At 41.1% G+C, this 70,528-nt stretch overlaps 2 protein-coding genes across 3 annotated transcripts; both read left to right on the plus strand.

Moving 5' to 3' along the window:
* Positions 1 to 3,500: 3,500 nt before the first annotated feature.
* On the plus strand, positions 3,501 to 6,688 carry LOC141801970 (uncharacterized). Of its 2 annotated transcripts, none has more exons than XM_074685331.1 (2): positions 3,501 to 3,840; positions 5,136 to 6,688. In XM_074685331.1, the coding sequence occupies exon 2, from the start codon at positions 5,307 to 5,309 to the stop codon at positions 6,291 to 6,293; it is 987 nt and encodes a 328-aa protein (XP_074541432.1). In that variant the 5' UTR covers positions 3,501 to 3,840; positions 5,136 to 5,306; the 3' UTR covers positions 6,294 to 6,688. The 2 variants fall into 2 exon arrangements, with proteins under 2 accessions (XP_074541432.1, XP_074541434.1); XM_074685333.1 differs by having other exon boundaries at positions 3,501 to 3,769.
* Positions 6,689 to 24,079: 17,391 nt separating this feature from the next.
* Positions 24,080 to 44,366, plus strand: LOC141802287 (uncharacterized). The gene is made up of 4 exons (XM_074685826.1): positions 24,080 to 24,218; positions 28,754 to 31,921; positions 32,236 to 32,242; positions 42,895 to 44,366. Exons 1-4 carry the CDS (start codon positions 24,182 to 24,184, stop codon positions 44,222 to 44,224), a joined length of 4,542 nt encoding a protein of 1,513 aa, XP_074541927.1. The 5' UTR covers positions 24,080 to 24,181; the 3' UTR covers positions 44,225 to 44,366.
* The last annotated feature ends 26,162 nt before the right edge of the window (positions 44,367 to 70,528 follow it).

A 70,528-nucleotide genomic window follows, 5' to 3' on the forward strand; every position in this document is an offset into this window, starting at 1 on the left:
ATCATTGAGAATGAAACAGTTGATTTACAAATCACTTTAAGAAAACAGAAGCTTAATCAATCATTAAGACCTACATTCAACAATTATGGCAAGGATACTGGGGAATTAGTGATACTGGAAGGAATTTACACAGTATACAGCAACAGGTTAAAGATAATAGGTAAATCTTCACTACTTGAAAAGAAGAAGCAATTATAACAAGACTCAGAATTTAACACACAGGATTAAAAAGTACTCTTCATATTATAGGCAGACATCCTACAGGACTATGCTCCCATTGCAGTGAACTGGAAACAGTACAACATTGTATCAGAGAGAGGAAAAGCCTTAAGGAATCACTCAAAAACCAGAATATTAAGTTTACATTAAAGTGTATACTCTGTGAAAATTTGCAACAAACATACAGAGAGATACTCATTTTTCTCGAAAGAACAGATGTAATTTATAGAATTTAGCAACGGTCAAATTCAGATCTACCCTACAGTTCAGTAGGTGGCAGTAATGCACCTTTATAGTTGTTTGCCAACCACCATAAAACCACAACCAAGAAGAAGAAGAAGAAGAAGAAGGAGAAGAAGAAGGTAGCTGCTGTTTTGTGAACAGCAGGAAAACATCAAGCATGTGGTACTTTATTGTCCAAAGTATGAAGCTGAAAGAAGGGAACTTATTTTCAAACTCACAGAAATGAAGTTGAGATTGGACTTGAAAGATATTTCACAGAGAAATTCAGGTGATAAATGTTATGATGCACTATTGCAGTATATTAAGAGAACAAATTTGATGACAAGAATATAATTTCCACTTTTTCCTTTTTTTTTATTATTATTATTAGGGCTGTCATTTTAACGTGTTAATTAGATTAATTAATTACACCGCAAATTAATGCGTTATAAAAATTAACGCAGATTAATCTGGATCCCAAACCCGCGGGGCGTTCAAAGACGCACTTATTTTTAAATTTCTGGCATTTACAAACCGTGTGTCCTACTTGGAAAAAGAGGAGTTCTCGTCAGATTTTCACATTTCCGATGGTCCCTGAATGTATCACACTTCACGTCAGCAACATGCTTTAAACAGGAGGGAGGGAAGCGAGAGTGATTGTGACTGCCGTCCACATCTAGTTTATTCACACGTTCTTTTTGAAAATCTGCAGAAAATCAACCGTTTGCTCTAGCTCAATTCTGTAAAAAAGAAAACCCAGATAATTCTACACTCTTTACTGCATTGAAGAAGCCCTGAATGATCGATATGTATCCAGTATTTAAACCTAAAGAATTCTTTGAAAATTTGCTTCCATCTTCCTGGTGTCATGTTTCAGCTTGGGGCTGCTCTGCACCAATGAGCAACAGTTTGTGTGTTCAAAGCATGTTAAACTGAGAATACTTCACTTTTCTTTGATCCAAGACTTGAAAAAAGTGTTTTGTACATAGTTCCTCACAGTTTTTAGCCTTTAGCCCTGGTTCTCCTGACCTCATAAGAGTATAGAAGTTCATATTGCAGTGAAAATTGAGTCCACATTGAGTAAAAATGTGAACAGAAGCAAAAACCGTCCTAAAAACAAATCAGCTTATCTTAGGTGCAGGACTGTGTAGATTTTGTAAAGATAGAACCATAAAACTTTTTTCATGTGTTCCTTATGCATCAGTGTACCTAAAAATGTGTTGTATACATTCCCACCTTATTTTTAAATGTTTTTAGTGTCTTTTAATGTAATTCTGATGTCCTGGAATTCAAATTATTTATTTTGGGACCTTATGGTGCGGCCACACCAAACGCGAATTTGCGGCTCGATTACATACAAAGTCAATGCAAAGACGCGTTTAGCCACCGATTCGCCTCGGGCGGCGCGATTCACGCGTTTGGAGCGTTCACGCGTTTGGGCGGTAGACGCGAATTCGCTCGAGTTCGAAATATTCCCCCACGACGTCATTGTTTTGACGACGTTGGGGGGCAACTGCCGCCTGCTCCTGCTCCGGCTCCAACTCCGCCGGAGGATGGAGGAGAAAATAATCTATGTGGTGTGTCATCATCCAGAGTTATACGATACGACGTGTGTACTCTACAGAGACCAGAAAAACAGGAGCAGGCTTGGTTGAAGTCTCTGAGGAGACAGGTTTTGAATGTAAGTTCTGAAAACATTCGTTCCCAGCTGGATCTGCCTGCACGGGTCATCACTGAGTCCGACTGTGTTTTCCTCAGCGGAGTTTTGAGCCTGATAGAGAGGAGGAAAGAGTGGAGCAGGGGCAGAGCCAGGGAAACGATGGAAGTTCTCTGTGCTCCTCTCTTTCCTCCACCCCTTCATTATCCCCAGGGAGACCTCCGGGAACATGGGTCGGGGGTTCGGGTGGTCAGGGGTACGGGGGATTGGAGGTTCGGGGGATCGGGGATGAGATCGCAGGGAACAGCCAAGCAGGGCTGGTGGATTACCAGGGAGAGGCAGCAGGCATTGATTGTGATCTCCAAAGCTTTCACACACTCTCCTGTCATGCTTTGGAAACCACAGCTCATTGTTTTTCAGCTGCTCTTTTGGACTTTTGGTCTTTAAATGAACGCGCTCTCTACTCCGCATGCACAGTACCGCGCATTCGCGTGTTCGCGCCTCAGCTTGTCAAAAAAGTCCAGCCGCAAGACTCGCGTTTGGTGTGGCCGCGGCATTAGGCAGATATGAGATTAAAATGCGTTTAATTAGATTAATTAATTACAAATCCTGCAATTAATTAGATTATTTTTTTTAATCGCCTGACAGCACTAATTATTATTTATTTTAGTAAGTAGAATAAGTACACTTTAGTTAGATACCCGATTCCACACTCCATACCAGTTGGTGGCGGTAATGCACCAAAACGCTGTTTGCCAACCGCCATAAAAGGCCGAGAAGAAGAAGAAGAAGAAGAAGAAGAAGAAGAAGAGGAAGAAGAAATGTGAAGGGTGTGGGGAGGAGGAAGAGTCAGTGTAACATGTGTTACTGTGGTGTAGGGCGTATGAAGAATATGGGGAGGAGTGTGGGGATTCTGGGATTTGAAATGAAGGATATACTTAGTGAGGGTGGGAGAGCTACTTTAAAGATGGTGGTGGAGTTTCTCAAGAGCATAAGGATATATGATAGATTATAAGGAATTTATATATATATATATATATATATATATATATATATATATATATATATATATATATATATATATATATTCTTTTAATTGTGACTATTATGTATTTGATCATATTATTATCAAATTAAATAGATTTATTTGTTTATTTATTTTAATTATTATTATTATTTTATTATTTTATTTATTTGTTTGTTTATTAAATTATAGTATTTTGGTTATTTAGTAGTTTTCCATTTATTTACGTAGGACAAGAGAGAAGTAGGTAGGGTCATTGGAGCCTGGCCCACTCCGGGGCCAGAAGGTGGCGGTAATGCCCGTTTTTAAGGTGGCCAACCGCCCTTAAACACCACAAAGAAGAAGAAGAAGAAGAAGAAGAAGAAGAAGAAGAAGAAGAAGAAGAAGAAGAACGCTGCGGTTTGTTTCCTCCAGCCGCTTACCTGCCGTCGTCGTGTGCTGTACTTGTTCTGTTCTTGTTCTGTTCCCTTGTGTTAATAAGTCCAAACACGGCGCGAACGTGCTGTGTCCCTACCTGCAAAGTTCGTTCACACGATTGCTGAAACAACGTGTTGAGATTCTTCTCATTTCAAACGTGGAGGAAAGGCCAAGGACTACTGATCTGAGAGCTTACAAAGAGACGCCGAATTGACTGAGTAGCAGCCATGGTACGACCAAAGATCGTGTTCAACGCGAACAACTGACGAATGTTGGAGTGTTCACGGCATTTTTCAGACTGGTAACTTTAAAACAACGTTAGCCAGCGCTAGCCAGCGTTAGCTAGCGTTAGCCAGCGTTAGGTGAGGGCTGCAAAACAAATGTAAGAGCACACAAAAACCACCACATACTGCGATTCATGTAAACACACACACACACACACACACACACACACACACACACACACACACACCTTATGGATTAATTTCCAATCTGTAGTTCTTATTATTATCAGTAAAAAGAGTTGGTTTTATGAGGAAAAAAAAGCTTTTTTGCCTTTTTCAACACTCAACACCAGTGATGTCACCATAGTTAATAACGTGGGGTTAAAAAAAGTAACTTTTGGTAGGTGTGCTTTATTATTAGTCTTTAAGACTTTGATCATGTGCTTACCCATGATCTTGACTGTAGGAAATTAATGAAAGTGGTTTAAAACATTTTTTTTTTAAATTGAGATGAGTGGTATATTGTAAGATAAAAGGTCTATGGTGCCAAAAAAGGAACATTTAAAACAGTATTTATATGGATATGAATATGTAATGCTAGGGATGCACGATATTATCGGCACAATATCAGTATCGGCTGATAAAAGCTTAAAAACACGTTTATCGGTATCGGCAGATATGAAAATTTCTGCCGATATGCACAGCCGATAAGGTGCTATTCAGTTAGGATTATTATTATTTTCCATCTGAAAAATAAGCTCCTTAAATAAAATGTAGCACTTCATTTATTTGCACTGCACTGTGTCTGTCTCCAGGTTGTTACAGTAGCTCTAAAATAATCAAATGCAACTTGGTTATGTTTAAAAATGCATTGTACATTTAAAGTTCATGTGATCTAAAGAAATTATTTTTCTGTATGTCCATACTGAATGTCTTGAGTTTGAAAGAATAATGCATTTCTTATTTATGGTAAAATCAAATGTTTTTTGTCTTGTTTTATGTTTGTTTCTTAAACAAATAAGACCGTCACAATAAGAGTAACATATAAATTCCAGTACAGGATAGACTTAGCTTTCTTTACAGTGAAATAAACAAACAAACTTGTGATTATCGGTATCGGCCAAAAGGGGTTTCGATATATTTGCATATCGGATATCAGCAAAAATCCAATATTGTGCATCCCTATGTAATACGTTAACAATGAGGTGAAAAACAGTACGGGGTGATAACCGCTGCTTTTTAAGTATTAACAAGCTAAGTTTAACCACGGGTCAGATTTGACCAGCTTACACTAAAGATGTTGGCTGATTTCTAACACTTTACAAGGGTTGAAGTTCTAATCTCTGTGTGTGTGTGTTTTTTTTTTTTTTAGGGAGACCTGCCTATGAAATAAACAAAACTCATCCAGACTGGGTACCCTCGATATAAACGGAGGACAAAGAGACAGAATAGTTCCACACAGGTGCCGGAAGTGGATCAAGCTGCACAGACTGAGCAATGTGACAGTGTTGGACGTGTGGTCAAAAATAAACAATACGGTAAAATGAAGTCCAGGCGGGCTGAGATGAACCGCTTGCTTGAGGAGAACAGGACTTTAAAGAAAGCGCTTGCAGTATCAAAGATGGACGAAGCGTTCTTCACCGAGGACGATGAGAAGGCCAGAGATGAGAAGGTGAAATACTACACCGGACTGCGGAACTGGACTTTACTACAGGCTTTGTATTCTGTCATTTTTCCATGCTTCACAAAGGCAGACAGAGAACTGTCCCCTTTCCAAATGCTCGTCCTGACTCTGATGAGGCTGAGACTGCATCTGCCTCAGCAGCACCTTGCATACCTTTTTGAGATAAGTCACACAACAGTGTGTGAAACGTTTCAGGAGACGATAGATTTACTGTATTTCCACCTGGCACCTTCGGTACACTGGCCTGCCAGACATTTACTGAAGCACGCCGTGCCGCATCAGTTTGTAGAGGCGTTTGGCAGTCGTGTTGCTGTCATTCTTGACTGCTTTGAGATTGGCACTGAGGAGCCATCAAATTTAAAAGCAGAACCACAGACTCACTCCCACTACAAGCAGAAACACAGTGTTAAATACCTGATAGGCCTCACCCCACAGGGGTCAGTCTCTTACATTTCTAACGTGGGAGGGCATGTAAGTGACAAGCACCTGGCAGAGCAGTGTGGTATCCTCAGTAAACTGTTACCTGGAGATTTGGTTTTGGCAGGCCGTGGATTTAACATTGGGGATGAAGTTGGTCTAATGTGTGCTGAGGTGAAAACTACAGGCTTCACAAGAGGACAAGCTCGAATGGACCTAAAATCTGCAGAGGAGACGCAGCAGATAGCTCACCTAAGGGTCCACGTTAAAAGAGTGGTCGGTTTGGTGCGCAAAAAATACAAGATACTTCAGCACACTGTACCGGTGAGCCTACTGGTTCCACATGAGAGTGAGGAAGTTTCCTTCATTGATAAGATTGTGACTGTGTGTTGTGCTTTAAGTAACATGTCTCCCAGTGAGAGCGTGTGAGCGCGAGCACAAAGCAGGTTTTTTTTCTTTTATGAAGGTGGTGACGGAGCGGGACGCTGTCCTGCTCAGTTTTCTGCTCTAGAGTTTGATGCATGCCTAAATCTGGGCCAAAACCTGGAGCCAGTGTGGAGTGGAGACGCTTTCTTGCTAATGCTAAGCAGTAATGGGCGGAGCGGCATGGTGGGACTTTCAGCAGTGACTGATGCAGACAGCGAGGAGCGGAAATCCTCGCCACTCCACTCCACTCACATGCTCTGCTCCAAGTACTGTCATGAAACAACAAGGCCCTGTGATACCAGATACTGATAGAGAAGCAGAGTGAAGAAATGAAAAAAAAACAGACTGTAAACTGTTTCTTATTCATGTTTTAACAATTTTTTTCTGAAAATAAAACTGATGGCTTTTACTATTCCTCTGCTTATTTCTTTTTATCTTTTAAATGTCACTGATACGTCAGGCATTGGACAATCTCCTCACCTTTTACTTACTTGGTTTTTCCCTGTGTCTGACTTGTTATGTATAAAAAAAAGTTTGATCAGTTAACTTTTATTCTGGAAGTCCGAAGAGTGTCCACAGTTTGTATGAAGCAGCCATCGTTGTAAAATAATTAGCCGTAAGTTTTTTCATTCTTTTATTTTTTGACTGTTGGATGTGTGGGAAATTTCTGAGGCTTAAGATCTCAAAGATTCAGTTGACTAGAAGCTGCTCGCTAGAGAAAACCTGTAAGGATAAAGAACATGTGGATACAAAGAGGAGCTCCAGTGTCAAAGAGAACTACTGGATGCGGTTGTAATAACTGAGATAAAGCTGCACAGAGCAGGTTAGTTATCCTTTCAGTGCTCATTGGGAGAGAAACCCTTCAGCTGCTCTATTTGTGGTAAAGGATTCAGACAAAGGGGCCATCTGACCACACACATGCTGCTATGTATATATATATATATATATATATATATATATATATATATATATATATATATATTGTAGCTTCATTATAAAATTTATAGTTTTACAAAACACTTCTCAAATTCACAAAAGTGTCTGGGCACATACCTCAGTAGGCCCCAAAGTTAAAGGTCTGAAAATGCCATGAACTTTTTAAGGTTTTTTTTTTAAAAAAAAAGAAAGGGGGAAAGACATATGTAAGAATAACATGGTTTACATACCATCAACTATTTAAGGTTAAAGCAAGAAAGAAAGAAAATAAAGAGTGGGTTCAAAAATTAAGGTTTTCTTTTACAACAAAAAAATGTCTCCTCATGCACTAATTTTTCTTTATTGTAAATAACTTAACTGATCAATTAAAAAAATCACATCAGAAACTTTTTTTTTCTGACAGTGAAAACTGTTCCTGGGTTTTTCCTCCAACACCATTGGATCAGACTTATAAGACAACTTATAAACCAGCTGGTTACTGAGAGGAAGAAAGGCCTGCTGTCACTGCTGAAATTAATGTACCGCAAGGGTCATTTCTGTTTCTGCTTTAAGGTTAAAACACTTCCTGTATCAATACGGAGCAACAACAACAACAACAAAAAAAACCCATAAAAAGATAAATAAAACAGTTAATCACAAATAATTAATTTATTAATGAATAAATAAGAAAAAAGTTCTTAAAATATATATGTATTCATTGAATAAATTAATTTGATGAAAATTAATTTAATTTTTTATTTTTAAGACGCACACAAACGCGCAGACGTAAACGTACGTGCTCCCTATTTGCATTAAACTCTGACACGAGCTGCTGCAAATCTTTCTAGTGGAAAACAAACTTGTAGAAATCACTTTAAAAACACCTTCAATCGTCCGTTTTTGGAAACCTATAACCTTTTTATCCATCACCGACTGACCTGTCCATCTGACCTGGTCTGATATGGACTTCAGGAGACCGTGTCCCAACCTGGACCAACTGCTGCCGGGGCTAGCCGACCTGGTGGGCCGCCACCGTGCAGGTTTGACTTTGAATAAAACTTCTTTAATATCTCATTTATGAAAGATTCGTGTTGATTCGTCTTGTTAAAGACCCTTTAAAGTGTTTTGGGACAGAAATCTGAGAAACTTTTTCAAACAAACGGAGAAGTTCACATCGTCTGGTTCTATCTCTGACCAGGGTCAGACCGAGAAAGAGTCGACTTGGACTCCACGATTTTTCACTGTTAAGTGATTTTTACTGATGGCGGGAATGACTCCGTTATACAGGGACAAGTTGTGAATGTGTAAGCAGTTAGTGTAGGGGTTTTAAAACACGTTTATTCTGGTTTCAGGACATTAAAAGTACAATAATTAGCACTGAATGATTAGCAAAGAATGTGGACTCATCCATTCTTTGATTAAATGTTTAAAATGTCTGTCGTCGCCATGGAGACGATGAAAACATGAACCTGTTGAGACCAGGACACGCCTTTTTAACCGCAGCAGGGCACGTTTGTCTGTGTGGATGAGATCTACACTTTGAGGCTTAAGCTTTTTAATCAGGAGCTGATTCTTACACTGAGCTTTTAGAGTCAAAGTTGATGAATTTAGATGTAGCTCTGTGTGTGTGTGTGTGTGTGTGTGTGTGTGTGTGTGTGTGTGTGTGTGTCTGTCTTACTCAGATTGTCCCTCAGCTTCAACAAATGTTCAAACTTTAAAGAGAAAGTTCAAAATTCCAGCCGTGTTCTCAGACGTTGTGACTTTTTCTCTCCAGACGAGAACTTCATCATCGAGCGTCCTGAGGAAAACTTCGTCCCTGATGTCAACATTGCTGTGGAAGACCACCCAGGTGACCTGGTTCCACTCTACGTCTTCTCCTCTGACAATGATGATAATGATGATGATGATGTTGTTTTTGGAGATGAAGCTGCAGGGGGTCCCCCTCCCTTCATCAACAATGACGACATCGAGCAGCTGCCCGACATAGACCCGCTGCCTGAAGTGGACAGGTGGGCGTTTGATGTCATCCTGCAGAGGTTTGAGCTGCAGCTGCCTGACGTTGACTTTGGTGAGGATGAAGAGGGTGAAGATTCAGGCTATGGCTCCATGTCTGAGGATGAAGAGGAGGAAGAGGAAGATGACTTCAGAGCTCATAGCCCCCTCATGCAGGAGATCCCAGCTGCTCCTCCTGTGGATCTTCCTGTCAATCCTCCTGCTGGTCCTCCTGATCTGGATGGTCCTCCTGTCCTTCCTTGTCCCCCTGTTCTTCCTCCATCAGGTCCTCCAGGTCCACCATCTGTCCCTCAGAGTCCAGAAGAGTGTGCCCCCTCCACCTTCGGCCTGGGCTCCTTGAAGAGGCACAGGGAGGAGAGCAGCCCGGAGCAGGTAGGTGTGAAGAGAGCGCGGACGGCTGGAGAAGACAACCCCGAGGATCCAGCTCCTTCAACCTCAGGCCTCAGCTCCGGCTCCAACAGGAGGTTCTGGCACCATCCTTTTCAGTCCACGGGATGGACTGACGACAGCGACTCTGACTGAGACAGAGAGCCTGTTCACTGAGGAAGGGGAAGTATACACACACACAAAGGCACAAACACGCACACAAACACTAATCACAAAAAATCTCAGTTGTTGTTGATGTTTGGATGAAATGTTGATGCTTGTACAGGAGGTGAGTATGGATTCATGTCAGTGTTTGAAATCTTCCTCACATTTGAATGAAAAGAGATTGTTTTTCTTCCTCTTCTTTTTCTCTCCTGAAGTGAAGCAAACAAAGGTAAGTTAACACTCAGTCACAACATGAGCAGCTGCTGCTAACTTCACAGTGTCAAGCTGTCATGTTTGTGTAGTGAGATATTTGTAGGTGGTACAGAGGTAAGGTATGATTACTAATACAAATAAAAACCCACACAGACTCTAACATCTTGTCAAAATAACTCCAACAATGATTGAAAACGTCACCATGTCTCTAACTCTGTTAACTCCCTCTCTTGTTGTGCACCAGGAGAAAGGATGAGGACCAATCAGAGCGGACCAAGGAAGGATGAGCTCAGGACCAGACGCAGAGCGGTGTTAGCTTTTCTTTGAATGCGCTCAGTAAGTGATTATCATTTCACTTTTTAATATCAGATTCTCTCACACCTCCTCCAGGAAAAGAGAGTTTTAAAAGTTGTGCTCAAACGTTTCCTCACTTGTTTTTCTTTTGCAGCTCAGAGAGGACGTAACCAACGGATCATCACAAGTAAACCACTGACCCCCTGACACCGCTGTCTTCAGCCGCCAGCCCAGAGGAGGAGGAGCGCCCCCACCAGACCAGCCCAGAGGAGGAGGAGTGCCCCCACCAGACCAGCCCAGAGGACGCTGTTAGCTTCTTCTTCCTCTGAGCTTGAGGGTTTGGGACGCTCCTCACTTACCACAGATCTTGTGAAGAGCCTGGATTGAAAATGCTGATAAGCCGTTCATTTGTTTCTGTTTTCATGTTTTACAAACCACTAACAGCCTTTGAATATAAAAAAAGAAACACTTATTTTCTTTGAACTCATTCATATTTTTTCCTAAAGCATTACAGAGTGTTTTCAGAAAACTGATCCTACATCAAAACATCTTGAATAAATGAACAGAGCTTAAGTTCATGGTTTATGGGATAGTTGTTTTTCTTAATCCTCATAAAAGGCTGTCACAGGTTGAGACACTGTCGTGTTTGAGATGCTGAAGTATCACAGAGTTAAAGAGTGTCACATGAATAGTGGTCATGTATTGTTTGGAAAGTGAGATTTTCTGTGAAGCAGCATTTTAAAGTGTGTTTCTTCAACCATCAGCACAAAATGATGTTTAGAAACAGTGAAGTGAACTTTTAGGGAGCAGCCATTGATTTGGGAATGTCTGTGCAGAGAAGCTTGTTATTACAGGCCTAAATAAGGACTCAGTCCACTGCAATGAGTAAAAATGGCTGCACTCAAAAAGAATTGATTGGATGAATGTGATTTCATGGTGGTCCCTACATTTCAAGTGAAATCATTGTATCTTGACTGTGTTATCTGAACAGTCTAACCATCAGGAGGTGGAACTTTATTTTCAGACCTTCATCCAGTTCATTTACCTTTCATTGAATTGATGAACTTAAACTACGTTTAGTCGACATTTTGAAAACACACAGCCTGTTATATTAATGTCCCAGTTGTTGGTCCAACAAGAGTTGTGTTTGTTGCCTGTAGCAGCAGTCAGTGGTTACATTACCAAAGTACCAGGGTACCCCAGCTGTCACAAGGCAAGAGAGTCCACCCTGAACAGGTCTCCAGTCTATCACAGAGCTACCAGGTGGAGACAGACAACCATTCACACACACACACACACACACGCACACACACACACACACACACACACACACACACACACACACACACACACACGCCTAGGGGCAATTTGGAGCGATCAATCCACCTGATGAGCATGTATTTTGTACAGTGGGAGGAAGCCAGAGAGAACCTGCGTCTGCACAGGGACAACAAAAGGGCTCCTGGCCAGGCAGGGAATTAAACCAGGAACAGCTCCAACCACTGCACCACTGTGCAGACAGGACACTATATTCATTTTTTTCTATTAGTCTCTTACAGTCCACTTAGCTTGTTGATGTAGATTGTGAACAATTAGGTTACAAAAAAAAAACAAAAGAAAAAAACAAAGTTGTAATAGAAATGTTCACGTTGTACTGTAACTTTTGTAACAAACTATGGACAAAAACAACGAGTAGAAAAATCTGTGTAAAAAATACAAAAAAAATTATTGAAAAAAAAATAAATAAATAAAAAAAGACAAAGAAAAAAAACATAAAAAAAAAAAAAAAGTAACTCCGCCAACGTGTCCCTTTTGGGTCACTTTGCCGGTCCCAAGCCCGGATGAAGGAGGAGGGTAATTATTTTATATTTTAAAATCATGTGAGCAGGACCGGTTTAAACTGGACTGCAGCGCCACCCTTTGGCCTGAGGCCTCACACACACTGTCATAAAAATGTGTCTGTTAACAACAAGACGTGTTTGTTTTAGAAATGAATGGAGATCAGGTGTTGATTTTATAATTCATTTTCTTTTCTTTCTGTTTCTTTGTCTTACAGGAAACAACACGACGAGGTAAGGTATTTATCAACTGTTGCATTGCCCTGTTGTTTAAAATGTGACAACAAGCAAACTGTGTCAGTTTGTACTGTAGTTTAGTAGTCGGGGATATTTAGCTCTACTCTAAGACTTGTCTGTGTAACATCAGTGAATCCTGGTTATGTCCTTCCAGTCATCTACCAATCAGAGCTAACGTAACCTCACTCTTCATTTTATTGATAAACTCTCAAGTTTGAACAGACCACTGCAGAATAACTGCTGACTGTGGGTTGGAATCAACATTATCACAAACAGTTTAACCCATAATTTAGCCTTAAGCTTGGGTTGTATCTCTCTCCTGTTTATCTTTCTTCTGCTCTTCTGTCCTTTTTCTGTCTGACAGTTAGGCTCCAGTGTCCACCATCACTACAAAATTAATCACAGAAATCATTTTCAGCAGAGAAAAACACATTTCTAAACTTGGTCAGCTGGCGTGGTGTTGTCATAAAGACTTCAACGTGCTGATAATCTCATTTTAAAGTGTGGATTGTGATCAGGCATATGTCTAGAAGAGAGACTTTTTGTAAGATCTCTTAGAAACTCCTCACAGCCCCTTTAAAAAACAAGGCAACATTGATAAGCCTGCTATTTGAGTCTTCTCTTCACAGTTACTGAAACTGAGACTGTGACACTACGACCTCTTTGAAGCTGTGAAGCTTGAAGCTGTTGACTCTCAGAAACTGGTCTTCTGATTCTGCTTGGTCAATCTCCAACACTGCACAACAGCCTTAATTTGATAAAGGGCCATTCTGTACAATTATCAAGTGTTCAGTATTTTTCAGTTTTGGGTAACCTTACACTTTTTCTGAACCTCTGCCAGTTCAACACCTACCTTTGTACTGTTTCAAGCTATTTATTGGATTTAAGCTGCTTGAATTTCATAAAAATCTGGATAAATTGGGCTGTTCTAAAACTTGAGATCAGTAGTGTACATGTTGTTAAATGTAAATATCATTATCTGTTTTATAAATGACTAATTCTTTTTCAGAAATAGCCTTTTTTAATGGAAAACCTGGTTTAATTGAAAGTAAGAGATAATGCAGCTAACACATTTTTAAATAAGCATCATAAAAGGGTGAGCAGGTCCCCGAAAACAACAACAATAAAAGCCCAACAAGTTGAAGGAAAACATTGATTGAGGGATAATTTTATTGACTTTGGTGTGCTGGTCCTATCCACACCAGTTATATATTTTGAGATTATGTTACATTCAGTTTGGGTATTTCCTGATGCAACCACCATACTGCATTCCCATCCTGAAGGAAAATCTGATACACTTAGTGCCAATAAAGAGTAAAATGAAACAAAAAAGTGATCGGACTACTAGCTCCCTACGTTTTGCAGAAAATAGAGTGAAAGTAAAATCTCTCTCTCTAAAACCTGTTTGACAAAAAGTTTTCCAGTTCAGTGACATCAGACAGAAAAAAAGTTAAAAAAAAAGAATGACATTTTTGAGCCGTGAACCATTATGTGTTGAAAAAATACAGTGTTTGACTAACATACTACTTTTTAAATCAATTTGAAATGTATATGTTGCTACAGTAATGTGTTTTATAACATTCAGTATTTGAGCTTTGTTCAGGTTTCTGTGCAGTTCTTCCACTCATACACTAGATGGCAGTGTTTGTAAATACTCCACACACCTTAGTTGTGTCCCAATTCAGGGGCTGCAGCCTACGGAGGCTGTAGCCTTCGGAGGACCCGGCCTTCATAGCCTGCGAAGACCGCAAAGGTCGAACTGAATTGAGACGGTCTGGTCTACGAAGCATTTCCTGTTTGTCACCCTCGACGTCACACAGCACCGCCCTCACCTGTCAGGCTTACATTACTTTTAAACACACGTAAACCAAAACCTCACATTTAAACAGGATAATTTTTACTATCTTTTTATTACTTTGCGTTGTTACTATTATTATCATTATTATTATCATCATTTTTATCATTATATCATTTGTATTATTATTATCCCTATTGATAGAGTATAGATCTACCATTTACATGAGAGTAAGGCAACAACGTACATTTTCAACATTTGATCAAGTGCTGGGGGGATGATGAATAAATAAGTATAAAATAAAAGCTGCTGAAATGATTTAATGTCTTTTGTGAATTCCCTGTAAAAAATACATAAATAAATAAATAAAAACTCCAAGTAAGTTTTTTTCCCAAGAGAATTTACATTTATGGACATATTTTTATATAATAATGAGAAGATTCATAAAGAACTGTTTTTCCACAGTATATTACTTGAAAAGAGCCCAAACAACACATTTTCACATGGAAAAACCAAATATTCTTTCACGCTTTAGAAACACAATCACATAGTTGTTGCCAGAAATCCTTCATATCTGGATAAATCAGGACTCCTTTTGGAGTTCGGCCGTGTCCATCATGTTCGGCATTCATACGCAATGAATCTTGGGATATGTGAGGCTATGAAGGATTCACCAAACCCATCCTTCGCGGCCCCCGAAACGGAGGACAGATTCGTCGGCCGCATTTGGAGGAGTCTCCGTATTGGGACAGCCTCTGACGCACCGCTGTGACGTAATCGGTCTTCAAATCCAGCCTCCGTAGGCTGCAGCCCCTGAATTGGGACACAGCTCTTATGTTTCCCTGTGAGGCCTTTTGCTGAACAGTTCAGGGTTTGTTTCAGGGATTGTCCCTTAAAGGTGCAGTCAGTGCAGAGGGTGGACTGTTCCTCAGCAGCTGTTTGTTTCTGTAGTGTTTGAGTAGAGAAGAGGAGACTCTCCCTCAGACACAAAACACAGACTCACTGAGGAACCTGAAGACCAGAACCTAAACCCAGGATAGAGAGGTTCAGTAAAGGTGGTTCTGAAGGTGTGGAGGTCAGAGGAGACTGTAGACGGACAGAGTGCCAGCAGGACAGTCCACATACACGGCTACTCTGCCAGAGTCAGAGGACGAGGACAGAGGGAGGTCTGTTCTTCTGTTATTGTGCCAGACAGAAAAACCTTCATCAGACCAGAACAGACTCCAGGAATTATTGTTGTGTCCAAACACACCATCATAACTGCCTCCTCTCTTTCTGACTCCTCTGTAACTCGCTGATACATTAACCTCTCCTCTCCACTTGACCTCCCAGTAACCTCGACCAGTCAAACCATCTCTACACAGCAGCTGAACCCAGCAGTCAAATCTGTCTGGATGATCAGGATACGGCTGAACCTCTCTCACACGTGTCACCTCTCTGTTGTTTCCAGAGAGCCTGAGGCATTTGTGTGCTGTGTTTGTGTCCAGAGTGAGGTCACAGAAATCTGATGGAGAGAAAAAGACAAAACACAGCAGCAGTTTATCATCAGGCACACTTGAAGTTTGCTGTTTGTTTTGACCAGGTTTTAACCACTGCTGTCCACCATGGTCCACTCTGGAGGAAGAAACAGTCAGAATGACAAACCACGGTGGCTGATAGGTGTTAGCCGATTTTGCAAAAGGGACAACATGAATGCAAATCCCCACATTTTGGTGTCTTCATACCTACTACTTGCATGTTGATTGAACTTTACTTTGCAAAGAAAATAAAACCTTGTTTGCCGGCAGAAGTCTCTATTTCATTCTTCACTTGTAACAGAAAAATTTGCACAACACTTGCCAGAAAGGCTTCTAAAGGAGGTAAATAAGCCAATCAGTTTATGTCCTTGACATCATTAACAAATCACTCACTTTTACAAAAAGTTACCATTCAGCCTGTCCTGAAAAAAAATATATCTTTAGACCCAGACTGCCTAAATACACTGCCTGGCCAAAAAAAAGTCGCCACCAACAAAAGGTCACACAATCTAACATTTTGTTGGACCGCCTTTAGCTTTGATTACAGCATACACATACACTGTGGCATTGCTTGGATAAGCTTCTGCAATGTCACAAGATTTATTTCCATCCAGTGTTGCATTAATTTTTCACCAAGATCTTCACTGATGATGGTTGAGTCTGACCACTGAGCAAAGCCTTCTCCAGCACATCCCAAATATTCTCAATGGAGTTAAGGTCTGGACTCTGTGGGAACCAATCCATGTGTGAAAATGATGTCTCATGCTCCCTGAACCACTCTTTGACAATCTAAGCCTGATGAATCCTGGCATTGTCATCTAGGAATATGGCCGTGCTATCAGGGAAGAAAACCTCCATTGATGGAATAACCTGGCCATTCAGTTTATTCATGTAGTCAGCTGACCTCATTCTTTGAGCACAGACTGTTGCTGAACCTAGACCTGACCAACTGCAGCAACCCCAGATCATAGACTGCCCCCACAGGCTTGGACAGTAGGCGCTAGGCATGATGGGTGATCACTTCATCTGCCTCTCTTCTTACCCTGATGGCCCATCACTCTGGAACAGGGTCAATCTGGACTCATCAGACCACATGACCTTCTTCCATTGCTCCAGAGTCCACTCTTAAAGCACTCCCTAGCAAATTGAAGCCTTTTTTTCTGGTTAGCCTCACTGATTAGTGGTTTTCTTAAAGCTACACAGCTGTTCAGTCCCAATCCCTTGAGTTTCCTTCACTTTGTGCTTGTGGAAATGCTCTTACTTTCACAATTAAACATAGCCCTGAGGTCTACTGATGTTTTTCTTTCATTTGGTTTCACCAAATATCTAAGTGATCACCGATCACCATCATTCAGGATTTGTTTCCAGCCATATTTCTTCCTGGAAGACGATGGGTTCCCACTATCCTTCCAGTTTTAATAATGCGTTGGGCAGGTCTTAACCCAGTTTTAGTAGTTTCTGCAATCTCCTTAGATGTTTTTTCTGCTTAATTCATGCCAATGATTTGCCTCTTTTCAAACAGACAAACATCTTTTCCAAGACCAGGGAATGTGTCTTTCCACATGGTTGTTGAAGAAATGAGAAACAACTCTCATTGCACCAGTTGGGGTTAAATAACTTGTTGCTGGCTGAAAGATAATGGCCCAGGCAGTAATTATCCAATAGGAGGCTTGTATCTGTTTACTTGGTTAAATCCAGGCAGTGTAATTTTAGACCAATTTCAAAACTGCCGTTTCTCTCTACAACTCTTGAAAAAAAATGTGGCTAAACAAATCATTGCCTTTTTATAAGAAAATAAACTTTTTGAAAAAATCAGTCTTCTTTCAGTAGGGATGGGTACCGAATTAGGTACTTTGATAGGTGACGTCCAAATTCTGTCAAAAGCACCGGGTACCAATTCACTTAAAATGAAAAGGTACCATGTCTAGGTACCCACATGCATCCTTGTGACAGTGAGGGAGTGGAAGAGTAGGTGATTTTCCATGCTGGACATGAACGCAGCATTGCAAGTTTACATACTGAAGAATAAATATGTTAAATTGAAAAGAATTTACAATTTATTATCAAAGAAATGATATTTATTACCACATATACACACAAAAGTACAGAAAATTGGTACCGTTAAGTACCGATAGTGATTACCAGCTACCAGGAATCAGAACCATATTGTTCCAAATGTGAAAGGTACCCATCCCTAGCTTTCAGGGCACTGTTTGAGTTCTTTTTAAGTGCTCCCTTTGATACTGTTGATCATTTATTTACTGGAACAAGTGAAACATTTGTTTGGCATGTCTGGTCCATCGTTTATTTGGATTTATTCTCATTTATAGGACACATTGTTTGGTATGGCAATAGGCAGCTCACAGTCATCGCATGCAAAGTTGACCTGTGGGGTCCCCCAGGGGTCAGTCCTTGGACCACTCCTCTTCTCTCTTTATATGTTACCCCTGGGACGTATCCACATTCATAACAAGAGTTTCCACCTTTATGCTGATGATAGCCAACTGTAACTGTTTTTTAATCTGAACAGTTTAAACCATTCGAACACACTGAGGAACCACATCAAAGACATAACAAGCTGGATGTCACAGAATTTCTTGACATTAAATCTTGATGAGTGTCGCCCCTGGTTCAGCAGGAGTGCCGACACATCTAGGTTCACTATCAAACAAAATTGCTGCCCGCTTTAAAATTGTAGGTGTCATCTTTGATGAGAACCTCGGTCTGAACCAGCAAATCAACCTAGTCGTAAAACTCTTGTCTTGTTTTGCGCAGCTAAGAAAAAAATCAAAAATAAGGTTATTTTTACTTAGAAAAAATCTTGAGGTTGTCTGACATGCTTTTATTTCCTTTTGTTTGGACTACTGTTAATCTCTGTGTCAGTGTTCAAACCAGCACTGTGTACTGAGGTTACAGCTAGTACAAAATGCAGAAGCACGTCTCCTCACAGGACCCAAATAGAGAGAACGTACAACTCCTGTTTTAGCTCCTTATCACTGGCTCCCCATAACTTTTAGATTTGATGCTTTGATTAGGGGCTGCACGGTGGCGCAACGGTCAGCGCTGCAGCTTCACAGCAAAAAGGTCACTGGTTCAAATCCCCGTCGTGGTTGGTGGGCCTTTCTGTGAGGAGTTTGCATGTTCTCCCATGCATGTGTGAGTTCTCTCCAGGCACTCCAGCTTCCTCCCCCATGTTTCAATTTGGATGTAACAGCCAAATAATTGGACATTTCAGTGTCACCAGCAGGAGGCAGTGTGGTGCTGGGCTTCCCCCATATCAACTCTTTTTGGTAGCACAACTAGCGTTTCTCCTTCATTCTGCTGAATGAAGCTGAACTGTAAAGAAGCTCAGTTGCTGGCCCCATCATTTTCTTCTGTTTATACAGATATTATCTGTTTATATGTTGATATAAACATGCATACATATTATCTGATATTATATGTTTATGCTCTCACTGTAACACCTGTAACAACACCTTGGGGGCGTGGCTTAGCAGTCAGAAGACAAATCTGTCCTTTGTTTACAATCAAATTCACAACCTGTGATCAAAAATTACAAAGACAGCTGCTGTTGAGTTTGAATGTAAACAATCAGCAGAGAGTTCCTGAGATGAAAGGAGCTTTCCCTCTATGACATCACAGTGCCTTCCTCTCTATGACATCACAGTGCCTTCATCTCTATGACATCACAGTGCCTTTATCTCTATTAATGAGACTCTGTCCAAGCAGTCAGATCATTTTCAAACATTCATCGACGAACACAGTCACATTCAGATTTCACTCTGCAACTTTCACAAAGACAGAGAAAAATGCAGCGATCAGCTTACCAAGCAAGAATCAACAGGAACGCCTATCGACAAGGCGTCGAAATGGAAAATCTCCGCAGGGAAGTGAGACAGATCATAGACATGTTGGAGTTAGAAAGGTCTCGTCATCTTCAGACCAGAGACCGAGAGCTGCTGCTCAACCAGGAACTGGAGGACACCAAGGCTGAACTGATGAGACAGAAAAGCCTCAAAGAAATGTTTATTAACCGAGGGAAAGAGACCAAGAGAGAGCTGGAGACGCTCCAGAAATACAGCTCTCAGGAGACGCTCTCCAAGCACAGGATCGCCCTGAAGGTGAGGGACACAACCCGGCAGAAGAAGAAGAGACATCTTCACGCCGATTATGAGGAGCTGCAGGTGGCTCATATTGTCAACAATGAGAAGTTCTCTGCAGAAATCAAAGAGATGGCGAACAAAATCAAGACCCAACAAGAAGAGCTGCGCAGGATGTCGGAGTCATACCAGGGACTCCAGCTTCAGTACAACAACGACATCCAAAAGGCCAAGCTGCAGGTCCAAACACTTCAGCAAGAGCTTCAGCAGCAACACCAGGCTCATGCTGAGAGAGCCTCCCAGGACCAGCAGGTCATCCTGGCCCTGAGACAGGAACTGGACCTCATACGTGAGAAGATGAACAAGGAGGTCGCTGACTTACACATGAGCAACTTTGAAAAGGAGACGCTCTACTGCGCCGAGCTGGAGGAGCTGAAAACTAAACTAAGAGCTCACGAAGCCGGCATGGACCCAAACAGCGCCAAAGAGGACCTGAAAGCTGAGCTTCAAGGCGAGAAGACGAAGAACGGGCTTCTCCAAGAAGAGCTGCAGAAGCTAAGAGTGAGGAACCAGGAGCTCACACTGAAGTTCGACGCTGATCTTCAGTCAGTCATAAACCAAGCTGAGAGCCAGCAGCAGGAGCTCCAGGGGCAGATCCAGCATCTGAAAAAAGAAAACACAGACGACCAGCAGAAAATGATCACTCTGAAAGCTGAAATCAGCAGGATGCAAGAGAAGATGGCAGAGGACATCAACGCCCAAAAAACCATCTATAAGGAGGGGGAGAGCGCCCACTGCAGGGAGCTGGAGGAGCTGAGGAGGCAGTGTGCTCTGCTGCACTCCCAAAACACGCAGCTCTCCAACCAACTCCACAAAGTGAGGAGAGAGGAGCCCGAAGAGGAGCAGGCCATGGAGGTTTACACCACAGACTTGGAGGAAACTGCAGGACCTTCTGGGACCCAGGGACCTGAGGTGACTTCTGGACCCGAGGAACCAGCTGGGGCTGCAGGAGCTGACGGCCCGCCTGAGACGCCAACATCAACGGCATCAGTGTGGAAAAGAACTTGGCACCTTCTGGGCTTAAAGAAACCTGACCGATGGAAAAAGAAGTGAAACTGTCCTCCACCCCCTACCCCACCCCCACCCCCACCCCCCTCCCCTCCTAAAAACAAAAAACAAAAAAAAAACTTAAAAAATAATGTAAAAATAAAAAATAAATAAATAAATGAAATTTAAAACAAAAAAAGAAAATATTTCTTCCAATGACGTTTGATTTAGTTTTATAAAACTGTTAAATAGAAAATAACTTGTTGTCAAATCTGTCTGAGAAAGCTCGCTGAGGTCACTGAAAAATGGGAAAACAACCAAATCTACTTTAAAGGTAGAACAAGGTTTTTGTTAACAAGTATTACAAACAAAGGTTTTAGAGATTTGTGATTGTTGATTAATAGAGTGATTCTGAAATGGTTCAGCTGTTTATATTTTCCTGAGTCACTGTTTAAAAAAAGACATTTTCTCTATAGGACTTAATGAAAGTGAGTTGTTTTGAATAGAGATGGGTGATTAATGGAAAAATAATCAACTTTTAGAGCTTAACTGCTGTGTTGTGTCTTTTTTGATGTTCCCCCTTTGTTATTCTCTCTCTGCTAAAACACCATCCTCTTAAAATACACGACTGGTTGTGTAGTTACACCACAGGCAGCCAGGAGTCGCAAAGCAGGAAGGCTGACAGAAAACCAGCAGAAGAAGAAGTAGCATCCACACAGGTTGCGTCACAAAGTGATAAACTGCAGTCTCCTCTCTCCTCTTTCCGAGTTGCAACATTGAAGGATGTCCCAAAGCGACAGCTGTGCTCAGAGTAGAGAGGTGGGAGGAGGAAGGAGACAGTGGGTGCGTCTCAAAACTCTAAAGTTCCATCTTTCCTTCCTCCACTTGCGTCATTTATTTGCATCTTAATTCCTCACACCAGAGATGATGGAAGATACATGAGGAAATGAAGAGAGGAGAGAGGATGGAGGAGATTCATTTTTAGAGCAATGGGTCATCCTCTCCTCTGGAGCGTCACATGAAGCGACGTGTTTCAGTGACGACGGCATCAGCTGATCACCTCTGGATCATCTGTCAGTCAGCTCTAACAGCTGTTTGTGCCTGCACATGTGCGCTGTAATAACTGATAAAACAGAAACAGTAACAGAGATTTGTCTGTTTCTTTAACCAGTTTAACAAACACGTTAATATAAAGAAAACTTGCTCTCTGTTTATTCTGTGTGCAGTTTAGAAGCTCACAGATCACTTTACCGGTAAAATGCGTAATTGTTAGATTATATATGAATTATTGAGGCCTTTAGGTAATGTATGTATAAAACAGTTTATATTATATATTGACCAGATTATCAAGCTGTTATTTGACACTGATCCATTTGACATAAAACAGTTAAAATGTTGTGGTCACTCTTCATGTTGTACTCTCCAGGTAAAGGTGGATGGTGTCCATTCTCACTCTACAACAGTTTATCAGTACAATTAAGCCATCTTGAGAACTTGTGCTATCCAACACAGAAACATCTGGAAATAGAGGAACAGAAAAGACAGATATTAGCTGTAGAAAATAAGGCTACTGAGCTGTAGATAGGCACCACCCTGTTGGCTATGGCTGCCTTTTGCAGCAGCTCTCTCTCTTCTTTGTCCGTTTCTTGTAATTTTTTTTCCGTCCCTTTATTCGTAATCTTTGTATTTGGAGTGGATCATTACTTTGTATGGCTGATTTGTTGGTCATGGACACCAAACTTTTTGTGGCTTCAGTGATATTTTCACTACTTTTTCTCCTTTGTTTGTCTGGAGATCCTACATGTAACCATGGCTGCATTGTTTACATGTAAACTCAGCTGTTAGCAGTCTGTAGCATATCAATGCTAACTGGTGTAAGGCCTGATGTTTCCCACAAGGTGAGGAGAAGGAGGTGAGGACGAGGTGCTGGTTCTCAGGTGTGAGCTAAGTAGTGACTACATGGACCTGTCCTTCCATCCATTGTTATTGGGAATGTAAGATCTATCTCCAATAAGATGGATGAGCTAGCTGTGCTAACCCAGCAACAGAGGGAATACCAGAGGGCAGAGTAGCTTCATGCTATTCACAGACATGGCTAACAGAGCTAACATCAGACACCAACACCCACCGCATTGGAAGAGCTTCACCTGCTGAGGGCAGACAGGATCCAGGAGACAGAAACTGAACAGACTGCTGAAGACGCTCAGTCCTGGACCCTGTGGAGGTGGAGGCTGGCTGAACTGGACAATGATGGACAAGCTGTCATCATCTATTTTCTTATGGACCTTTTTGCACTTTTTACTTTTGTTTTTTCGATTGCTGCTGTGACTTCAATTTTATTGTTACAATGACAATAAAGTTTTTTTCTTCTATTCTATTCTTGCAATCGCTGTATATCTTCCTCAGGTACATGCCTGAATCTCAGATATTTAAGCATCTCATCCATCATCTGTAGCTCAAAAATCATCCACATTTAAAAAATACATTTAAAACTTATACACCACATTTAATTCATCAAAATGATGTGGTTTTTTTTTTAAATATCTTGAATTACTTGGGTTTGTGATTTTCTGAACCTGCCCTCTTGTTTTTTTTTTCTTTTATGAATTGAATATTTGAATAAAGTGAGCAGGCATAATTCCTTCCTTTCAATACATTGTGGAGAGAATTGTAGACACATTGTGGACAAGAACACTGGGTATCTCTAGATTAGAAGTTTTTTACCAATTTTTTTGGCGCATGTTTATGACAAATGAAACACAAAGTAATATTCATCACCACCTTTTATGTACAATACGCAAGAGATTTAGGCAAGATAACCATGAGCATTCTGTCCCCTTGAATTAGAGAAATTATAGTGGTGAGTCAAAGAGAAACCATACACATGACTCTTACCTTAGGACCCCGTGGTACCCTTACAGATTTATCTTTTTCATTAAATTTAAGCTAAACACAATCACAAGAAATTTTTTGACTTCCTGAAACACTTGCTTATTTTCTTTCTGTGCCACTTTGTATGTGGACTTGAACTCTGTGCCTCCACCCATCATGTGTATACAAGTATCCTACATCAGGGAATATTTTACACATTTACACTTTTTTCCTCATTTCTTATTTGATTTTTTTTATCTTAATTTTTCACATTTTCTACACATTGTTTTGCTTTGCTCATGAAATGTTTCAAACAAACTTAGTTTGACATGACTTCAGAGCTTTTATTCTGAAGGGCAGCTGAGTTTACAGGAAGAAGTGTTTAGTTTCCGGGTCAGTGTCTCCAGCAGAGTGCAGGCAGCAGCTATGGATGTGCTAACGTTATTTAGGAGCAGAATAACGCTTTAACATAAGTCTACATTCATTTCTTCTTCTGTCTGTGAACGCTGGAGGTGTGGACATGTCTGGATTGCAGGATCTGGAGCCGCAGAGAGCAGGTTGGTTTATTTCCCACGGTTTGAAACGCTCATGTTTCAGGGGGCGAGCCTTTAACCATAGCTAAAGATAGCTCCAGCTGAGAGTAACATCTGCTTTTCTCTGGTTCTCTTCACTGAACCTCCTGGTAAAAGGAGTTGGTCGTCAGATTATCCATAAACAACAAGGTTATAGTCAAGCTTAGATCCCTCTTAATGTAGTGATCTTTCTCAAAGCATCCTGGTCCTGAGGAGAGCTTCTCAGGAGAAACCAGTTATGAGTAGAGAGGAGGACAAAAGAGTCTTTAAAGCCAGTGAGAAAACGATGGTAAGATGGTGTTGTAGGATAATACACTATACAATACATTTTGCATTGTTATGAACTGGTTTGGTTGTTTTCCCACATCTGGAAGTTTACTGTGGTTTAAAAATTAAAATAAAAATGCTTAAATAATCAACAGATAAACCTGAGCAGATAGTTTTGTGGCCTCAGGCTACCAGGATATTTTCTGCCAAGATTTAACTGAACACATGGGAGTGTTGATGATCTCTGAAACAGCCTCACTAACTGTAATCAATGGAAAAAGAAAAGACACATTTGTTATACAGTTGACTTCTTCCAAAAAGTTGGTTACCCACATCACCATCTTTTAGTTTAATCACTATACGTCTGGCCTCATGGGCATTTTAAGAGGGAGCAATGAAAAGAGGCAATAGATAGATCTTTGGTAACATACGTATGTTTGTTCTGAATGAAGGTGATGAAATGTCAGTTGGTTTGTTCCACCTTTAGATAGGGATGGGTACCGAATCAGGTACTTTTAAAGGTACCAACCGAATCCTGTCAAAAGTACCGGGTATCGATTCATGTAAAATCAAAAGGTACCATGTTTAGGCACCTAAATGCATCCTTGTGACTGTGAGGGAGTGGAAGAGCAGGCAATTTTCCATGCTGGACATGAACACAGCATTGCAAGTTAATATATTGAAGAATAAATATGTCAAAGTGAAAAAAATACTTTATTATGAAAAAAAATGATATTTTTTTACCACATAAACACAAAAAAGTACAGAAAATTGGTACTGTTGAATACCGGTACCGATTGCCAGGTACCAGGCATTGGTACCGCATCGTTTCAAATGTGAAAGGTACCCATCTCTACCTTTAAATGCCTAAAAGTGACAACAATACCTCACACCGTCCTGTCTCTCTTGAAGCTGAAACAAGGTCGAGAGGATGTGAGATGGTTTGGACTGGGACAGCATTGTAAAATATTCGCTTTTTGTTTATAATTTCTCTGACTTTCACAAATTACTTTATTGTTCTGTATTCCGTAAGGGGCAACTCAACAATTCCTCCTCCATTTTTCTTGGATTTTTCAAAGGAATTGTTTCCCCTTTGTCTGAAGCACCGAGACATTTTTTTCCTTTTTATGATATTTATTATTCTAACTGCATTTCCTTATAAATCATACAGCTGAGGTGGAAACCTGCAGAGTGTGAAATTGTGTCAGTATCTTCGTCAAAAGCTTTTTAAACATTTTTTTTCTTTTGGATTATACTGGGTACTAAATGACAAAGTAAGATAGGTGCTGCCTAAGAAGTACTGAATTCCCCCTACTCATCCTCAGAACCTTTACACTCTGTAAGCATGTTGTTAATCTAAAGGCCAAAAGTTTAGAAGCAACTTCTATTCACATCATTGTTTCTTAAAAATCATCACGAGTTATTTTGAGATGCATTTACTGCATGATTAGACTTTGTTTTCATTAACATGCACCATATTTTTCACTTTGCCTTAATGTATACATTAGGGCTGGACGATTAATTGAATTTTAATCTTGATTTCGATTTTGGTTAATCATGATCAAAAAAACATTATAATTGAAGAAAAATGATTGATGTGCCACAAGGTGCAGCGTGTATGTAATTCCCTGCGCTGGCAAAGCACCATGAATGCACTCGTGTTGTGTGTGCAGCCACAGCAAGTGTTTGTCAATCAGCACACGTGAAGAAAGCAGTTTACAAACATGGCAGAAAGGAAGCCTTTCCTACCAGAAAGGTAGGACTATTTCTGTCATCTGGAAGCATTTTGGCTTCAAGTTGCTGGACATCCAGCAAAAGGACATCACTTGCAAAATTGGTCATGCTGTCGTGTCTGCTCCCCAAGGCAACACGATCTATTTATTTAACCACTAAAAGCTCAGCCACAAAGTGGTCTATGACCAAGTTTTAAAGGACCAAAAGAGCAGAAAAAGAGCTAGCTTGTCAGTTTCAGTCAGCACCACAATGACAACACAGTCCTCCATTAAGGACACTCTTTACAGTGCTGCTCTATACCCCACCAGCTCCTGGAGACATCAAGAGGTAACAGAGGCTGTTACATTTATGCTAGCAAAGGACATGTGCCTCATCAGTACCGTAAGCAACCCAGGACTCCAGAAAATAATTTATTTTTGATTATTCTTTCAAGTTGTACTTCAATAAATACTCAAGTTTTGAAATTATGAATAATTGTGTTTATTAATCGTGATTTCAATATCTATCAAAATAATCAAGATTATTATTTTTGCCATAATTGTCCAGCCCAAGTATACATTGATGTTACCAGACCATTGCTGGGTAAATGTCAACCATAGAAAAGAGGGGCTTAGTTTGAGGGTTGAGAGCCATTGCAAGAGTCACAACTTCAGTGTGAAAAAAAAAAAAAAAAAATCACCATTTGCATGATTCTTGAAAAGTATGGGTATTGAGGGTCTGCATACAAAAATGTTGTTAGAATTGAAGGGTATAAAGAAGAAGGCACAGCATCACTCCATCCTCCAGCATCATGCAGTTCCACCTGGACTAAGACTTGTTGGTCAAAAGTTTGTTTTGCAGCAAGATAATGACCCTTATGTTGAGGTCTGTCAGGGTTACCCAGATAAAAACTAAGAGGGAGGTGTTCTCCAAAAGTCCCCGGACCTCACTCCAATTGAGCTTGTGTGTGATGATCAGTTAGTCAGAAAAGCATGTCCCACAAATCAGCAGTCTGACTGATGAGCTTAAGAACGCTTGGAAAGTAACTCCTGGTAAATTAAAACACAACAAGAACGAATGCCTCATGTATTCCTTGCTGTGGTTTAAGCATAAGGTGGTTGTTTTGAAGAGCGCAAAGTTTGAGCAAGATTAACTCACATATCTGATAATTATAGTAAAAATGTCTTCAGTTAAGTTAGTCCTCATATAATAATCATGTTTATTTTGTTGCAAAGCATACCAACAAAAATGTGATCTTTTTTGTACAAATTTGATCTTGCTTCCAAACTTTTGGCCTGTAGTGTACCTTTGCTTTTTAGGTCAGGATGTTTGCAAATGAAACTAGTACACATGCTCTCCCACAAAGCCATGAACAGATGGACATAATGGTGGACAAAGGTTGCCTGTGTTTGTGAGTGTATGCAGCACTTGTTATTTAACATAAAATAAAAAGTTTGAGGATAATCTCAGCAGAATTGAGTGGTTTTTGACCTTACCTGTAAAAAACGGATTCTTGATGGGAGCACATGTTGTTTTAAACCCTGTAAACACCTTTTAGCATTGATGGAGTCTTTACAGATGTGAAAGCTCCCCACGCTGTAAGCACCAACCCCCATACCAGCAGGAATGCTGGCTTAAAACTGTGAGCTGAGAACAGTGCTCCCTCTCCTCTGTAGCACCATGGACACAGCATCCATGATTTCCAAAAAGAATTCAGTTTTCCTCTTTGCCTCAGTCTTTATTATATGATCTTTAGACCAGAGGAGACAGTAGCATTTGAGGATACTGTTCAAAAACGGTTTCTTTTTTCCTAATAGAGCTTTAACTTACATTCATGGAGTCATTTCTGTTTTTTTAATGCAGTGATCTCCAATACAGAGTCCCACGTGTTGTTATTAATGAATTATTCTCTGCCACAGAGTCATACATTTTTTAATGCTGTGATGTCAAGATATTCAAAGTCTCCCTGACTGTACATTGAGGAAGGTTGTTCCACATTTTTGACACAGTTTTTTACAGACGACGCCTGCCCATCTTTACTCCTTAGAGACTCAGCCTCTCTAAGATGCTAGTTTTATATCCAGAGGTTGTAGATTTAGCATCTCTCAGGTACACAGATTATGAGGTCAGAAAAAGAGAGGCAACAGATCCTTCACAAACACTGAAGTTTTTTTTTTATTATTATTTTTTTTAAAATCACTTTAATCTTAGCATAAAAGAAAACTAGACTCATTTCTAGAAGCTAAAAAAATATAATATGGTATCTTTAACAACTTTGATGTGATTGTATATTTAGTTTCTCATTTTATTTTATTTAATTTTCTTATATTTTCCTTTTTTTTTACTTTTTAATACATTTTTTATTATTATTTTACATCCAAGCTTTCTTATTTACAATTTTAAAGGGTGTATAGCTTCTAGTTCTGTATTATTTAAGTAGTTTCTAGTCTTATGTTAACTCCTAATTAATTGTTAGACCACCAAGTCAGATTCCTTTTATAACAAAACACAACTCTGATTCTGACTCTGATTTGTTTCAGTGTTTCCTGTAAACGCCCAGAGGAGCCCCAGTCTGGACACTGAGCAGCCCCTCATTAAAGAGGAAGAGGAGGAAGTGTGGTGCAGTCAAAACGGACGGAAGCCTCAAGGACTGGAGGCATCTGCTGACAGACAGTGTCCTTTTACTTCCGTCCTTGTGAAGAGTGAAGACAATGAAGAGAAACCTCAGTTTTCTCAGCTTCATCTGGGACAAACTGAACACATGGAAACAGGAGCAGGTGGGAAGGACTCTGGAGGACCAGAACCAGCCAGGTTATTGGATCCAGAGGAACATTTTCAGCCAAAGACGGATGACAAAAGTGGAAACTCTTCTGAAGCAGAGACTGAAGACAGTGATGACTGGATGGACCCCAGAGAACAAAACTCTGCTTCAGACTTTGTAGAAAACACTGGATGTATGAGAAAAGAAACTAATAAGATAACACATACCTGCTCTGAGTGTGGAAAGACATTTAATAACAGGCAGCATCTGACCACACATTTAAGAATTCACACAGGAGAAAAACCCTTCAGCTGCTCCGTGTGCGGTAAAAAATTTAACCATGAAGGAAATCTTAACAGACACTTGGTGGTTCATTCAGGAGAGAAACGCTTCAGCTGCTCTGAATGTGATAAAAAATTTAACCTTAAAGAAATTCTGAACAGACACATGTTAATTCACACTCAAGAGAAACCCTTCAGCTGCTCTGTTTGCATGAAACGGTTTAACCATACAGCAAATCTGACCAAACACATGAGAATTCATACAGGAGAGAAACCTTTCTGCTGTCCTGAATGTGGCAAAAGATTTTATCTTAAGGGGCATCTGAACTCGCACATGTGTGTTCATAAAAGAGAAAAACCCTTCACCTGCTCTGAGTGTGGTAATAGATTTAATAGGAAAGGAAATCTGACAAAACACATGAGAACTCACTCCAAAGAGAAACCCTTCAGCTGCTCTGTTTGCGACGAAAGGTTTAATCGTGAGAACAGTTTGACGCTTCACATGGTACGTCACCGGGGAGGGAAACCCTTCAGCTGCTCTGTCTGCAGTAAAGGCTTCAACCAAAAGGGACATCTGACAAGACACATGCAGGTTCATACACGGGAGAAACTTTTCAGCTGCTCTGTGTGCAGCAAGACGTTCAACCAACAAGCCAGACTGGATTTCCACATGGCACATCACGGTGAGGAGAAACCTTACAGCTGCTCTGAGTGTGTTAAAACATTCAAAAACAAACCTGAGCTGATCCAACACATGCGCATTCACACAGGAGAGAAACCCTTCAACTGCTCAGACTGTGGTAAAAGATTTAACCACAAAGGAAACCTGAACAAACACATGAGAGTTCACACAGGGGAGAAACCATACAGCTGCTCTCTGTGCAGTAAACGGTTTAGCCTCAAGTCTAATCTGACTCATCACATGGCGCATCACAGAGGTGAGAAACTCTTTCGCTGCAGTATTTGTGACCAGAGGTTTTCTTGGCATTCACAACTGAAACGACACAAGTGTCTCAGAGCTCAGGCTCCAGAACTTCACCCAACTCAAACTGAACAGGAGAAAGAGATAGGATCAGAGTCTGATGAAGGTAACTGTGGAGGACGAGAGTCCAGCAGCAACTTAGATCCAGAATTACATCCACAGACTGAAGGCTCTTTGGAGCCTGATGCCGTCTCCCAATGTGCAGCAACATTTGACTCCATCAAGACTTCAGTTTTTGACAGTAGCAGTGATGAAACCTGTAACAACAACCACCCTCTGAGGATCAAAGAAGTCATGAACACAGGGGAGGAACTGTTCTGTGACTCAAGATGTGGGGACCATTCAGCACAAAGGCCTGACCAGAATATAACAGTCCACAAAGAGTTACAAAGAAGTACCAAGCAAGAGGACCCAGAGCTCCCACTTATAAAAGAAGAACAGGAGGAAGTGGGGATTGGTCAGGATAGTGCCTTAGAGTTCCCATTCATTGCTGTCTCTGTGAAGAGTGAGGATGATGAAGATAAGTCTTCTCAGTTTCACCAGAGAGAGTCTGAACTCGTCAAGAGAGAAGCTGGTGGAGAGGACTGTGGAGAATCAGAACCAGCCAGGTATTCGTACCCAGAGAACCATTTGCAACCAGAGACTGAGATCAAAACTGAAGAGCCTCCAGAGATCAAGACTGAAGACGCTCCTCACTCAGACGACAGCGTTGACAGTGATTTTTGGAAAGAGACCAGAAAACGACCTCCACGTCCAAACCCTGATGAGAGTACTTGCCGCTGCCTTGAATGTGGAAAAACATTTCAAAACCAGGAGGAGTTAACCACACACACAAGAACTCATACCAGGGACAAAACCTTCAGCTGCTCTGTCTGCAGCAAAACATTCAACCAAAAAGGAAATCTTACCAGACACATGGTGGTCCACACGGGATACAAACCTTTCATCTGCTCTATTTGCAGTAAAGCGTTCAATGAAAAGACACGTCTGACCAATCACATGAGAATCCACACAGGAGAGAAACCTTTCAGCTGCTCTGTTTGCAGTAGGCGATTTAGCCTTAAGTCCAGCCTGTCCCTTCACATGTCATATCACATAGGTGAGAAACCATTCGGCTGCTCTGTTTGCAGTAAAAGGTTTTATCAAAAAGGACACCTGACCACACACATGTTGGTGCACACAGAGGACAAACCCTTCGGCTGCTCCGTTTGCAGTAAAAGATTTAACCAAAAGGGGCACCTGACTACACATATGTTTGTTCACGTCGGAGAGAGACCCTTTAGTTGCTCTGTGTGCAACAAAAAATTCTACCAAAAGGGACATCTGACCACGCACATGTTGGTTCACTCTGGAAAAGAGCCCTTCAGCTGCTCCGTCTGCAGTAAAAGATTCTTCCAGAAAGGACATTTGAGTTCACACATGTTGGTTCACACAAGAGAGAAACCCTTCAGCTGCTCTGAGTGCAGCAAAAAATTCAACCACAAGTGTAATCTGAAACTTCACATGGCTCATCACAGGGGTGAAAAAAGCTGCAGATGTAGTGTTTGTGGCCAAAGATTTACTTGGTTTTATCAGTTAAAGAAACACAAGTGTGTCCACAGTCAGGCTGCAGAGCTCCATCAGAGCCACGCTGAGGAGAACAGAGCAGGGACTGATGGAGAGGACAGGGGAGGGACAGAACCAGGCAGGGACGCAGATTAAGAGAGACTGAGGTGAAAGTTAAAAACTGAGACAGAATGTAGTAAACAGAGATCAGAAACTCAAATGTACCTCTCTGTGTGTAGTGCATGTGTAAAATGTGAAAATCTCATTGGAGGTTGAAGCAGGAGAGAAACCATTCAGATGGCATGTTTGTGGTGAAAGAGGTGTTTTTTCTGGCTAAACTTTGATGATTGCAGATATTTTACCTGCTTTAGCTAACATTTATGACCACACTAAAAACCACTAGCTCTGCAACATGTTTAAAAAATTGTCATGACATCGTTTGATCATTTTTAGGATATAGGTGAATTCACAGTTGATGGTATCAGAGGAAGAATGCTTTGACTGATGATACCAAATATGTGTATGTCATGTGTGAATTAATTAGTATTATGTAACTCAGGACCAATTCCAATTCTACTCCTTAGCCCTTGGTTTTGTGCGTGAACGTCTAGTGGTGGTGTCTCAATTCTCCCTACAGTGAAGGAGAAGAGCTACACAGCCCTTGAAAGAAAGACAAACCGGGACCGCACATGAAGCCAAGGTATATGACAAATTTCCAATGAGATCAATATTTTTATCAGATGTTTAACTCTTTGCTGCTCCATGTAAATATTAGCCATGTTTTGAATGGTTGGTTGTATTTTTTTTACCCCTTTTTTCTCTCTTTTTTTTCCTTTTTTCTATTTTCTTTTTTCCCCCTTTTTTTCTTTCTTTTTTTCCCTTTTTTTTCTTTTTCTTTTTCTTTTTCTTTTTTTTTCTTTTTCCTTTTTTTCCCTTTTTTTTTTTTGGTTGGTTGTATTTTTTTAAAATCACTCATAACAATCCACCTAACGCCGCTATAGTGACAGCTACAGCTAATAATCGCTTCACCAATGTCAGACCCAAGTGACAAATTCGCACCAAACAGACTTCACTACAATAAACTGTATTTTATGAGTGATCAGATAGCTAAGCTGGATTCAGGAGCTGCATTAGCTACAAAAGCTATGAGAAGTAAATGTTTGGGTATTCATAAGCCACATATTGTATACTGTTAAAAAAAACTGTAAAAAAAAACGTCAAAAGCACTAGAAACAAAGTTTCCGGACAGATACTGAAAAATTATTGTCAGACGCTGTAAAAACATGGAACTTCATGAAATGACTGTAAAATACAGGACTAGATTTTACAGTCAAAATAAATTAAAACACAGTATTCCATAGTTTATTAATGTCCCCTATAATGTAAAATAACATATAAATTCAGTCAAAATACATTCAAATCAGATTTCTTTAAGAATAATCTCTATAATTTTACGGTAAAAAAATATATTCTACACTGTAAAAAATTACCAGGATTTCACAATATTTCACTGTATTTTCTCACAGTAAATTGCTGTATTACAACTTTACAGGACTTAACTGTAATAATTACAATATAAGACTGTAATTTTAAAATTTACAATAACAACAGTATTACTACAGTCAACTGCTGTGATATTTGCTGTTTCAATTATTACCAGGATTTTACAGCATTTTATTGCATTATTTCACCATGAAATGCTGTATTAAGACTATCCACTGCAAAAACACAGCAAATTCCATGAACTGAATTGTGGGACGTGCAGCAGATTTTCAACATTTTCAAGGTTGATGCCACCAAAGTAAGTTTAACATATTCTGTCAAGTTATTGTACCCTTGTTTTCCACCTTTACTTTATCTACATATTGTCATTTTGAACTAGTGTGAAGCTCACCATATTAATTCCTCTTTTCTCTGACGCTTTTTTATTTGCTTTTCTGACGCTTTTTTATTGCGGCCGAGGCGCAGTGACTGCTTGGTCTGGATGATCCATGCCAGTGCGGAAAAAGTGTGCTGGAAAGACCCGGTAGCGGAGACGGTCAGAGCCTCTGTTACCTCAGCAACCGGGAGAACAGACTGACCATCGGGGCGCGCATCAGAGGCCATGAAGCGCGTCACCGTGTGGGCCAGCTCCCAGCACAGATGTAAACTGTTCCTTTGTCAATAATAGGAGTACAAAATCTTTTTTAGATCACGTTAGAAACAAAGACTGTATGTCAGCTTACACTGTAAAAAGGGAATCTCTAGTCATTTGAGGTGATGTAATTTTTTTAATCAATCCAACTCAAAATTTTTAGATTAAGGTTTCCAATGTATTTTTGTGGATCATGTCAACTTGAAATTCTGCGGTAGTACAACTAATAAAAAGAAAACAGTTGGACCAAGTTAAATGAATTGCTTCAATTGGTCACACCTAAATAAATTAAGTTCTTTGAAATGAAATTAACTAGTTCATTTAACACAACTTAATAAGTCAAATAAACTAAATATTTTAATTCTTCTCAAATCAACATTTTGCATCAGTCCAACTTAAAGTTTTCAGTTGTTTCAACGCAATAATCTGCAAAACCCGAAAGGAAAACCATGGGTGAGGAGGTAACACTGTAGGTATGAGACCCTGATGCACATTAAGATACCACACAGGGCCAGTGTGTCTGTGCTCCATGGCATGGACCAGCTAGCTGTCTATGGGCCACTGCGCTGGCTGTGTGTGCTCAACAGCATAGACTGCTTGTCTTGACTGCCTGGTTGTGCTCCATGACATAGGCTGCTTGTCTTGGCTGCCTGGCTGTCTGGTTGTGCTCCACAGCATAGGCTGCTTGTCCTGTTTTACGGTAATTCCTTGGGCCTGGCAACCGTGAATTAACAGTAAAGTGTTGTTGTTTTAATGTAAACTACTGTGAAACAATTACAGTAAACTACTGTGTATTACTTATGGTAAATTGCTGTGAAAATATTTGCAGCAACTTGCTGTGAAAGTAATGCAATTATTAACCAGTAACTTACTGTAATTTTATGGTGAAATTTTTTACAGTGTAGGAAACAGTCAAATCATCTACAGTAATTTTCTGTGAAAATTCTGTTTTTCCCATTTACAATAACAAATTTGTTATGTATCAAAACAAACTCCACTTATAAAACTAAAGATAAATGTCTGCAGATTTACAGTATTAATATGTAACTTTAGAGAAAAATACCATTATTTAACAGATTTTACTAAATTATTACAGTCAAACACCTTCAATATAGTGACAATGCAAACATTTCTGCAGAAAAATACCGTTATTTTACAGCAAAACACTTTTTGTTGTGATGGTGTTTTGTAACTGTGAGTGAGGAGGGCACACAGAGGATATAAGACTCTGCTGAACAGTTAAGTATTGCATTAGGGGAACATGCTGCCTGTGCAACACTGCATGGCCCGTCTGTGTAAGTCAAATAGCATTGTTATTAAAACTTAACCAACAAAGCAAAGACCATCAACATATCTTATTTATTAAAAACAAAACAACGTAAAATCACTGGGTACAGGGTCTGCACAATGTAGCACAGACAGCCAGTCAGCTCCTTGGAGCACAGAAAGCAAGTTCGCACTAGAGAGCACAGACATGCTGTGCCCCCTTTATTGCAGGGTCTCATATCCACAGTGTGTCCTCCTCACTCATGGTTACAAGAAATGTTACAATAAAAATGACTTTGCTGTGAAATTAAAGGAAAATAGTAAAATTTTAAACAAAAACTGATGGAGGATAAAATGACCAGTGATGCATGAGAGGAAAGTGTTTTTAAGAGAAGGGCAGTGTGTTAATAACTGTTAAATTCCAGATTTGTTTTTTAACTGTGTAAAATTACTGTAAATATCTGTACATCTACTGGCATTTTGTTGTTTTATAAGAAAACAGGAAAAAATCTGTTAAAAATTTTCTGTAAAATGACATTTATTTTTGACAGTGTAGCTTCTGAATACTGTAACGTTTGCTTTTCCTAACTCAACTGTCTCATAACTCATGTAACGCAGTACATCGTAGTGAAGTCTTTTTGCTGTGAATGTGTCACCCTAATCTGACCTCAGTTTATCATCAGTTTGTAAAAATTTGTTTGGTTTGGAAGTGAATTAACACCTACCTATGACACAGCCAGTAAGAATCGAGTGGCGTCTCATTTCTAAGAGATGTGTTTTTACCCCTTCCCCTTGGCCCACAAGACAGAGGGTGAAGGGGAAGGGGAAAGAGTGACGATTGGGATTGGCCTTAAGTAAGACCTCATTTCTCTGCTGCCATCTTTGTATTGTGGTATAGTAAAAACAATGGAACAAAACCAGGATCATGTGTCCAGCTGGTGTAAACATGTTGTAAAACTTGGTGTTATATCCGTTACTGAAATGAAAAAAAAAACAAGTAGATTTTTTTCCTACAGAACTAATTTGCCTAAAATGGTTTTCAATAGTAAAGGAGTTCCCTGATTGGCTGACTGCCAGTTTGCTCCTTTTGCTTTATTCTGTGGGTGTATCTTATTCCAAACCATCTCGGTTCAGTTTTTGACAGGTGAATGTAAAGTCCAGGTCATCTCACCCTAACAGAGCCTGGAATTGTGTTTGGGGTCATTGGCCTGTTGGGAAAACATCGTCCACCCAAGATTGGGTAGCATGTCCCTTTAGAATACTGGGTAAGTGTGCTATGAAGCCTTTCGACCTTGAAGGCCTGAGTCACACAGTCATCTCTGAACAGCTGACGTTGAAGGCTCGGTCAGTGTTTTTCATGTACTGCTGCCAAAGAGTGTTAGGCCCCGTTAACACAACATTTAATCTGAAAATCCTAAAACACAGTGATAAAAATCTGTGTTTACACGGAAACCCTGAGGGACTGAAAACGCTGTAGTAAGCATGCCAGGCCTGTAGGTGGGGCTATAACTGTCTTTTGAGAGTTTTCTACCCAAGAAGAGTTAAGCCAGTCATCTGGTGTATTGGTGAATACTAAGAGCAGAAGTGGAGCAACAGATGCACATTTTGTATAAAGACAGTCAGCAGATTCAGCAGTACATGCACAGCACGGTAGTTCGCTACGAACGTAACAATGGTACTGTTGGACTGTTGTATGCGCTCCCGCGGAGCATCAGCATGATGCAGCGTTTTCACTGAAAACGCCAGCTTACTGTTTACATGGCAACAGAGGTGGCAGTGTTTCAGAAAAATCCCACTCAAGAGGCTGTTTTCAAAAGTTTGCATTTTAGGTCGGCTGAAACGCCGTTTCCATGTAAACGCGAGGCTAAAACACAACAAAACTGGCCATTCTGAGCTAAAAACATGCTAGAGGGGCGGCTTCAAACGCTAAGGTCTTCCCATATGCCCGCCCCTGACAGGCCTCCAGTGAACTTACCAATCAGAAGGAAGGGGGTTTGTGGATCAGAGAGTCTTAAGGAGACAACAGCTAAATCATAGTTTCATACAGAGGCTAAAACACGTGTTTTACGAAACACTAGAGTGAGGAAAAATAGAGATTTTGGGGGCTGGGGGAACTAGCGGGACAGTATGAAGCCTAAAAAAACAACAACATAAAATCACTACCTTTCTTTAAAGTCCACCAAAATGTGTGAAATACTCCTTCAGTTGCTGTTAAACCTAAAGACATACAGTGTTTGACATTTGGTTTCTTGGCCAACCCAGCGGGGGTCCTGGTTTCACTGCTTTTATTTTTCCTTTGAATAACTGAACCACGTTTTTCCTAATTAACAATCTCTTTAAATTCTGCAGAAATGCAGCAAATGACTTTCTGGACACGAACTGTGCCATGGGGAACGTCTGCACTTGAATCCAACTTAATCTGCTTTATTCAATTTACACAACTTTATTTTGAAGGTAACAAATCTAATACACCGGAAGTGCTTCTCTACGTGACGACGTGGCGCTTTATGAAAATGTCGGGTCTTCACTATTGTTCTCTGAGTGTCGTACGTGTTTCAGGATGTTTGAGCTGCAGCGATCAGTCTGTGATGCCTTCCTCTTGTGAAGTGATGACTCTGAATGATCTGTGTGCTGTTTCTCTTGCTACATGGTAGAAGAGGTTAGCATTAGCTTAGCATCCTCTGGAGGAAGGAGCAGGGGTAGCACGGAGCTTCGATCAAGAGGAGAATGATCATCAACAGAAGCTACTGGGTCCTCACTTCAGCTCCCAGCTTCTCTCAGACACTGCAGGTTTGTCCTTGATCAGTTTCAGTTCATTGGTATCAAAACCGGTCACCACTCAGATCCAGACAGGGGCCACTGATCAGCTGACATGGAGCCTCCCAAAACAACAGATGAGGGCTAACACCAACTTTAACATTAAGAAAAGTAAAAATCCAGTTATTTCTCAAAACTAGTACAGAAAACAGTGTATTGAATCCTCATCTTACTTTAATCTACATTGACCTCGTTACCTGCAGCAGGTCAAGAAATGGGAAGATTTTATTACATGTTGCCATTAACTGCTGTGATATACATGTCCATCACAGCAGTTAATGGCAACCGTTAATGAAAACCCCCCATTTCGTGGTATTACTATGATTTTAAGATCTGATAATACAAGTTTTAAATCATTTACCCAAAACGTGAATTCTAAGATTTAAAAAAATGGAAACTGAAAGAAATTCAATTTACACAAATGAATAAAGGCTCAGACTATCTTCTCTGCTTTTCTTCTTTCCTTCATAGTGTTTTCATTTGACGACTTCAAGATAAAAGGGTTGCATCCTCTTCAAACCATTTTAGATTATCATTATTTATTTATGTAAATAATGATAAAACTGAACACGGATGCATTCCCAAGGACTCAGTATGGAAAGCTGTACTGTATATTCAAGTTATAATCCAGTTTAAAAAACTTTTTTTTCTATTTTTGCTTTTTTTTTTTTTTTTTTTTGTAGCGTGGTAATCTCTGTTTTCCTCCAGTTCTTAATGTTACAGTGCCTCACCAGGCACTGCTGCTTTGCCATGTTATTTTGGACATTTTCTCTGTGTTAAACCCAGTTCTTTAATATTGGTACCCCTGAAAAGAAAACTGGAGAATCTTCAGGTCTCAGCTTAACCATTTATGGGTCATCACATGTAGAAGGTCAGCGCTGGATTCTTTCTGGCAGAAGTTCACTCTGGGGAAGAGCAGCTAACACAAGATAGGTTTCACACTTATACTAGGGGTGGGCGATACTGGGAATTTTGGTATCGATCCGATACCAAGTAAATACAGGGCTAGTATCAAGGATACTGATACCGACACTGAACCTTTTTACATGAAATGTAATAATCATTGAATAATTTTGTGGTTTTGCCTTGAGTTGGTTGATTCTGATTCAGATTATGGTAAAACACAACACAAGGATTTTAGGAAATGAAAATGCTTTTTATTGACAAACCCCAACAATAGAACAAAATTTTAACTGTATAAAAGTAATGAAATAATTGCTCTACCACCACAATTGTTTTAGGAAAAAAATCACAAGTGCAAAATAACAAAAAGTTCCCTCCCATTTGCACAGAGAAGCAGGAGATGGAGGAAAGTAAGGTAAATTGCTGGACGACACAAGAGAAACTTCAGTATTGATCTCATCACGCTACTATTTATCCTATACCGATACTCATCTTGATATAGATACTATCGATATTTAGATCGATAAGGCCACCCCTAACTTATACCTTCTGAGATACACACTGAATATCCAATACACACAGTCTACACAACAGTCTGCTATTGGCCAAATAATGAACATGTGAGTGCCAACAGACACACATGTTCCCTCCTAGGTGTGTATTAATATAGGTGTTTGTTCATGTGTGTGTGGCAGACGCGTACCTGAATTGTCAGAAGAAAGAAAAAAGGAGGATGGAGGAAAGGAGGGGGGAGAGGGAGGCTGAGGTCAGGGGTGATAAGCCCAACAACAGCTGTGAGGAGTCCTGCACTTCTAATCAGTAAGCTGGCCTTGGCTTCCCAGAGGAAACTTACACACAGAACTTTAGTAAAGGAGCTACTATTTAAACTCTTGTGAGGCAAACATTATGAATCCAATGAGGATAATAAAGTATAATATGCAAACAATAAATTCATTATGGTTGCACAAAAACATATAATACAATATACAGGCTAAAAATCTAACGTGTTTAAATGGCGAAAAGATAACAGCTTGCAGGTGCCATAAAAAACAACTTGTGTTGATTATATCACATTACAACCCAGGGTTCATGAAAAAAATAAAATGTCTTTTTTTAGTTGAGATAATAGTTTTTGAACTATTTGTTTTTTTTATGAATGAATGATAAAATGAATATGCCAAAATCAAAACTCATCCTGACCCTCATCAACCACACACTGTACAGTTTTTACAAAGCAGCAGATCTGTTGACACCTCCTCTTTTGACAGTGTGGCCATAATGTTCAACATAGAGATTATTTTCAGTATTACTCTTGGTTTATTTGGAGAAGACAGAACTTAAATTTGTTGTTTATAGCTGGCTCGTTAACTGTAGGTAAAAGAAGGACAGGGAGAACCTTAAAGAAACTACTGATGGTTGTTCAAACACGTAAAGAGAAAGAGACGTTGACCAAATTGAAGACACCTGTCAGGAAGGAACCACAAACCACAACACAGTGTGAGCGTTGGCAGTGTGCAAGGAAAAAAGAATGATTCAGTCATTACTGTGACTTTCAGTGAAATGTGATGTTAAAAGTTAAACAGGCTGATGTGAAGACTTTAAAGGGATAGTTCAGTTTTTTTGAAGTGGGGTTGTATGAGCTCTATGTGACCACTAAGGACATTAGATACAGTAGAAAGTTGTCTCCTCTCCCTCAGTAAGACACAAACTTTAATCAATGGTGACGAGGAAATAGACGCTAACAGGGACAGACTGTACCAAATTCAAAGGCTATTTTCTCTGCCTACAAGAACTAACATCAAAAAGTAATACCACAGTTTAAGAGTACACTACATAAAATATTTTTTAAGTGCATTAAGTCTTTGGAAATATAAACATTTATCTGGACCTAACTAACTGGTCATGTGTCCTTCCGCGCAGTGCTAGTGCGCTCCGTCCCCCCTCCTCCTTTCAGCTGTAGGGAATGTAAACAAGCTGTGCTTCGGGCACCAGTTGTAGCCTCGTGTAAGTTTGATCAAGTATCGTAATTCTTTTGTTTGTACTCTAAGGATTGTGAGGCAGTGTAGGAAATTCAAAATGAGTGACTATGACAGCGACAATGAAGTTCCATTCACTTTGGAACCAAAAGGATACCCGCATGAAGCAAGTAGCTACACAGAAGAAGAGCTGCTACAGATAGCGACTGAAAGGAATACAGAGGAAACATCCACGGACACTGGACATCAAGATAGAGTCGGAAATACTCAGTGGTGTAAATGTCTGAGCTGTGACTCAATGCCCATGGATGCTGAGTGTTACTGCTGTCACGAGTGGAACTTGGTTACAAACACTCTTCAGGATTTGTCTGAGTTAGAGGACACTGCTGGCTCTCAAGCCGTCTGTGTAACTCATCACACAGATTTCCCCTGCTCTTCTGAATTCTGGAGTGTCCTGTAACAGCAACAACAACAGCAACAGTCGTGGCAGCAGTAACACTCAGCATTTCGATGTCCTGTGTCCGTGGATGTTTCCTCTGTATTCCTTTCAGTCTCCATCTGTAGCAGCTCCTCTTCTGTGTACTCCAGTTCATACAGGTATCCTTTTGGTTCCAAAGTGAATGGAACTTCATCGTCACTGTCATAGTCACTCATTTTGAATTTCCTACGCTGCCTCACAATCCTTAGAGTACAAACAAAAGAATTACGATACTTGATCAAACTTACACGAGGCTAAAACCAGCGCTCGAAGCATAGTTTGTTTACATTCCCTACAGCTGAGAGGAGGAGGGGGGACGGAGCGCACTAGCGCTGTGCGGAAGGACACATGACCAGTTAGTTAGGTCCAGATAAATGTTTATATTTCCGAAGACTTAATGCACTTAAAAAATATTTTATGTAGCGTACTCTTAAACTGTAGTTTTACTTTTTGATGTTAGTTCTTGTAGGCAGAGAAAATAGCCTTTGAATTTGGTACCGTCTGTCCTTGTTAGCCCCTATTTCCTCACCACCATTGATTACAGTTTGTGTCTTACTGAGGGAGAGGAGACAACTTTCTACTGTATCTAATGTCCTTAGTGGTCACATAGAGCTCATACAACCCCACTTCAAAAAAACTGAACTATCCCTTTAATATTAAACACAAATGCTGCATTTTCTCTCATTTAAAGCTCTTTTTTTTGCAGTGTGAATATAATTCTAAATCATTAAAACCAACGCTCTGCATTGACTGGCCTCATACAACAGGGTTTAGAGAAGAGTACATGTGGAAAAACAATCATTGTTGATATTTGAGAGTTTAGCTAACATTACGCTCTCTGCATGACTCCATTATCCGTGGACGCTTACCAGACTGTGACAGACCAAACATGTGTCAATTAATTTAGAAACCCTCCCAGACCAGAAAAAGCACAGACTGCTGAGTCTGAGACCCGGTGCATAATAAAAGAATCAGAAAACTACGTCCAGAGAACTTTACCAGATCAGAATATTAACGGTTGAGTAGTTCAGGATTACTAATAAGACTGGTTAATAGTTTGATAATGTTCTGTAATTTTACCATTATCATAAAATCTAAATGTTAATAATATTTTAAAGGTTCACTTATTATTTCCTTTCTTTATTGAGTCCATTGGTCATAACCTCTGCCTCAAACCAACTTTTTTCTCAAATAAGCAAAATAAAAACTTGATTTAGAATACCAGCAGTTATTTAGACCTGGTTAACTGAAATTAGATAAAGAAGATGTATTAAATAACAGCTGCTGACATCATTGGTGTTTCAGTGTAAAGTGTGACCCTGTTAACTGGTGACTCTCAGTGGTTAATCACTGATACCTCTAGCTGATGTGGTCATTTCTGACAGCTGACCACATAACAATTGTACATTTTTTACGCTGCTTGTTTGAAGAATTATTTGAATTTAGTGTTTGAAGAACTTGTCTGAGTGAATGATGATATGTCATTAGGTGATGTGTTCCACTTCTTCTGTTAATTTTTTATGAACTTTGTCTTGCAGACATCCAGCAGCTGTAAAGAAGAAAAGTAAAGAAGACCTCCTCCATGAGCAGCAGGAGTGGAGCCCCGCTATGGACCAGCAGGACACTGAGTCCACATACATTAAAAAGGAACAGGAGGAAGTGTGGAGCTGGCAGGAAGGAGAGCAGCTAGAGTTTCCCTTCACTCTTGTCACAGTAAAAAGTGAAGACGATGAAGGAGAACCTCAGTCCTCACAGACTCATCAAAGCCAGACTAAAGAGGTGGGAACCAGCACTGGTGGAGAGGAGTATGGAGGAGTATGGCCAGCCAGGAACTCAGATCCAGAGAGATTTTCACAAATCGAGACCAAGGTCAAGACTGAAGACTGTTCTGAACCAGAAACTGAAACCAGTGATGATAATAAGAAGGACACCAGAGAACCAAAGCTAGGTTTAAACTCTGTGGAAAACATGAAAAATACAACAACAAAGGCTGAGAAGAAAACCCATAGCTGTGCTGAGTGTGGTAAAACATTCACAGAAAAACGGAATCTGAACAGACACTTGAGGATTCACTCTGGGGAGAAACCTTTCAGCTGCTCCAAGTGCAGTAAAAGGTTCAACCAAAAAGTGGAACTGACCTCCCACATGTTGGTTCATACAGAAGAAAAACCCCTCAGCTGCTCTGAGTGTGGTAAAAGATTCAAACACAAAGGAAGTCTGGCCACCCACATGTTTATTCACACAGGGGAGAAACCCTTCAGCTGCTCTGGCTGCAGTAAAAAGTTCCACCATGTTGGAGATCTGAGGTCACACATGAAACGTCACAGTGGAGAGAAACCCTTCAGCTGCTCTGACTGTGGGAAAAGATTCAAACACAAAGGAAGTCTAACCACACATGAGTTAGTTCACACAGGAGAGAAACCATATATCTGCGCTCTCTGCAGTAAAAGATATTACCGCATCGGGTTTCTCAGATCACACATGTTGGTTCACACAGGGGAGAAACCCTTCAGCTGCACTGAGTGCAATAAAAAATTCAACAGAAAAGACACTTTGACCAGACACATGTTGGTTCACACGGGAGAGAAACCCTTCAGCTGCAGAGTCTGTGACCAAAGATTCTCTTGGTCGTATCAGGTAAAACAACACAAGTGTGTTGGCGGTCAGACTTCTGAGCATCATCAAAACCAAACGGAGGAGGAGACCAGAGAGGCAGGAACAGGAGCTGACAGTGAGAGCTGTGGAGGGGCACAACCAGCTCTGGACTCAGATCCAGAAAACCCTTTACAACTAGAGATTGTGATTAAGACTGAAGACTCTTCAGAGCCTGAGCCTGAACCTGAGACTGAAACTAGTGAAGAAGATTAAAAGGAGACACCAGAACTTTGGTCAACTTCCTCCAAACATTGGTTAGAAACCCTTTCTCTGCTCAGAGTGTGGTGACACACACAGCTGGAGTTACCTTCTGAGCAAACAAGAAGTCCTTTGTTTTAATGTTGGTGTTGAAAAATGGTTTACACAGAAAGATTTTTTCATGAAAGCGCTTAAACCAGTAAAATGGGTTCAGCTTTGTCTTGGATTCTGGTGTTTTCTAAGTTTAACTTTTTGTTGACTTTCTGTCTGCACCTCACAGCTGTTAGATGTCATCACAATACTTCTCCTGTTTCTATGATTTTGTGAGGTTGGGGTAAAAATACTGACAGCATCAGATCAGAGAATTTTTTGGCTGACCTTGAGATGATTAATATTTGTTAGCTTTGTACAGATTTTAGCTCATATGTTTATATCTAACCCAAATGTTACTGCTTTGAATGAATCCTGTTAGGTGTGAAACAGTTGTGATGAACTGAATGATGATCTGACAACGCGTCTCACTGATTTAACTCCACTGTATCATGTGTCATTGTTTCTTATCTAATAGTATTTATGTAAAGACACACATTTATCCAGGTGTTGTTGCTGTTCCATGTGTTGTCCTCTAGCTCTGGCTCATGAAGAATTAAACATTTCAACCAACTGGAGGTAATTGTTGAGTTGTTTTAAGACGTGATGCCACCCAGCCCAGAGGCCTCCAGGAAACAGAGGGACAGAAAAGAAGGATTCACTCTGTTTCACAAAGACAACTTAAGCCAAGATAAATTCCCTGTCCAACAGATATTTGTAGATATGGATTTCTTTAAGGTTGAAAGGTGCTGACTGAATATTTGTATGTGAGCAGGCAGTTGGCCAGCTGTGTGGACTGATCATGTGATTCTTTAAAACCAGAGTGACTCGTGTGTCATCACTTCAGACCTCTGTTTCTTGGCACTTATGGTGCTCTTTTGTTGAAGGCTCATTCTGCTGATACTTTCATTGAAACCAAAGGTTTAATCTGAGGTTCTCAGTGTTTAAAACTATTTCTCTATTTCTACAGCTGTTATTAAAAACAGAGACACAGTGAGATCTGTGTCATGATTTGAGATTTAACTTTAGTTTGAGACAGAGACCTTCAGGGTTTATAAAAGTCTTCTATCAACACAAATAATAAAGCTCATAATAACATAATTTAACAATATCCGCATGCCCGCAATAGTGGGGCTTAAAAGCTTCAGCACCACGGAGAGCGACTATGCCATTTGTAAGTCCAAGAATGAAGGCCATGAATGAATTCCTGATTATAATGGATTACTCATTAAACACTGTTGTTTATGAAAATCCACTGAAACCAGCCGCTCCCGTCCAGAACATGGACACTCCCCAACATATCAAGTGGGTGTCATAATGATGCGGTCGCTCCCCATGGTGCTGAACTGCCTTGTGTTGTTTTATCATTATTGACCATGGCCTCATGTTTTTGTTGTTCTCATGGTTTGCTTTACTTTATGTCCACTTGATGGACTTTAACAGGACCCAGTCATTTGCCCCGCCACTGACCCTGCTCTGATTTGTTCCACTATTGAATCATAGAGTGGCTTTTCATCTGATGATGCTTTAAGTTGAAATGCGTGTGGTAAAAACTTTAACCCAAACATACAGATGTAAACATTAATCACCTGGTGAGGTTATTGGATGTATAGCTAACAATCAAGCCTGTTTTAACTAACAGCACTGCAATATAACAATGGATTAAAATGTAATATTTTCAATTAAACAATACAGAGATAAAAATCCGATCTTCTATATGACAAACAGACAGCATTACTTGATCACAACCGGCGTGAATGCATAAAACAGCTCAGTCCTTCAAACTAAACACGGGCACCATTTGAACATCCTATAAAGTTGTTAGTGAAGTACGACCTCTGCTGGCAAAGCATAGATGCTGCACATGCCAATGAAAGCCCCCCACTTACTATTTGTAACTTACAGATAGTAGGCATTATGTGTTTATACTCTATTCTTGAATAACATACTATGTAACAAAACTGTACCTGAAACTAATGCGATTCATGAGCGTTACTACTTCGTTCAGAGATGACCTTTGTGAAATAAGCAAGATTAACTTCCGCTACGCCAGATACTTACTACAGCATAGTGACATCAATCCAGCAAAAATTCTAGCCCAATCAGTGTAGTCCAATATTTATAGTTCATTTTTAGTTTTTTATAGTTGTTTTTGACAAGATGTTCCTATTTATTCAGTATTTAAAGGAGCATTTTAAATATCGCAAAACTGATGAAAACATCAATGTAGGTCAGTGCTGACTCAGATAGGATATATGGGCCTATGGGTGTGTGTGTGTGTGTGTGTGTGTGTGTGTGTGTGTGTGTGTGTGTGTGTGTGTGTGTGTGTGTGTGTGTGTGTGTGTGTGTGTGTGTGTGTGTGTTGATTTGGATTAAATGCAGGCAATGCACTGAAAGTCCTGTCCTCCATGCCTGACAGAGAGACTTTTGTTATGAAGGGCACAGCACTGTCGCGCTTCAAAGCCCCGCTCACTAACAAAATGAAATATGAAGTTTTCTTTTTTTTTTGTCTGAAAACAAAGAAACAAAAAAAAAAAAACAGAAACAGGTGGTTTCGTTTTCTTCTTCTTCTTCTTCTTTTTTTGCGCAAAACACAATAATGAAAAAACAAGCCGATTTCTGTTTTATTATTTTTTTATTTTTTATTTTTGCTTCATTTCTTGTTTCTGCTTGTGTCTTTTATACCCAGGAAATAGACTGATAAAACGTACCTTGGTCAAACTGAAAAATTAGGATAAAAATATGATACACTACAATATGATATGAGAACACAAATGTTAAACCCTCATCAACAGCTACAACTATGGGAAAAAGAGGCATATTTTATGTTGCCTTGTTTCTTAAAGGGGCTGTGAGTAGTTTAAAGAGATCTTATAAAAAGTCTCGTTTCTAGATATATGCGTGATTATAATCCACATTTAAAAATGAGATTATCAGAACCAGAACAGGTTATTCCTAAAGGCTACTTCTTCCTAATCGAGCCGGGTCGAGCAGGACTGGATTCATTTACTCCACGTTGATAAATATCTTATCTTGTTGTGTTGTTTCCTGTAAGACAAAGAAACAGAAAGAAAAGAAAATGACTTATAAAATCAAGACCTGATCTCCATTTATTTCTAAAACAAACACGTCTTGTTGTTAACAGACACATTTTTATGACAGTGTGTGTGAGGCCTCAGGCCAAAAGGTGTCGCTGCAGTCCAGTTTAAACAGATCCTCCTCATAGTATCATAAAATATCAAAATAATTACCCTCCTCCTTCATCCGGGCTTGGGACCAGCAAAGTGACCCAAAAGGGACACGATGGCGGAGTTACTTTTTTTTTTTTTTTTTTTTTTACGTTTTTTTCTTTGTCTTTTTTTTTTTTGTATTTTTTACACAGATTTTTCTACTCGTTTTTTTTTTTTTGGTCCATAGTTTGTTACAAAAGTTACAGTACAACGTGAACATTTTTAATACAACTTTGTTTTTTTCTTTTGTTTTTTTTTACCTAATTGTTCACAATCTACATCAACAAGCTAAGTGGACTGTAAGAGACAAATATAAAAAGATGAATGTAATGTCCTGTCTGCACAGTGGTGCAGTGGTTGGAGCTGTTCCTGGTTTAATTCCCTGCCTGTGCAGACGCAGGTTCTGTCTGGCTTCCTCCCACTGTCCAAAAAACATGCTCATCGGGTGGATTGATCGCTCCAAACGCCCCTAGGCGTGCGTGAGTGTGTGTGAATGGTTGTCTGTCTCTACCTGGTAGCTCTGTAATAGACTGGAGACCTGTTCAGGGTGGACTCTCTTGCCCTGTGACAGCTGGGGTACCCTGGTACTTTGGTGATGTAATCACTTACTGCTGCTACAGGCAACAAACACAACTCTTGTTGGACCAACAACTGGGACATTAATATAACAGGCTGTGTGTTTTCAAAATGTAGACTAAACTTAGTTTAAGTTCATCAATTCAATGAAAGCTGAAAATGAAGTTCCACCTCCTGATGTTTAGACTGTTCAGATAACACAGTCAAGATACAATGATTTCTCTTGAAATGTAAGGACCACCATGAAATCACATTCATCCAATCAATTCTTTTTGAGTGCAGCCATTTTTACTCATTGCAATGGACTGAGTCCCTATTTAGGCCTGTAATAACAAGCTTCTCTGCACAGACATTCCCAAATCAATGGCTGCTCCCTAAAAGTTCACTTCACTGTTTCTAAACATCATTTTGTGCTGATGGTTCAAGAAACACACTTTAAAATGCTGCTTCACAGAAAATCTCACTTTCCAAACAATACATGACCACTATTCATGTGACACTCTTTAACTGTGTGATACTTCAGCATCTCAAACACGACAGTGTCTCAACCTGTGACAGCCTTTTATGAGGATTAAGAAAAACAACTATCCCATAAACCATGAACTTAAGCTCTGTTCATTTATTCAAGATGTTTTGATGTAGGATCAGTTTTCTGAAAACACTCTGTAATGCTTTAGGAAAAAATATGAATGAGTTCAAAGAAAATAAATGTTTCTTTTTTTATATTCAAAGGCTGTTAGTGGTTTGTAAAACATGAAAACAGAAACAAATGAAAGGCTTATCAGCATTTTCAATCCAGGCTCTCAACAAGATCTGTGGTAAGTGAGGAGCGTCCCAAACCCTCCAGCTCAGAGGAAGAAGAAGCTAACAGCGTCCTCTGGGCTGGTCTGGTGGGGGCACTCCTCCTCCTCTGGGCTGGTCTGGTGGGGGCGCTCCTCCTCCTCTGGGCTGGCGGCTGAAGACAGCGGTGTCAGGGGGTCAGTGGTTTACTTGTGATGATCCGTTGGTTACGTCCTCTCTGAGCTGCAAAAGAAAAACAAGTGAGGAAACGTTTGAGCACAACTTTAAAACTCTCTTTTCCTGGAGGAGGTGTGAGAGAATCTGATATTAAAAAGTGAAATGATAATCACTTACTGAGCGCATTCAAAGAAAAGCTAACACCGCTCTGCGTCTGGTCCTGAGCTCATCCTTCCTTGGTCTGCTCTGATTGGTCCTCATCCTTTCTCCTGGTGCACAACAAGAGAGTGAGTTAACAGAGTTAGATACATGGTGACGTTTTCAATCATTATTGGAGTTATTTTCACAAGATGTTAGAGTCTGTGTGGGTTTTTATTTGTATTAGTAATCATACCTTACCTCTCTACCACCTACAAATATCTCACTACACAAACATGACAGCTTGACACTGTGAAGTTAGCAGCAGCAGCTCATGTTGTTACTGAGTGTTAACTTACCTTTGTCTGCTTCACTTCAGGAGAAAAAAAGAAGAGTACGAAAAACAATCTCTTTTCATTCAAATGTGAGGAAGATTTCAAACACTGACATGAACCCATACTCACCTCCTGCACAAGCATCAACATTTCATCCAAACATCAACAACAACTGAGATTTTTTGTTATGAGTGTTTGTGCCTTTGTGTGTGTGTATACTTCCCCTTCCTCAGTGAACAGGCTCTCTGTCTCAGTCAGAGTCGCTGTCGTCAGTCCATCCCGTGGACTGAAAAGGATGGTGCCAGAACCTCCTGTTGGAGCCGGAGCTGAGGCCTGAGGTTGAAGGAGCTGGATCCTCGGGGTTGTCTTCTCCAGCCGTCTGCGCTCTCTTCACACCTACCTGCTCCGGGCTGCTCTCCTCCCTGTGCCTCTTCAAGGACCCCAGGCCAGAGGTGGAGGGGGCACACTCTTCTGGACTCTGAGGGACAGATGGTGGACCTGGAGGACCTGATGGAGGAAGGACAGGAGGACCATCCAGATCAGGAGGACCAGCCAGATCAGGAGGACCAGCAGGAGGATTGACAGGAAGATCCACAGGAGGAGCAGCTGGGATCTCCTGCATGAGGGGGCTATGAGCTCTGAAGTCATCCTCCTCTTCCTCCTCTTCATCCTCAGACATGGAGCCATAGTCTGAATCTTCACCCTCTTCATCCTCACCAAAGTCAACGTCAGGCAGCTGCAACTCAAACCTCTGCAGGATGACATCAAACGCCCACCTGTCCACTTCAGGCAGCGGGTCGATGTCGGGCAGCTGCAGGATGTCGTCATTGTTGATGAAGGGAGGGGGACCCCCTGCAGCTTCATCTCCAAAAACAACATCATCATCATCATTATCATAGGAGGAGACGTAGTTTGGATCCAGGTCACCTGGGTGGTCTTCCACAGCAATGTTGACATCAGGGACGAGGTTTTCCTCAGGACGCTCGATGATGAAGTTCTCGTCTGGAGAGAAAAAGTCACAACGTCTGAGAACACGGCTGGAAATTTGAACTTTCTCTTTAAAGACTAAACATTTGTTGAAGCTGAGGGACAATCTGAGTAAGAAAAAGACACACACACACACACACACACACACACACACACACACACACACACACACACACACACACACACACACAGCTGCATATAAATTCATCAACTTTGTCACTAACAGCTCAGTGTAAGAATCAGCTCCTGATTAAAAAGCTTAAGCCTCAAAGTGTATATCACATCCACACAGACAAACGTGCCCTGCTGCGGTTAAAAAGGCGTGTCCTGGTCTCAACAGGTTCATGTTTTCATCGTCTCCATGGCGACGACAGACATTTTAAACATTTAATCAAAGAATGGATGATTCCATGTTCTTTGCTAATCATTCATTGCTAATTTTTTGTATTTTTAATGTCCTGAAACCAGAATAAACGTGTTTTAAAACCCCTACACTAACTGCTTACACATTCACAACTTGTCCCTGTAAAACGGAGTCATTCCCGCCATCAGTAAAAATCATTTCACAGTGAAAAATCGTGGAGTCCAAGTCGACTCTTTCTCGGTCTGACCCTGGTCAGAGATAGAACCAGACGATGTGAACTTCTCCGTTTGTTTGAAAAAGTTTCTCAGATTTCTGTCCCAAAACCCAACCCAGCGGGTTTAGGAGGACGCAGCTGTGGAGCAGCACTGGGGACTAGAGCCGTTTTAGGAGGGCATACCTGAGGAGCAGCACTGAGGACCCGAGCTGCTTCAGGAGGGCGTACCTGCAGAGCCCTCCAGGCTTTCAAAGTCTTTCTGGGGGCCTGCCTTGTAAGAACCTCCCTGGGTTCCACAGCTGTCTCTGTGTGGTTCCCTACATGAGCCTGACTTGGGGTCAAAAAAGTCTCTGGTTGCCACACTTTAAATGAAATAGTGGTTGGGGAGGGTGGTTTTGAGTCCTCCGTCTTTTAGGGGGACGGGCTTCCACAAGCGCTCCAAGTGCCCCTAGTGTCTCTCAGCAGAGCTCTTTAAAAGCCACACCCAGGGAGCGGGAGGGAGGTGTTGCTGCTGATCCGGTGATGGAGCTGTGGAGAGAGACAGATGGAGAAACGCTGCTGGTGGTGGGTAGTGGGACTCCCCGGAGGATGAGCCGTGGGATCCTGGTCCGGCTGGGGTCCTCAACAAGGATGGAGATCCAAGTAAAGCGCTGCTTCATCTTCAGGGAAACAGAAAAACAAACTTCTGACCACTGCTTCACAGACTGAATTAAAACATCAACACTGCACTCTGGTGCAGACATACTCTATTAAAAACAGACAGTCTGAGTGTAACACAAGTTAAAGATAGAGAGTATTTCCACTAAAGCTTGTGTCTTAAAGTGCAACATTGTTCTGTAACAACAGTTTCATACAGAAGCAGCTGATGAGCAGCGTCAGCCCTGACAAACAATAAGTATCAGATACATATGTGTCAACAATTATCCTCAAATATAACTGTTAAAGTTCTTTAAGATTACACTGACTACAGATTTTTGTGTCAAGCTTGGAGTCAAACTTCTTACTGACTTGATAAAAAAATCACTCTAATTGAATTATTATGAAGAATAATTTGAGATATGAACTATTACCGTATCCAGTTTAAAATCCTCCTTCTCACTCACAAAGCACTCCATAACCAGGCCCCTCCATACCTTACTGACATGCTCCACCCCTACACCCCTTCCTGCACCCTCCGTTCCTCAGTAGCAAACCTCCTCACCGTCCCTAGGACCAAGCACCGAACCTGGGGGGACAGAGCCTTCTCTGTTGCTGCCCCCTCCCTTTGGAACTCACTCCCACAACACCTCCATGATACTGCTGACCTCACCGCCTTCAAAACAAAACTCAAAACTCACCTGTTTCGCATAGCTTTTGATTTAACAACCCCCGGTAACTGAACTTGCTTTTACTCTACACCTTTGAATTGTTTTTGTCTCGTCTTCTTTTCTATACATCTTTCTTTTTCTGTTATCTCATTGTTTTTGTATCTGTTTTTAAACTTGTTTTTTTATACTGCTTTTACCTTGTAAAGCGTCTTTGAGAACTTGAAAAGCGCTCTATAAATAAAATGTATTATTATTATTATTATTATTATTATTATTATTATTATTATTATTATTATTATTAAACTATAAACAATCTATTGGAAGATATTTCAGGCATTTCAAGTACTTTATGGCCTAAGCATGGATTAAATGTCATTGTTTTTACTTTCATGAAACAGCCAATGACAAATATTAGCTAGTGAATAAAACATGTAGCATGTAAACAGACTCAGTCGTGTCTTAAACGCTTAACTGGTCATCCAACATTCAAACAACATTCATTTTTAAAATCACACCTGATTTCAATTCATGAAAATGATAAAGGCATGAGGAACGCTGTGTCAACATCTTAAAACATGTTAAAATATAATTGTTAAAGTGAAAACGAAGCAAAGGTCTGTAGGAACCGAGAACAAACATCAGGACAGAGATCGAAATATGTGGTCAAAAATTTTCTGTAAATCACATCAAATGTATTCCTTTATGTGGTTTAATTTATGAAACAAATTGTTTTTAATTTTTAATTGTGACCTGTTTCCTTCTTTACTGTGATTAAATCTGGAAAATGTCTTAATGTGACAACATAACACGAAGTAAAGGTTAGCTTGGCTAATGCAGACTACTGAAGACAAATATTGTACAAAAATAAGTCCGAAATCATTTTCTTTTGTTTCATCAGAGCCCTAAAGTAGCTTTGTGTTTCTTGATTTAGTCTGTTGTAATTATTTTGCTTAGTAGCTAAAGTAAGAAACAAGCTTACATCGACGATGAGGGTTCAGACTCAGCCGAATGCTGAAAAGTTCGAGGGAAAAAGTGCAAAATTCTCACTTTAATTTGAATATGTGCTTTAGTTGGTCTTTAGTTGAGTTCCTGTTGGATGAAAATAGACTGAAGAAGTTTTTTCTGCACAGAAATAGTAAGTTTGTAAAAGTTTTCCGTGAGAGCCGTGAAATATCTGTCCGATCAAAAGATTGATTCATATCAGGCGAACGTGGTTACCAAGCAGCCATGGCACGTCCTAAAAAAATATTGATTTTATAATAACCCGTCAGTACATAAATTCATGAATTAGGGCTACTTATGACAATTGGGTACATGTAATCTAATTGAAAAAACATGTATGCAATTTTTCATGAAAAAGAAAACAGTTTTTCCCAGATGTCCTCAGAATAACACAATTTAGGGCGAATGTCTTCTTTTTGTTTCTCCATTTTCATTCGCTTATTTTTCATTTTATTTCATTTTTTTAATTTCGGGGAGACAAAAAATTCAAAACTTGAAAATTCAGAGAAATTAGGGAAATGATATTATGTGGTGTTTTGTTTATTGGACTCTGCCTTTTCTTTGTAAATGGCGACTACGTGAATGCACAGAATGCCCCCAACAGGGGACCCCAGAGCTACATGTTCAGCCTTACCTGCAGATTTTAATTACCTATCTTTATTTGCTGCCATCTCGTGCTTTTTAATCCTAGTAATGCCGAAAAATAAATGTGGGATATGAATAAAATCAGCTTCAATGATAATCTGTAGCTCGTGACTTTTTGACATAAAATACGTCACCAGTGTTGAACTGTCGCACTGTGAGTGACGTACGGGGCAGCGACAGGCAAGACACGACTCTTTTTTTAAACCTTTTACAACATATTCTGAATAAAAACAACAAGGTAAAAAATCTCTCGACAAAGTCCATTTCGGGTGCCGATACAGTCTGAAAACAACAACAGAAATATAACACTGTGAACACATTGTGAGAGTCTAACTAGATTAATTAGACTTAGTGGACTTAAGTCCACTAAGTCATTGAGCATTGTTCTCCTGAATGCATTGGAGGGATTTTGCGAACTGTTTCAGTTCATTTTTTCATTTATCAATATCAGGTTTGATCTCCATATATCTGCAGCTCTTACTGAAATGATTTCCAAACACAATAAATGTTACAAATCAACATCCTTAGAGCTAAGCAACTTCTAAACTGCAAACCAGAAACCATGTACAATTTTACACTGAAAGAAAAGATGCTCTACAGTTCCAATATCCCTCTCACAAAATCCACACACTTTGTTACCAAAATAAAATTTCATATGAACAAAGTGGTGAGACCAAAAAAATAATGTTTTTCTTATTTTCTTTGCTTCTTAATCTGCAAATTCTTGTAGAACATATCTTCTTTTCAGATGAGTGGGATAAAAAAAGATGTGTAGATAAAGTAGTTCTTGTGAACTTATTTGTAAACTGTTTGCTACACAGGTAACACCTTCATTAGAGAGTGGTATCAATTCAAACAGCTCATATGAGTACATTAAAGTTTGTGAAATCATTTTTTTTTTAATAGGAAGTGGGATGACTTTATCACTTTTTCATATTCTTTCATTGCATACTGTATTTGTTGGAAAATTCTCTGTGGTTTAGAAATTCACCTTATTCATCCATTGGATGTGTAACGGCCCATATTTCCTTTTTAATCTGAGCTTCCAAACACAACAACTTAGAATAGAATAGAACTTAATTTGTCATTGCATCAAGTACAACGAAATTGACTTGCAATGATCCAAAACATGTCACATAGTGTTAATACCTTCCTCTTCACTTTTTTCCATAATGGATAGTATTTTTTACAACCAGTATGAATATAAGAGGAGAGCTGTTACAACCCTGTCTAATGCCTCTTCTGACTGTGAATCTTGGACAGGTACCATGTTCCAAAGCTACACAACCGTTGGTATCCTTGTATAAAATTTGAATTAAATCAGTTTGGACCAAATCTAAAGTTCTTTAAAGTTTCAACAATGAAAGGATGCTCCACTGAATCAAACACTTTCTAGAAACCCAGGAATACAATAAACCCAGTGTCTATGGATGGATGAGTGTAATCTATCAAATCCAAGACTAGTCTTATGTTGTTGCTGTGTATAGCTCTTCCACACAGGAAACCAGATTGCATATTATCAATTATTTGAGATATTTGATGTCTCTTGACAGCCACACTGTTCCAGTCCTGCGGAAGAAATCTACTATCATAAAAATATCTACTCACACTTCAGCTAGCAAACAATAACTTTGAAATTCTTGTAACAACAAACACGATACGAAATTTACATTTAGTATTCAGACACGTCAGTATTCTGGATCTGCTGACTACCTTCAACCAAATATGCATCTGTAGCGCCACTTTTTAAACTAGAAAAGCGCTCAGTGAGTGCAAACCTCCTTCAAGCACATTGTGATTGTCACCAACACTTTCGTCCTACTTTAATGTTATACTCCCTTTCAACAGACTGTCTGCTACAATTTGGTGTTAGTTGCAGGTTTGTATGATAATTTGTTTCCTGACAGTGTTGAAAATTATGATGACCCAGTACATGTTTCATATTCTGGATCTTGGAATCCAGAATTTTGCCAGGATCTGGATCATACATTTACATCTGTCAGAAATTATTGTGACCTTGTCTTGTATCTTTTGAAAAACAATCCGACCATTTATTGTGGAGTCATGAACTGTTTCTCTCAGGATCCAACAGCAGTAAACAGGACTGAAGACAGAACCTGCATGTAAAAGTACTGAGTGTGTTAGAGAGCAGTGTGTGTCCTGTGGTGTAAATCCTGAAGTAATGAATGAACATGTTGTGTTTGTGTGTAGGTGGAGGCTCTGCTATGAATCAGTGTGAGGACAGAGAGGAGGGAGCCCCTCCCGCTAAAAGCGCTCTGTGTGGGGACCAGGAGAGCCAGACCAGAGCTCAGAGGTGAGACCAGGATCTCTAACTCTCCATGACTCTTCTCCACAGGCTATCCAGCATCAGAGATTTGTATGAAGCCTTAGTCATATAGTTATAAAGGCATGTAACACTGTCATCATGTTTTAAGCCAACTAAGGTTGATTTTCCATATTTGTGCCCATGGTACTGTGTAAGCATGCACTGCTGCCTGGAGCTGTAAATAAAGAAGAAAGAGGTGCCTGGCAGGTTGTAGGAGCTCTGTAAATCATGGAATTCACCAAGACCTTGATTACCTATGATATCTTGAATGTTATGAATACCTCTGCCCTTCCATCGTGGAAAAATAATAGGTTTCTTGGTTTATTAAGAGCAAATAATTATGAAAAAGTGGTGATTGATGGTAAAGTTTATTGGGAATCTTAGCTAACAGATTAACTTTGTGCCAAACAGTTAATATATGTGAGATAATTGGTCCAAAATAATATCTCACTGTTTTCTGTGGGTTGTTAGAAAGAATCAGATTATTCAAATTATGAGGATTTATTCATTGTTCTTCAATTGGACGCCATGATCCTCTAGAGTCCGTGTTAGACCCAGACTGTGGGTGGACGTAGAGTGAAGCACCATGAATACCATTCAAAATTGGGCAGATAAACGCCTCCTGCTGATTTATGCCTTTGCAAAGTGGAGACTTTGATCCTGTTTTCTCCTTTTCCAAAGGTATAAAATGTTGATTGAGTGTAGCTTCTTCCAAAAACTACATGGGGGTGCTGGAGGAATCAGTGAGCTAATGAAATTAATGCGTGGCTTTATGTTCATCTTCACCACAGACAACCTGGACTGAAAGGAGGTAGGGAGTTTTCCCCATCTCAATAATTCTTCCTGGATTTCATTTAGTGTCTTATTGTAATTATTTACAGTTGTAGTATCTAGTCGAGGGAAAATGTAAACCCCTAAATATTTAAAGTTATTGACAATAGGGATGTTGAAACTGAATAGCTGCGTATTTGGTTCCCCAAGAGGCAATAAAGACGATTTTTCCCAATTTATGTTGCAGCCTGATGGTCTGCCAAAATTCATAAAGATATTAAGTAAATGTGCAATTGATGTAGATGGGTTTTTCAAAGAGATTAAGACATCATCTGCATACAGAGAGATGTGATGCTTAATGTTGCATTGTGTCAGTGGCTCTTGAACTTCTGACTGTCGAATAGATTAAGCAACATTCTCTAAAGATTGGACAAACAGAAGAGGAGAAAGGTGACAGCCCTGGCAAGAAGATCTAGAAACAGGAAACCTAGATGAACAGGTTCTGCCAGCTAGCACCACTGCAGCTGGGTTGTTATACAACGGTTTTACCATAGAAATGAAGCCGTCACTGAAACCCAAATGTTGGAGCACGGCCCAGAGATAGTTCCACTCCAATCAATCAAACGCCTTCTCGGCATAAAGCCAGAGAATGGCCTCATCATCATTTGATCTTGAAGCTAAATCTATAACATGAAGAGGGCAACAAACATTATCAGATGATGATGGAGATTTGATAAAGCCAGTTTGGTCATGATGAATCAAAAAAGGTGAGTAATTAATGTAACGGGTTGCCAGAACCTTTGCAAAAAGTTTGATTTCAGAATTAAGAAGACTCAAAGGTCTATAAGACAAGCAATCGGGGGGAGATTCATCCTTCTTTAAAGGAGATAAATAAGAGCAGTATTTAGACTGAGGGAAAAAGAGCCTTTCAAGATTGAAAAATTAAACATATAGAGCAACAACAGGACAAGCTGGGACTAAAACTCAATTCTGAATACTAAAATTCTGAATACCAAACCTGGAGATCTGCTTTTGTTCCGATTTTTTATTGCCTTTTCTAATTCCTCCAAAGTAAAAGGTGCTTCTAAAATACTCTTAGCCTCTGGAGGCAATTTCTGTAAATTAAGCGTTTCAAGAAAGTCGCTCCATGCTTTTTAGTCAAGAGTAAGTTCTGATTTGTACAACTCTGAATAAAAAATCTGTGAAGGTATTATTAATCCTCTTAGGGTCAGATGTCAGGTCACCCACTTTGGTCTTGATTACAGAAATATTTGCTAACTGGTCATTAGACCTGAGCTTAAGTAAGAGAAGACGACTTGGGTGTGCACTGTTCATATAATAGTTTTGCCTTGTTGGATGTATTATAAATTCTGCTTTTTGATTTCTGACACCAGAGGGCAGAACATGAAAGGAGGGGTTGAATTTTTGTTCCGATCAGAAAAATTGGGATGGAAATTTTATATATTAAAATTAGGGGTGTCAGTTTAACGCGTTAATTAGATGAATTAATTACGATGCAAATTAACACACTATAAAAATTAACGCAATTAATCATGACTGGGAAGTCAAGGCGCAAATGTCTTAAATTTGGCCCATTGAGTGACCCGTAGGCTACTTCCAGCACCACCAATCAAAAGCCAGGTGACAGCAGACATGAACGCGACACAGGAGAGCGAGGCAAGCCTACTGGGACCTTTGGACAGCAAGTTTATTTATAAAAAGAATAAAGACGGGACTATTAACAAGAACGCAGTTATTTGTACCTTGTGTAAAAAATAATTTTCGTATCACCGAAGCAGCTCCAGCCTGCGGTATCATTTAAATGCGAAACATGTTCGGACAAGTTCCACTGTTAGAGGTGCGGCTAATGCTACCGAGAGCTCACCCCGCCAATCCACGCTTGCTGAATTCGGAAAACGAATGAGCAAAGTCACGACAGAAAAACTAAATAACCCCCCCCCAACCATCGCTGGCGCCCCCTCTAGCGAGGCACCCCTTTGCACTGCATATAGTGCATATCAACTTTTTGCACCACTAATCCAGCACATGGAGTAAACAGCAGGGAGAAGCAAGACATTGCTTCAAGAAAATTGTTAGTTCTGTGCGTCTTGTTGCAAGACAGGGACTAGCCATAAGAGGCCATACTACTGAGTGTGGTAATCTATATCAACTATTGAAACTTTGGGCAGAAAATGATGGCCAAAAGTTGCAAAAGTGGTTAACAGAGCGCAATACAGTGTACACAAGCTCCAAATCCCAGAATGAAATTCTGAACATCATAGTGAATAACGTAATTCAAGGCATTGCACCCAAAATTAGGTTTCTCCCTGTTGTTCAGTTTTCAGTGATTGTTGATGGTAATCAGGATGTTTCTGGTGATCATGGACAGCTCCAAACCGGGGCTGGGGGGTGCTATAGCCCCATCAAAAATCTGTGTAGCCCCAGTTAAGCCCCTCCTGAATTTTATTTCATATCATGATACATGTATATTAAGTTAAAAAATGATTTCAATCATTTCATTATATATTTTGATACATATTTTAAGTAAAAAAAAAACATTAAAAAGTTCACGAGTTCCAATCCATCCCCCCTTGTCTGTTTCCCATTGCTAAGTGTAGCCCTCTACAGTGTGTAGTGTGTGTGAGGGGACAGGGGCGCGTGTTTTGTCACCATAGATACACGTGCGTTCGGCTAGGCTGGCAAGCTAGTCGGCTGCCTGCAATATGGATCGTTTTGTTATAAAGAAAAAAGAATGGTAGAAGAAGATGAAGAAGGAGGAGATAAATCGAAAAATGGTTCTGGGGGAGGAACTGCTGAGCCAGAATATGAAGCAGCACCAGTGCAGTCCATCACTGCAAGCTGCTCTACGGGCCCTACCTGCACTGCTGCTGACACAGGTACTACTGCTGCCTCTGATCTAAGCCAGTCACCTGTTGATGAACCAAGGCGGCCTCTTCTCCGGCGTTATCCGGCCACGAAAGTTGGACACCGGGATTGCTACTTCAATCGTCGATGGTATGACGATTACAAATGGCTGGAATATTCTATTTCAAGGGATCTTGTTTTCTGCTTTGCCTGCCGCCACTTTCAACGCCCAGGAAACCACGGAGAGAAGGCAGCATTTATTCATGATGGCTACCAGAATTGGAAGAAAGCAACAAGTTCATTCAAGACACACAATGCTAGTGTGGATCATAAATATGCTATGGCAGCGTGGAATGACTGGACTATTCAGAAGGAGTCTGGCTCAACAATATGCAATGCTCTGAGTGATGCACATGCAAAAATTGTCAGAGAGAATAGAGAGTATATGAGAGCAGTTGTGGAATCACTGCGTTTCACTGCATACCAGGGACTTTCACAGAGAGGAGACACAGAGGATGACGCGGCTGTCAACCAGGGAAATTTCCTCGAACTTTTACAGATCATAGGGAAATTTGACAAAACAGTTGCACAGAAAGTATCAGATAATCCAAGAAATGCGAAGTACACGCATCATGATATACAGAATGAAATCCTGGGCATCATGGCAAATATGATTAGAGATCAGATAAGTGGTGAAATACAAAATGCTGAATTATTTGCCTTGATGGTTGATGAAAGTGAGGACCTGAGTAAAACAGAACAAGTGTCTGTCGTGGTGCGCTACCTGAAAAATGAAAAAGTTGTGGAAGAATTTCTCCATTTCACACCAGCCGATGGTTTAGATGCACAGTCACTTTTCGCTACACACTCAGTAAATGTAACATTGATCTGTATTGCTCAGTGCTACAACGGCGCTGCCGTAATGTCTTGGGTTCACAACGGAGTCCAGGAGAAATTCAGAGAAGAGGTCCCACAGGCAATATACATTCATTGTCATGCACTCCGCCTCAATCTTGTTTTGGTGGACTGTGTCAGAAACGTGAAGGCAGCCGGGATTTTTTGTTATTGTGCAAGACATGTACAAGTTTTTCTCAGGCTCCTTTGTCCATGCCCATTTCATTAAAAAGCAAAGGGAAATTGAGCCTTCTCAGCAGCCACTTGAACTTAAAAAACTGTCTGACACACGCTGGTCCTGCCAGTACTATTCCCTGTGGGCAGTGCAAAAAACCTTACCCGCCATCATTGCAACCTTAAATGACATTAAAGCGCAACCAAATCCACGCAGAGCCACTGACGCGCGGTCATTACTCTCACTCATTGATGCTGAATTCATCCTCCACCTCATTCTGTTTGAGGATCTTTTTCGTACAGCAAAGTTCATGTCTGACACTCTACAGTCCCCCGATCTTTTGCTGGAGACTGCCACTGACCTCGCACACTTTGTAATCGTGGGCCTAAAAGAAAAGCGCACAGAGGACTCTTGGAGAGCCATATGGAGCGAGGCAGAGGCCCTGTGCGCCACCGTCGGTGTCTTAAAACCACCGCAGCTCCCACATGAAAAGAGACAATCCCAACAGCCTCACCACCTGCAGGACTATGTAGCTAAAGCTCAAACTCAAACAAAACATCCATCCATGTCCTCTCCAGATGAACTCAGAGAATCCTCATTCTACCCTGTTATTGACCGACTAGTGAATGAAATGACACAATGTTTTTCAACAGAAGCAGGCGCAGTTCTAATGGGCACGTCAGCCCTCAACCCGCAAAATGCCACATTCCTTGAAAAAGAGAGCCTTGAGCCCATGGCACAGTTGTATGGGATCAAAAAGGACAACCTGCTGGCTGAGGTGCACCAAATGCGCCGTCTCTTGGAGAGAAAAAAAGAACAAGGTGAAGCAGTCAACAGCACCCTGGAATTTCTGTCCATGCTTAAACCTTTCAAAGACTCATTTGAGGACATATATAAACCTTTCCGCATATCTGTTACACTGCCTGTAACCTCCGCTTCATGTGAGCGCAGTTTTTTCCTGCATGCAGCGCGTAAAAACCTACCTGAGGAACAGGATGGCAAACCCTCGACTTAGCAACTTGGCCTGCCTGTCCATACACGCAGAACGAACCGAGGCCTTGGATGTCCAGAAGATTATAGACTCATTTGCACTTAACCAAGCAACAGACACATTGTCCTCTTATAAAACAACTGTGGTGAGTTTCCCCCTGACGTTGCGATACATTTGATGTGATGATGTGAGATTTAATCTGTTACACTGTAACGAATGCACAGCGGGACGTGACATGTATTTTTGTTTGCAGTAGAAATATAATCACCAAAATTGGGATGAGCATGTTCATTTTATGTTGTTAAAGTGTGTGCCTTGCCCATCTAACAGGCACAGGGTGTTTGTTGTTTCGTCTCGCTGTGGCTATTAGTTCTATTTTTGACCGTAGCCTATGTTGTGAGCTGTTCTCGTTGCGGCTGCATTTTGTAGCCTTATTAATTTTACTGTTATTTCATCTCTATGATGTTGTGATCAAAGACAATATTGCCAATGCACAGTTTTTCGTTTTCATTAAGTGCTATAGAATAAATACATCTGTCGCATTTTGGGTATTGTCTGGTTATTGGCAGGCGCATCGTCGCTGTCTGGTGCTAGTTATTTTATTGAATATTCTTTGGCCAAATTCAATTAAAAAATACTCGAATATGCTTGTGCTGTGTATCATATAGCTGCTTTTATTGAAAAACGAGAACCTCTTTATAAAGTTACCGATCATGAAAATCTATTATTTTCTTAGCACCCTCAGGTATTGGTCAAGCCCTTCCTTAGCACCGGTAGAAAAAAAATCCTGGCGCTGTCCATGCTGGTGATGAACAGGGGAGTGTATGTCTGCGGTATGTGGACCATGACCTCTTTGTGCATGAGGAGTTTGTTGGGCTATACAGGGTGTCTGATACAACAGGCCAGGCCATAGCAAAGGTGATTTCTGATGTGCTATTGAGACTTAATCTGCCTATGTCTTGCTTACGTGGGCAGACTTATGATGGTGCCTCAAACATGGCAGGACGTTTCACAGGCACACAGGCAACACTGAGGAAGCAGCAGCCATTAGCCCTCTATGTACATTGTTGTGCACACTGTGTCAACCTGATTGTACAGGCTGCCTGCATGTCTTCCCCACTGATTAGGGACTGCCTTTCTTGGGTCCACCAGTTAGGTATCCTCTTTGGCCAGTCAGGGAAGTTCAAGACCATGTTTGAAAACATTGCTACCTCTGAAAATGCACCTCTGACTTTCCTGAAACCACTCTGCCCAACAAGGTGGACTGTGCAGAACTCTGCATTGATATCAGTACTAGGACAATATGAGAGGGTACTCAGAAGCCTAGAGGAGATGGCACAAAGCACATCTTAGACAGCTTCAACTGCCAGTGGCTTGTTTGAGCACTTCAGCAAAGGAAAGGCTGTTTTGGGCCTCACCCTTGCCTCTGCTGTTGTTGGGGAGCTGGAATGCCTGAGCACTGCATTATAGGACAAAACTCAGACCATCTCTGGTATGCAGGCTGCAGTTACTTGTGTGAGGTCTTCTCTTAAGGGAAAGAGAAATGACGAAAGCTACCTTGCACTGTATGAGGAAGCAACAACATTGGTTGACTCCATTGAAGTGATTGAATCTATTGAGGTTAAACAATCAAGACGCTTTGCTGGTAAACCAGTAAACCACTACAGGGCAGAGTTCTTCAAAGTGTTGGATTGTGTGGAGGTGCAGTTTGGTGACCGCTTTGACTAGGAGAGTCTAAAGCTTCTGCAAAAGATGGAGAGTGCACTCCTTACTGGGGAGTTGGATGGCTCTCTAGATCAGTACCCAGAACTAGTCAGAGATTCTCTCTCTGTGCAGTTTCCCCTCTTTTGCAACAAATACCCCTGCAGCAGCAGTGGAGTGACAGCAGAGGTTCTCAGGGGTATGCCTGTGGAGATGCAGGGGTTGTTCAATCAAGTGGAGGTTCTCACCAGAATCTTGTTGGTGGTGCCAGTGTCTTCATGTGAAGCTGAGAGGAGTTTTAGTGCTCTGCCCAGATTGAAGAGTTGGCTTTGGGCTACTATGGTCCAAGACAGGCTGAACAATGTGGTTGTCTACTATGTCCACCAAGAGAGACTGGACAAGCTGGACATAAAAAAGGTCTGCCAGGAGTGTGTTGGATTCAGTGACACCAGAAAAAACACATTCGGTTCTTTTATTGAGAGGGATGGGAAGCTATACCTACAGTACCTCATCTATCATACTGTTATTGATCAACACAAAGGATACATTTGTGAACATGGATGCTCTCCAGTTCCAATGAAGAAAAATTTATTTTGTTTATTGACCTAGTTTCACTTTATTATTTATACGTATAAAGGTCTAACTGGCCTTCTGTTTTCTGACTAATGGGCCTCGCAATTCCCTGACTAAAAGGCCTTATGAATAAAAGGCCCTATGACTAAAAGGCCTTCAGATCTACAGACGGATTAGCCTTATGATTTCCCAACTAAAGTGCCTTCTGTTTATTTGACTAACTGGCCTTCTTAGAATAGGGCGATTCACTCAAACTGAGAGCACTTCTTCCTGACAGTTTTCTAAAATGTCAATCAAATTTACTCCAAGGCCCAGATGGTGCTTCCTCACAGTTCTCAGAGAGGTCTCCCACTGAATGAAAACAGTGATGTCAAAAAATACACTATAGTGGTCAGAGACAGCTAAATCGACAACAGAGGACATAGGTGATGACCAGGCCTGTGTGTGCCCCCTTTTGTGGGTCGGCTGCTTGACATGTTGAGTAAAATCCATATAATTAAGAACATTTAAAATTCAGATGAGATCTGGTCTGAGGGGTCATCCATATCTATGTTAAAATCACCAGTTACAACAATCATATTGTAAGAGCTGTGGATAATTGATAAAAACTCAGCAAATTCACTGATGAAAGCAGCATCTTTTTTAGGTGGTCTGTATTCTGTGATGCATAAGATTGGAGGACTACTAATAACAATTGCATTACGTTCAAAAGTGGTCGACTGATTGAATTAAATGGGTTTGGTGGCTAGAGTGTTTAAAGTCATAGCTGCTGTGCCACCTCCCCTTCTACCGCTTCAAACAGAAAATGAGAAGTAAAAATTAGCTGAGGAGGCCTCAGTGACAACAACCGGTGCATCTGCACCCAGCTATGTTTCAGTTAAAAACAAACAGTCAAGCTTGTGGTTTAGAATAAGGTCATTGACAATAAAAGACTTGTTCGGCAGAGATATTCAAAAGGGCCATATTTATAGAAAGTGGGGGCTGGCTAACTGCAAGGTACACTGCAAAAGTTAAAAGGCCAATACCCCCGTTCCTTGGGCTCAGACAACCTGTGAGGAACAAGATTTCATTGTACAATGGGGTCTCATATCGACTGCCTTCCCTCCTCACTCACGGTTACAATTACTGCTGATTTTTGTTCAGGTCAGCTTCAGGGAGAAGCTGTTTGTGTAACACCTCCATCAAACATCACTCTTCACCTGTCAGGCTGTCTGCCACACCTTTACATGCCTGGCTCAGATGACGAACAGGTTCAAATGTTTACTTCATCTACACACTGAAGTAAAGTCATGTTCCCATGAAGACACAGTGGACCACAATATTTTAATACCTCGTTTAAAAAAACAAGTGAGCTTATGTGACACTGCACTGGATTGGTTCAGATCCTTTCTGACTGGTCCTTCAGGGTGGATATTTTGGGCTTAGAGTCTCCCTCTGCTCCTCTGTCATGTGGAGTCCTACTGGGCTCAGTCTTTGGGCCATTGCTTTTCTCCTTACTGCCTCTGGGGTCTATCCTAACAAAGCATGGAAGAGCTTTCCATGTCTATGCTGATGACTGTCAGGTATGCACTTACCGGCCACTTAATCAGGTACACCTTGCTAGTACCAGGTTGGACCCCCTTTTGCCTTCAGAACTGCCTTAATCCTTGGTGGCAAAGATTCATTGGTGCACTGGAAACATTCCTCAGAGATTTTGGTCCATATTGACATGATTTGATTCATCACACTGTGATTCATAGTCACTGTGAATTTTAGCAACTCATAAGTTCAACAGAAAAATTCCCTGACACTTTTTGGATTGCTGCTGTGATGCCTATATGAAATTTTAACAACAGTATTAGGCAATTGCCGTAGTTATAGTGGATATTTTCTCTGTAAACCTATTAATGGCCACATATGGGTAATAAAATATGCACATGTGATTTAAAAAGTCATGGTGCACATGGTAAAAAACAGAGCTCCCCCAGAGGCCACTGGGTAATTCCAACCCTGGGAACAGGTGACACTATGACTCATCAAACACCTGGTTTATCTCAGAATAAATAAACTCAGAGTCATCTGATGTCTCCAGAAGAATGACATATTTGCATTCAGGTGTGTTGTTGATGTTGGACTCATGTTGGAGTCATATGGATCACTGAAGTCTAACAAAGAGCTGCTTGTCTTTTGGTTCAGCTCATCCACTGGATCACGTGGTCCATCATGAGAAAAACATAAATCTATGTTAGTACATCATTTCTCAGATGTATTAGATATTTATATATTAATGATTTTTTTTAATGATTTTTCTGTCATTTTATCACCTTTTTTATTGCAATGAGTCAAAAACAATGAAAGAGACCTGTCCTTGCATTGTCCTAACATCATCCACCTACGTTTGTGAAAAAGTAATGACCCATAAGCTGCTTCTTTGGTTTCTGTAGTTTTCTGTAGTCTACCCAACTCCCCTATTAAGAATTTAACTACTTAAAGTTGGCCATTTGCCTCCTGGCAAGAACTAAAGGTCCTTCTGCTGTTCTGACGAATGGGTCTTTTGATTTTGTAACTCAAAGATCTAATGATTTCCTGAATAATAGGCCTTTTTACGTAAGTCAGCCCTTTATATCTGATTGAAGGTCCTTCTGCTTTTCTGACAAAGGGTTTTGTGATTTTCTGACTTCAGGGCCCTTTGGTTTTATCACTAATGGGCTTTATGAGTTGCAGTCCTCTTGATTTTATGACTTAGAGCCTACTGATTGTCTTTTTTTTTTTCCCTTGTCTGCCTTATCTTTTCTGCTGAGCCATGTGTCAGATGACAGCGAAGAGACCAATGCATTTTTTTTTCTAGCAGTCAGAGAGATGTGGATATGATTAACTGCTATAGTGACCATCACCAGCCCTCCCTGTAGGCTACTCCATCATTCTAAACTTTATTTAACACCTGATGTGAGCTGAAGGGGAGGGCCATGCCACACCACAGTGTGAAAGAAGGGGAAATAATGACAGACAGGACGAGACAAGACAAACAGAAGGGAGGACAAATGTCTACTGTTGTTGATTTGAGATATCAGTTCAAGTGCTGGGCTAATTCAAGTCAATACAGAAAGTAAAGGCTGTACGAAACTAGGGACACCAGAAATGTGGGGTCTTGATAGTGTGGGGAGTGTGGGCCTCCATGGATAGGAGATGGAGTGGCATGCATCACAGGATGTGAGAAGATGTGTAAGAGTACCTGACTCAGCATGTTCTGACGGGATCTATCATATCTCTCAGTTAGTCTCGACAGGAGCTTGAGTATCTGCATGCGTGTGAGGTGGTCACCAAGTAGGTAAAACACAGCCACGGGCGCCCCCCGGGCCACCAGGGCACCTGGAAGCCCCCACACAATCCCCAAACTACCAGGCCCAGGGACAGCCCCAGGATTCAAGGGGAAAAAGACCCTCCTCCCCGCCGATACCAAAGACAGCACCCAGGGCCCAGAGCAGCGCCCCCCCCTGCAGATAGCGCCCGCCCTCCCTGACTATCCGTCCACCCAGCCCCAAGCCCTCCCCATAAGGGAGGCCCGGAACCACAGCCAGGCCAGGTGGGGCAAGATGTGGGCATGTCGCGGTGGGATGGAGGTCACGGCCCGCCCCCCAGAAAATCTGAGGCCATGAGAGGCCTCGGAGACTGCTGCCCAAGCAACAGGGGAGGCCCCCCTGGCAACCTGCACAGGACAGCACCCCACAGGGATCCTGCCATGCCGAGGCCCCCAGCGAGCAACAGGCCGAAGGATCATGCACCACAGCCCACCAACAGATACATGACCCAGCGGGGCCCATCCGCCCCCCAGGGCCCGCGCCAGACCCCCATCCGCAGACACCGGAGCCCAGCTGCACCTGGAAAGCCACCGGCGCCACCCGCCCCCCACAAAGTCATAACCAGCAAGGCCCAACCCCCACAGCCGCACCAAGCCTATGCCAATGACAAACCCTCTACCACCAACCCCCCTCTCACTACTCTGCAACTTGCTCCCAGACAGGCTACATTATCCCTACACCGTGATTAGTGCAGCTAAGTGTAATGTGGTGCGTTAAAACTGGGGAAGAACAGGTCGAGCTGGGGTCCACCAACCCCTCCTCTCCCTGCCTGGCCAAAAAAATTGGATGTTGTGTTGCATTAAAAACAAAGGATAGGTGGGGCAGGCGGGAGGGGAACAGAGAGCGGCCACAGCCTAAAACTGATTGACACCCCCCCACAACCCTCCTCCAAGTAATGTATGTAGTGCAGTTAAAACAGGAGGACGGGAGAGACAGAGGGGTCGAGCTGGTCGCTCCCCCTGTTACCCCCGACCCCCAGAACCCTAAGTGTTATGAATGTGCCCGAAAGTGAAAATATAAACAAAAGTGCAATGATTGAGTGGTGAAGTGCAATTAAGAGCTAGGGCTAGTGAGGGAAGCAGCACCAAGTGGCTCCCTGAACAGAAGGCCCCAGGACCCACGAGTGACAATCCAGGGGAGCCCCAGTGAGCAAGCGCGCCCAGCACGAACACCCCGTACTAGTAGAATGCAGCACCAGAACCACCGGCCCAGCGCCCAACAGGGACCTCACTAAGGCGGGCCACCCCCAGGAGAGGACCCCAGGGCACCGAAACATCGAGTCCCCGGCGCCCACCCACTGCCCAGCCACCGAGGGAGGTAGGACCAGGACCAGGGGACACCCACCGCCGTTATCTCCTGCCTCATAGTAGGATCTAGTCGCCCCACCCAGACCCAGTGATCCAGCCCAGATGTTGCAGCCCCCCCTGGAGGTATGCCAGGCCCCAGCGGCCGACCTCCAGGTGGCCGAGGGCCCCCAACCCTCGTGAAGGGAGAGGGAGGAGAAGGCGAGGGAGAAGGAGGAGGGGAGGAGCTGCAGGGCGGCCAGCAGGAAGGGAAAGGCACGGGAGCAGCGCAGAGGAGCCCACCACTCCCAAGCCCCAGGGCCAGCCAAGGCACCACCGCGAGAGAAGGCCAGCGCCATCCCCAGACCTCGCTGACTGAACACGGACCCAGCAGCTACAGGGAAAAGGAGGGAAGGCACCGAGCACCACACTACCCCAGAGGAGGCCGCTAGGCCAGCGAGCCCCACAAGGTAGTGAGTCAACCTGGGTATCTAGGTGGAAAGATGTCTCCGACCACCATCACCAGAGTATATTTACCTTCTTTGGGTCCCACAAAGGTATGCTATTTCCTTTTATTTAGTTCCCAGGAAACTGTGCTATATTAAACCGGTAGAGGAGAGGGGAAAAAAAAAAACAAAAACAAAAAAACGAGAGAACAGAGCAAGAGGGGGTGTTCTGCCAAGCTGTCCTACCTCGTCAGAAAATGCTACCGTGCGATTCCCATTTCTTTTGTCTTAGTTTCTGTCCTTTTCAAAGGCCTTTTCATGTAAATAGACCATTTAACAGCAGGAAGTCAGAATATGCTTCCACATAGATCTATGTGTACGACGCTTTGGCGGAAGAAAAACCCCGTCAAATCACACTTCCACATAGATATTAGCAGGTAGGATGATTTGACAGTTAAAAATACCCTGTCAAATGAGGCTTCTACATTGATATTAGCAGGTAGGAGGATTTGAAAGTTAAAAATAACCTGTCAAATCACACTTCCACATAGATAAATGTTGATGTCTATGTCTTAACACTAAAATCTTACAGTTTTCACCGTTTTCCTTAATAAACAGCTGATTGGTGGGACGATTCTGTGCTGTTGTCATTCAGGCAATGCTGTTGACTCGTGCGCATGCGCAGTGACGCAAAGTAGGACGTCTCGACGGGTAGGACAACTCGACAGAACAGGGGCAGTACTAGCTTACATGAGAGGAATCTTTGGTTAAGAGGATAGATATGCTAGAAAAGGTTGCCAAATTGAGTCCTGGTCTTCGGCCCTTTGTATGTTTGATTTAGTTAGATTTTCCATTGATATGTGGCCGGCCAGGAGGTTTTTCCAGTGTTTAATATTTATTGCTTGTTTTGATTTCCAGTTCATGAGAATAGTTTTCTTAGCAATGGTTAGAGCTATGAGAAGAGGTTTATTTATTTTCATTTTATGGTTTAATGATGATAAATCCCCTAGCAGGCATAGTGAGGGGGACAGAGGGATGGGGCAGCCCAGAATATTTGAGAGAGATGTGATAATATCAACCCAAAATTGTTGAACAGGTGTGCAGTTCCAGG

This window comes from Halichoeres trimaculatus, unplaced genomic scaffold (genome assembly GCF_033239565.1).
Source record: "Halichoeres trimaculatus isolate MK-OKI-2021-1 unplaced genomic scaffold, fHalTri1.1 fHalTri1_scaffold_13, whole genome shotgun sequence".
NCBI classification, from domain to species: domain Eukaryota; kingdom Metazoa; phylum Chordata; class Actinopteri; order Labriformes; family Labridae; genus Halichoeres; species Halichoeres trimaculatus.

Excerpts from the sequence above, each read along its gene's own strand:
- LOC141801970 (XM_074685331.1), top strand. The coding sequence starts at position 5,307 with ATGAAGTCCAGGCGGGCTGAGATGAACCGCTTGCTTGAGGAGAACAGG.
- LOC141802287 (XM_074685826.1), top strand. The coding sequence starts at position 24,182 with ATGTCTGGATTGCAGGATCTGGAGCCGCAGAGAGCAG. Across the intron at positions 24,219-28,753 it reads TCTGGAGCCGCAGAGAGCAG|TGTTTCCTGTAAACGCCCAG; the intron begins GTTGGTTTATTT and ends GATTTGTTTCAG.